General features: G+C 38.7%; 2 protein-coding genes across 2 annotated transcripts; both read right to left on the bottom strand.

The window, feature by feature from the left end:
* Window positions 1–47,441: 47,441 nt before the first annotated feature.
* Window positions 47,442–63,960, bottom strand: LOC149218940 (NDR1/HIN1-like protein 10). The gene is made up of 2 exons (XM_089384176.1): window positions 62,850–63,960; window positions 47,442–47,676 (listed from the first exon to the last, which is right to left on the bottom strand). The coding sequence occupies exon 1, from the start codon at window positions 63,593–63,595 to the stop codon at window positions 62,918–62,920; it is 678 nt and encodes a 225-aa protein (XP_089240302.1). The 5' UTR covers window positions 63,596–63,960; the 3' UTR covers window positions 47,442–47,676; window positions 62,850–62,917.
* LOC149218941 (NDR1/HIN1-like protein 3) lies at window positions 47,597–48,322 on the bottom strand (the record flags this gene model as incomplete). Its single annotated transcript, XM_089386667.1, has 1 exon — window positions 47,597–48,322. A coding segment is annotated over one exon (579 nt), but the record flags the coding sequence as incomplete, so codon positions are not given.
* Window positions 63,961–72,089: the final 8,129 nt, after the last annotated feature.

Genomic DNA, 72,089 nt, shown 5'->3' with positions numbered 1-72,089 from the left:
TTTAACTTCCAAAGGAGCAGATGCAACATTATGGCATCATAGGCTTGGACACATGAGTGAAAAGGGGATGAAAATTCTTCACTCAAGGAATTTGTTGATGGGTTTGAAGAATGTTGATTTGGACTTCTGTGAGAATTGCATTTATGGAAAACAGAAGAGAGTCAGATTTCTCAGAGTTGGGAAAGAAAAGAAGAGCGAAAAACTAGAGCTTGTGCATACAGATGTATGGGGACCTGCTCAGGTATCATCTCTTGGTGGCTCTCGTTATTATGTTTCTTTTATTGATGATGCAACTAGAAAAACATGGATTTATTGTATTAAGAATAAATCTGATGTATTTGATACTTTCAAGAAATGGAAGCTTTGGTTGAGATTGAGACAGTAAAGAAATTAAAGTGTCTTAGATCAGACAATGGAGGTGAATATTGCAGCAAAGAGTTTGATAGGTACTGTTCAGAGCATGGAATTCGCAGAGAGAAGACAGTTCCAAGAACACCACAAGAAAATGGTGTGTCAAAAAGGATGAACAAAACAATCATGGAGCGTGCAAGGTGCATGAGATTGCATGCAGGATTGCTTTTACAGTTTTGGGCAGATGCTGTAGATACTGCTGTTTATCTAATAAATAGAGGGCCTTCAAGTTCCTTGGATGGTGGTGTTCCAGAGGAAGCATGGACAGGTAAAAAGGTAAACTACTCTATTTTAAAGCCTTTTGTTTGTGAGGCCTTTGTCCATATTGATAAAGAAAATAGAACAAAGCTTGAGGCAAAGTCAAAGAAATGTACCTTTATTGGATATGGTGTTAATGATTTTGGTTATCGCTTATATGATTATGAAAATCACAAAATCATTAGGAGCAGAGATGTAATATTCAATGAAAAGGTCTTGTATAAGAATTAGTTGCAGGAAAAGGAAAACAAAGAATACGCAATTCTTGATGAAATCACTGAAAAATTAAAAGTGCCTGAAAATAATAATAATCAACAACCACAACAACAGCAACCATCACAACAACAATAGGCACCCCAAACACCTGAAAGTGGTGTTAGAAGATCTACCAGGATAAGTAGACCCCCTGAACGATACTCTCCTTCATTATATTATTTATTGTTGACTGATTCCGATGAACCCGAATGTTATGAAGAAGCAATGCAGGTTGAAAGCAGGAAGAAGTGGGAGGTAGCCATGGAAGAAGAGATGGACTCCTTAATGCATAACCAGACTTGGGATTTAGTCAGGTTGCCTGCAGGAAAAACTACATTGAAGAATAAATGGGTTTACAGGCTGAAGGAAGAAGATGGAGGAAAACAGAGGTACAAAGCTAGACTTGTGGTAAAGGGGTTTGCACAGAAGAAAGGTATTGATTTTGATGAAATATTTTCTCCTGTTGTTAAAATGACTTCAATCAGAACTATTTTAAGTCTTGTAGCAGCTGAAGATTTGCATCTTGAGCAGTTAGATGTAAAGACAACCTTTCTCCATGGGGATTTGGAGGAAGAGATATATATGCAGCAGCCACAAGGATATGAGGTGAAAGGGAAGGAGAAACTAGTGTGCAGGTTGAAGAAGAGCCTGTATGGCTTAAAACAGGCTCCAAGGCAGTGGTATCTAAAATTTGACAAGTTTATGTCTGAACAAGGTTATACTATATGTCACTCTGATCATTGTGTTTATTTGAAAAAGCAAAATGATGGCAGCTATATTATATTGTTATTATATGTAGATGACATGCTTGTTGCAGGATCTAACATGCAGGAAATAAATGTGCTCAAAAGAAAATTGGCAAATTGTTGGGTCCCTACAATACTAGTGATTACCCCATTATTATTGTAGTTATACCCCTTATTTATATCGTTGTGCCCCTATTACCCACATATTGTTATTTCTGTGCCCCATAGAATCCCTCTATTGTTATTTTTGTGGCTTTATATTATTATTGTTAGGTCGGCTGGATTATATTGTGACTCCTTAGACTCCTATATATAGAAAGGAGGTTTTGTCATTTGTATCATCCAAGAATTGTTCATTTATGTAATGTAAAGGAGGTTTCCCCCTCGAAGAGGCTGAATTCTAAGGCGTTGATCTTTCTTTTCTATCTTTTCTTGAGCTGGTTTCATAACATTTGGTATCAGAGCTTTGGATTCTAGGGTTTCGCTGCTCCAAACAGGTCATCGTGGAATTTTCGCTATAACTTTTTTTCTGTGACGTTTCAGAAGTCGCAAAAAAACCCATTTGAGAAGAAATCGTGCTGAACCTTGGGTCCGAATTTCAGAGTTTTTTGCGCGATATTTTCGGAGATATGATCTGAGGAAGTTGGTCTTTTTGCAGACTCCTGAATTACACTCAAAACAGGTGACCTGGGGAAAATCGTCATAACTTTCTTTCTGAGCATCGGATTGAAATTTCGTAAGAAGGTACAGAAAGAGGAAGGACTTTAGTTTTCTTTTATATATTTTTCAGAGTCAAAGGTTGAAACAGTGATACGTGGCACGTCGTACAAGTTCGCTCTACTGAACTAGTCTATAATCAAGTCACTGTGGGAGATTTCACATAACTCTTCCTTGGAGAATCCAATTTGGGTCAGACTTGTGGCATTGGAAAGAGGACACATAGGGCTACTACAGGTCACAAATTCAGAACTAGATGATCAGAAAGTACAGAGATACATCAGAGGCAATATCGAGCTCCTACAAAGTGAAAAAAAAGGTGTGTAGATTTTTTTAATTTTTGCTTAAGCTTGGTTTGAAAATTTATTTTGAAGGAATTCAAAGGGCATAGTAGAGCATTATTATCGGTAACTGATGCCCCGAGGAAAGAAAATGCAAACACCTAGTAAGGAACCTGAAAGCTCTAGCATGACTCATGAAGAAGAGGAAGAAATGCTACATGATATATCAAAATTACAAGAACAAGTGCAACAAATGTCACTTGCACAAAAAGCAACAGAATCTAAAATGGATGGTTTAAGGAAAAATGTAGAAGCTAAGATGGATGGCATGGAAGCTAAGGTGAATGGCATGGACACTAAAATTGATGGCATGGATGATAAGATGGATAAGTTGCTACAAGAAATAGTCACTAATGGTGAAAGAGTAGTAAAGGAAACTCATGATGAGAACAAAAGAAATGTTAATCATGATTCCATAGACTCTAATGTTGGATCGAAGACTCACCATGTTCCAAAAATCGATATGAGGAAGTTTGATGGCAAGGATCCCGCCACATGGATATTATAGATGGAGCAATTCTTCGATCTCAATAATGTGCAAAACACACAAAAGGTACGTATGGCAACTTTATATTTGGAACCAAATCAGTTTGTATGGTATCAATGGCTTTGTTCTCGTAAACAATTTATCACTTGGGCAATTTTTACGGAAGAATTGATAGCACATTATGAGGATACAAAAAGCAACACTTTTTTTAGCCAATTGATAAGTCTCAAACAAAAGGGTTCAATAATGGAGCACATTGAGGAGTTCCAAAAATTGAACATAAGGGTAAAAGATATTCCAGAGGAGCATAGGATTGATGTGTTCATAGGGTCTTTAAAGGATAATATCCAACATGATGTGCGCCTTTGGGAACCTGATTCATTAGAGAAGGCATTCAGGTTAGCAAGAAAAATGGAAAGCAAAATTATGGCAACTAGGAAGCATACCATTCACAACTATAAAGACGGAAGTGTTGTTGCCCCTAGTCTTCCACAACCTATAAGGTTGACACCACAACAATTGGAAGAAAAAAGAGCAAAAGGGCTTTGTTACAATTGTGATAGCAAATACACAAAAGGTCATAAGTGTGCTGAGAAGAAATTATTCTACATAGATTGTGAAGAGGAAGAAGAAAAGGAGCAAGAAAGGTCAAAAGAAGAGGATATATTCCAGGAACAAAGCCTAGATGAAGAACAAATAAATCCGACCATATCTTGTAATGCATTGGCGGGAATTACCACTCCTCAAACCATCAAGATAGAAGGACAAATCAAGAAGAAAAAGGTAATAGTGTTGATTGATTCAGGAAGCACCCACAATTTTATTCATTGTAGGGTAGCAAAAGAATTGAATTGCTTCCTATATCCAGCACCAGAGTGTCAAGTGATGATTGCAAATGGAGGAACAATAAATTGTTCTGGAAAGTGCCATAATATCAAGCTATCCATGGGAGAATATGTATTGACTAGCCCAATGCTTTCCATTCCAATGGGAGGTGCTGATGTTGTACTAGGAGTCCAATGGCTACAATCCTTGGGTACAATAGCTTTTAATTTTCAAGAACTTTTCATGAAATTTTCTGTGGAAGGAAAGGAAGTTGAATTAAGGGGTATTGCAGGGAAACCAGGAAAGATAATCAGCTCTAATGGCATGACAAAGCTTCTAAAAAAGGAGCAAAGAGGTGTAATTGCACAATTATGTTCGCTAGATGTTTCCACATTGGAATCATCTATTTCTCCAGATCTCCAAAAAGTCCTGGACAATCATTCCAAGGTATTTGAGACTCCCAAAGGTCTCCCACCTATGCGTGATCATGATCATGCTATTCATCTGATTCCAGGAAGTGTTCCTCCAAACATCAGGCCGTACAGATATCCCTATGTCCAAAAAAGTGAAATTGAACGTATGGTTGCAGAAATGCTAGAGGCTGGTATAATTCAACCGAGTCAAAGTTCTTTCTCAGCTCCAGTAGTATTGGTGCACAAGAAGGATGGATCATGGCGCATGTGTCCAGATTATAGGGAGCTCAACAAGCTCACTATTAAAGATAAGTTCCCCATTCCTGTCATTGATGAATTACTGGATGAATTGCATGGATCAATTTACTTCACCAAGTTGGATCTTCGTTCGGGATATCATCAAATCAGAATGAAGATTGAAGACATTCCGAAAACGGCATTTAGAACTCATGAGGGTCATTATGAATTTTTGGTCATGCCTTTTGGCCTTACCAATGCACCTTCAACATTTCAAGGTTTGATGAATTCAATTTTCAAACCATTCCTTAGAAAATTTGTGTTAGTATTTTTTGATGATATACTAATCTACAGCAAGTCTTGGAAGGATCATGTTGAACATGTTGACAGGGTGCTACAACTATTGGAGGAGAAACAATTATATGCAAAAAGATCCAAATGTTTCTTTGGAGTCCAGGAGGTGGAATATTTGGGTCATATTGTATCTCATGAAGGAGTTAAGGTAGACCCTAGCAAAATTAAAGCCATTAAGGAATGGAAAATCCCCACATCCATAAAGCATCTGCGAGGATTTCTTGGGTTGACAGGGTATTATCGCAAGTTTGTTAAGAATTATGGGAGAATAGCAGCACCTCTAACAACATTATTGAAGAAAGATTCATTTTCATGGACTCCGGAAGCAACAAAGGCCTTTGAACATCTTAAAGAGGCAATGTGCCAAGCACCGGTCTTAGCTACACCGGACTTCACAAAAACCTTTATTGTGGAATGTGATGCTTCAGGAAATGGAATTGGTGCTGTTCTAATGCAAGATGAAAGACCCATTGCTTTTGAAAGTCGTCCAATCAAGGGAAAGTTTTTAAGCAAAGCTATTTATGAGAAGGAAATGTTGGCAATACTCCATGCACTTAAGAAATGGCGACCCTACCTAATGGGAAGACACTTCAAGGTAAAAACGGATCATGATAGCCTTAAATACTTTTTAGAACAAAGATTATCCTCTGAAGAGCAACAAAAGTGGGTCACAAAGATGTTGGGTTATGACTTTGAAATCATCTACAAAAAAGGGAAGCAAAATGTGGTGGCAGATGCACTCTCAAGAAAGGATGAGGATGTGGAAGCATTGTTGTGTGCCATTTCTATTATCCAACCAGATTGGATAAACGAAGCAAGGGAGGAATGGAAGAATGACGAAGAAGTGTGGGCACTTATTCGAAAGCTACAACAAGATTCCAGTACTTCTGATACATTTAGCTGGCAAAATGATTCGTTATGGTACAAAGATCGCTTATACCTCTGTAAGAATTCCCAGCTAAAACAAAAGATTCTTATGGAATTGCACACTTCTCCCTTAGGAGGGCACTCAGGATTTTTAAAAACTTACCACAGGGTTAAGAAGGAATTTTTTTGGGATGGCCTTAAATCAGATATTCAAAAGTTTGTGGCGGAATGTTTGGTTTGCCAACAAAATAAAGTTGAAACAATTAAGACACCAGGTCTATTACAACCTTTATCCATTCCAAGCCAACGTTGGGAGGAGGTTTCAATGGATTTTATCACAGGTTTACCCAAGTCTGAGGGAAAGAGTGTCATCATGGTGGTAGTTGACAGACTTACCAAGTATGCACACTTTTGTGCATTATCACATCCATTTAAAGCCAGTACAGTTTCTACTGCATTTATGGAAACAGTTCAAAAGCTACATGGAAACCCAAAGATTATTGTAAGTGACAGAGATCCCATTTTCACTGGAAATTTTTGGACAGAATTATTTTCTTGTCTTGGTACTCAGTTAGCTCATAGCTCATCTTATCATCCTCAATCTGATGGGCAAACTGAGATAGTAAACAAATGTTTGGAAGGATATCTTCGTTGCTTTGTATCTGATAAACAGACACAATGGGTCAAATGGTTGCCTCTGGCTGAATGGTGGTATAACACTTCCTTCCATACAGCAACAAAAATGACCCCATTATGGCCTTATTTAGTTAAGTAATCATAAATCATTCGTGAGATAGCTCTGCCTAGCTCACGCACGATTGAGGGGGCAAGGAAATGCGGTTGAAACTCGGGCAGTGTAGCACTTATATCCTATAAGGCGAGTCTTTTTCAAAGCTTTCCATTTCCCCTTCACAAGTTGGCTAGCTCTCTTGATATGGGGTAAAGCCCCGGTTGGGGGCACAGGCACCCCAGTAAGGTTGTTCCGGTGGATCCTAAAAACCTTCTGAGATGCAATTTGAGATATATAGGACCCATTTATGGCACTTTATGGGTACCAACCACCATCAATCACATCATATTTAAGAGAAAATTCTAAGGTTCAGGCAGTGGAACATCACATCGAACATCAACAACAATTCCTCCAACTCTTAAAGGATAACCTCGTGTTGGCACAAAATAGAATGAAACAACAGGCAGATCAACATCGCAGTGAAAGAAGTTTTGATGTAGGTGATTGGGTATTCCTACGGCTACAACCATATAAGCAAATGTCCCTAAAGCAAGCTAAGAAGGATTGTTGGGTAGGTAAATCCCCTCTGCGGACAGAGGCGATCCCACTAGCCTAAAACAGAACTAGCCACAATCAAACCACGCTGCTACGCAAGTTCCTAGTTATGCATCAAAGGTGAATTAAGGAGACCAACCTGGAATCCAACGCTATGATTGAAGCAGAGTTGATATTCCCGCTCCCTCGCTCCAGCAGATCATAAACGAACACCTGCACATGCAAAGGAAGAGACAGATACCAACATAAAATCTACCAAGGCACAACTATATTTCAGTCAGAAAGGAAATAAATCAACACATCACCATAATAGACAATGAGATTGGAACTATAATAGCAGTCGCTCATTAATTAATAATAAACAGGAAAAGTTACAACCATGGTTCTGACGTTGAACCTCTCGTGGCTGGGGGAGTAACTATATGTGTCTTGCAATGCATCTCCTCTCCGGCAGCATAACCTCTCTAGCATTCACTAGCATTCCTCCAAGAACTCAAGAACTCAACATCTAGCACTCCATGACTAACGACTCTCACTAGCTTGTCAAATGCATAAGGACAAGCTTATATAGATGAAGAAGGGAGGAGGATACGATGAACCGGGACACCTATTGTGGATTAACATTATCCCCAAAAGCCATTAAAGATGGAGATAGGATAGAGCTCGACATAAGACTGATTTTTTATCCTCAAAAAGCTCCATGTAATGAAGGAAACAACAGTCGGACGTGCGTTAAGGCAAAAAGCATGACCAAACTTGGTTGGCGCGACTGCTGCTCTAAGACAGAGCGCCAATGGTCGCGCCCTCTTTTGAGGATCTCCATGATTGGCGCTGGTAAGATACTGTGGACCTGCGCCAATGGAAAAATAGCACTTTTCAGGGATAATCTGCAGAAGGTGTCTTCAGGGAACATGAAGTACATACTCAGGGGAACATAATGCAAGTGGTTTTAGACTTTGTCACTTCTTATAACTCCCGGGATGAGTCCTCCAAAGTACGACAAGAGGAGTAACAGGGATGGTGACAAATTACTGTGTAACAGATGCCCCCTAAAGCATGAACTCCAAGAGGTGGAGAGGGGTGAAATGCTTTACAAGAACACACAAGAACACATAAGAACACATATAGTTGTTGCCGCCGAGGATCTGTGTTAAGAGACATGACTGATAGTTCAATTACATAATGTACTTGGTATGGTCGCAGCCATCCATAAGAGAGTACATAAATAATCTAGATCCATAGTATGGACGCAGCCATCTGGTTAGGATCAATGAATTGACTCAGGTATGGTCGCAGCCATCCAGTGAATGAGTCAAGTATCAAGAATCACGCCTGGATTACAACAGACACAATCCAGGGTCTTGCGCTCCATCTCGACCCGAACAAGAGTACAAGTTCAAGCATGTGAATATATGAGCTGAAGTTGAACATGCATGAACATCGTCTGATTACCAGTCAATAGTGGAAACTGTTAACAGACGCGAGAGGTACCACCAATAATGACAATAGCCCTCAAGGTACTATAGGTACAATCTACGGCATGTGAATTAATGATCTGAAGTCGAACACCCGTAGAATCATTCGATCGGAGGCCAATGATGAAAACCTCACGTCGAACACGAAGAACCTGCCATTGAGGCATGCAGGCTCCAAGGCACCAGAAAGGAGTCTCTAGATCAACTTCCTGGATAATGAGTTGAAGTCGACAGGAAGTGACCTTGATCGAAGGTGGGCCATAATGTTTCCCACATCATCGACACGAGACAGAGAGATAATGTTGTGAATCAAGATTGTGCGAACTATCAGAGGGAGGTTGTTTCTTTGCAGAGATCAACTTCTCTTGAACATATCGGCGGCACATTAATGGAATCGGCAGTATTTGACATCAATGTATCAAAGGTCATGATGACGAGGCAATGAGTGGATGAGAGGTCAAATAAGGTACCCAAGTCCATGGAAGCAAGTGAAAGATATGAGATGAGATATCCCTACCCTGGACACGAAAGCAGAAAAGTGCCATGTTCAAGAGTGACATACTGCCGTCACGGTAATAATTATGGTTCAAAAATTTTCTTTTCCCCCCGCCATTTCTGGCGAGTACCCCAGTTATTTTTAACAAGCTTGATGGGGATAGCATATGCTTGTGTTGTGACAAAATCCGATGTCATTAAGTTTTAACGAGTCTGACAAAGGAATAACTCGGCGTCTTTTCATGTTTAGAGAGTTTGAAAAGACAGCAGAAAAGGAAACTCCAGGGATGTCCTTTTTCGTAAAGTTGTGTCTCTCGGGCCCGAAAAAGTATAAAATAATACCCGAAAGAATCGCCCGATCATTACAATCGAGGAGTACTTTTCATAATTAGTGATTTCGACCTAAAAAAGTAAAAAAGCGGTCAAAACCACGTCGTTTCGTAACCATTAACGAGTTTGAAACGACAAAAACCCGGTAATATTTTTATGTTTTAACGGTCGACAAAAAGAACTTAAAACGACCGCCCCTTTTTAACATTTAATGAGTCAAGAGGAGTGACTCGGCCATCTTTTCCTCTTTAAATGGTCAGAAAAGAGCTGAAAGCAGACCTCCATTATATTTTCTTTAACGAGTCAAAAAAGGAAAAATACTCGGCAATCTTTTCATATTTTACGAGTCAGAAAAGAGCGTAAAGGCGACTCGTCCTGAAGGAACGAGTGGTATAAAAGGTAGCAACTGGTTCCGGTAATGGTGGAACTTACTCGAAACATGTAAAGGTTAAGAGGCTGGCTAAATAAAACCACTCATCGCTGCGGTTCCTCAGGAAAGGAGAAACAACCAAGTGAAAGCATATGATCGGCCAAAGAGATGGTGGCGATGGAATGAAACAACCAAGGCTCATCTAGCAGAATTTAGCAGATAAAAGGCAATCACGGGATGTAAATCAGGTATGGGTTCATTTTTTTTTTCACAAGCTTGAACCATGGAGAACTCTGCTTGGATTCGGTTTCATGTTTACACAAGCTTGAAACGAAAAACTATGCTTGCTATAAATTTGCATGCCCCCAGCATGATAATGCAAATCGAGGTACATGCCCCCCAAGCTTCATGGCATTCACGGAGTGGATGGAATGAAGCTTCACTCTCAAGATCTATCAAAAGACTCGATTTGGAAAGGGAGTTGTTTCATTTTTTAATGAGGTTGACACAGTAAAAGAACTATCCTCATAACCCTTGTTTCATTTTTTTAACGAGGTCGCCACAAATAAAAACTATCCTCGGACACCTAGTTTCATTTTTTAAGGAGCTTGACACAGGAAAGGAACTATGCTCCGCCACCTAATTTCATTTTTTAAGGAGCTTGACATAGGAAAACGAACTGTGCTCCGCCCGAACTTCATCATAATGAACAGGAAGTCGGGGCTTCCAAGAGTGCCACTCCCGGTGGAAGGACAACATCTCAGAAGTCAAGACCCAATGCCCCCAGGACATTATGCATGACGGTGGCATCGCTGGATACAGGCACGGGATAGGTGGCCACGTAGTTGACCTGCGGTGAGGCAGATGCAACCAGTGGATGAACACCAGGAGGGGATGACGACTGCGCAGGGGGGACCCGTGGACTAACGAACGATAATTGATCGATAGTCACAATTCGTCCATTGTGTGGAAAGCAAACCACACGGAAAAGTGAAGAAATAAGGGCCCCCATGGCATAAACATAGTCACGACCAAGGAGAAGATTGAAATCTAAAGCACCTTGGGTAACCGATACGTCTATATAGACGGTCTTGCCTCCCAAAGTAATAGGGAACTTTGGAAGGATCCCTAATGGTTGGCTAGTTCCTCCGTCAAAAGCAGTCAGATTCGATGCTACGGGCACAAGCTGTGGGGAACCCAAAGCTTGCCAAGTAGTAGCAGACATAAGACTAACAGATGCACCCTCATCCAAAACAGTGCCAGGTATTGCCTTGTCATAGGCGTGTAACATGACCCAAAAAGGCACATGAGACGGGAGGTGGAAGGTAGTCAAACGTCTCCAGTCGAAGGAAGCGACTGAACTACTTGGTGGGGGAATCTTATGATTGCCCCCCTGTTCGGGGGAGAGCGCAGTAGGTCTCTCAGATGTAGGGGTATTTCCAGATGTAGGAGAATCTGAGGAGACGAGAAGAACAGGAGAATGATGCTTTTCCGAAATAGAGTGGTCGGCGGGTGGTGAACTCGAGTCGACACTCTTTCCGACCAATGGTTGGTCTGGAACAGGCTTGGCAGAACCAGATTCAGGAAGAGGAGGCTGGACAAGAGAGGAATCTTGGTTGATTTCTTTGTCAGCAGGGGAACGTTCTGCAGTTGCAGAAAGACGTTGATAACCAGTAGGAAGTTGGGTTGAGGGAGATGTAAGACTTTCCAATACAATAGTGGCTCTATCCATGAATGGACAAAGGTGAAGGGGATGATTGCCTTCACAAAGTTTACAAGGGATTTGAATCTTCTTTTTTCCCTTACCGTTTCCAGGTGATAAGGTAAGATTGCTATGATCGACAGAGGACAATGCAGGGTGGTCCGGATCATGAGACCATACTTCTAAAACCCTGGGAATACCAGGACAATCGCGGAGAAGATGGTTTTCCTTGCATAACGTACAAGGAAATTTGACCTTCCGCGGAGGAGCACAAGGTGGCTCAACTTGGGTTATAGCTTTAACCTCTGGTTTAGGGGTCTTCTTCTTCTTTGTCTTCTTCTTATTTTTCTTCTTAGCCACCTGGTTACTTGTATCCAGAGGTTCACCAGGGGAAGTAGAAGATGAGGACACAGCAATAGGCGAAGAAGGGGAAGGGTCCACCTTGCAATCAGCAAGACGTTGTTCGGGTGGAGGAGGTGGTGGACCCGAACTAAACGGAGGAGCACTAGAGGGTATCTCAGGCTCCTTCCCGGTAGATGGCGGATAATCTTTTGTGCGAGTACTGATATTAATGGGTACTGTACCAGCCATAAACACTTGAGAACGAAAGGAAGAGGGAGGCTGAGTAGGGTCAGCCACCATTTGAGTTTTTTGAGTGTGTTGGGTGGGAAAGGGCTCTTTGAGCACCGCAGGAGTCCCAGGGGTGCCTTTTAACAAACGACTAACTTCGGACCGCCTCGGGCAATCCTTGGTATAGTGATCCTCATCGCAGATAAAACAAGGATACTTGGGTTTGCGTTTAGTGCCGTCCTCAGGTTGAGGTTTTGGGGCTTCCTGTTTGGGTTGTTCTGGTTTATTTTTCACTTTCCCTTTTTTCTTCTCTTTCGAGGCCTTGTTTGCCGTATTAGATTGGACGGCATTAACCTCAGAAGTAACATTCGAACCAGGCGATGCCTGGGAAGGTTGTCCATTCGAAGCAGATGTTTTCACACTCGAGACCACCGAGTTTGAAAACAACCACACAGGTAAACCAATGGTCAATCCAGGCAAAGACAATGTTGCGATATACTGAACACCGACATTTCCAACAGAAGGAAATGGACGAGGGTTCCCATCAGGAGGAATACCTTGGCCGGTGGGCGCCGGGAAGGCTGCCATGGAAGGAGAAATAATCCTACTCAAGCTAACGCAAACAAAATCTAATTGGGTAGATGTTATCGTGGCCAATAAATTTTAAGACACTGAACTTAACCTTTTCATTTTTTAAGAGTCGAGAAAAGGATAAAAGATGACTCTAGTCTCCTTCGAATATTTAATGAGCACGAAGTGACAAGACGCTCACAGGCACCTTTTCGTTTAAGGAGTCCGAAAAGGATCAAAAGTGACTGCTCTGGAATTCTAGGTAGAGGGTGTGCCAAACTTTTCGCAAAACCACAGAATACTTTTTAGGGTACGGGTGGTCAATCTTCGTGAATGCTGTGTTCACTGCATTGCGAATCGTAGGGCGGCTGACGCGGCTTCCTATGGATAAAGGCTTTATTCCTATAGGGGTCTCCCAATATATACGCGACGGTACGTGGGAGCACAGTCCGTATTGGCACCTATCGTTTCACCGTGGAGGAATCACCCAACCACTCGACGATAAACTACCAGGTTTAAAGACGCCGGAACATGTCTCTAACCTAGACCTCTAGAGTATTTGCGTTATGTTCCAATGCGTTGTTATGTTCATTGAGTTTATTTTAAAGTTTATCTTCGATTATGTTTCAGTTTTTGGTCCTACCATATGTGATATCTCAAAAACTTCTTAAATGCAAACTATATGCCAAAATTATATCATTTGATTCGATGAATTCTATCTACAGGAGGGTTGAGATTTTTACAAACGAAATGATCACTCAACCAACAACAAAGATCCTAATGCAGCTAATAACAAGAAATGAAATTTTTTCTTTTTCTTTTTAATAGCAACAAACAACAACAAATGCTAACTAATATGATGCAAAAGATTTTTTTGTTTTTCTTTCCTTTAAGATGGCATGATGCATTTAAACAAATTTTAAGAGATATGCACAATCCAAGTTCACTCAATGAAATAGAACCAATTCTGAAACACCAAAATGAACTATGCAAGCAAGGAAAAACACAAAGACTTTCACTGAACCATGTAATCTAAGTTCGAATGAAGTCAAGTGAAATCCAAAGAGGTTAGAAGTGAATCACTCAGAGTATAGAAGATCAAGCTTTAGCAAATCACTGGATAGGTGCAGAACACGACCAACAATTTGACTGGATAATCAAGAGATCAAAACTTCCCACAGAAGGCTAGACATGCAAAGTCACTAGATGTTCTAGGGCTGAGACAAAAATCAATAGAAATAAGCAAACAACTGAAGGATAAAGGCTAAGACCAGTCAAGCAGAGGTTCAACACACTTCCAGAGGCTGTAAGAGATATAAAAAGAGACTGAAAGAGCTTTCCACCCACACACAGGCAAAATTTACAGGGCTGGCGCGACTGTCAGCCTGCAACTTGCGCTACCACAGGATTGGCGCGAGTTGCTTTTGAGCAACATGCGCCAACTGGCGCGACTGTCAGAGTAATAACCGCGCCAATTAAGCTTGCCGGCTAGAAAAATAAATAATACGACCTCAGGTCGGGTTGACAGTGCTCAGATGGGTCAAACAGTAAAGAATAAACTCAAAACTGACTCAGGAAGCTCATTCACTCAAGCAAGCAGAAGAAAATTAACATGCAAGACAAATTCCAAATAGCTTCTCCCCAGCGGAGTCGCCAAATTGTTGGTGAGGTAAATCCCCTCTGCGGACAGAGGCGATCCCACTAGCCTAAAACAGAACTAGCCACAATCAAACCACGCTGCTACGCAAGTTCCTAGTTATGCATCAAAGGTGAATTAAGGAGACCAACCTGGAATCCAACGCTATGATTGAAGCAGAGTTGATATTCCCGCTCCCTCGCTCCAGCAGATCATAAACGAACACCTGCACATGCAAAGGAAGAGACAGATACCAACATAAAATCTACCAAGGCACAACTATATTTCAGTCAGAAAGGAAATAAATCAACACATCACCGTAATAGACAATGAGATTGGAACTATAATAGCAGTCGCTCATTAATTAATAATAAACAGGAAAAGTTACAACCATGGTTCTGACGTTGAACCTCTCCTGGCTGGGCGAGTAACTATATGTGTCTTGCAATGCATCTCCTCTCCGGCAGCATAACCTCTCTAGCATTCACTAGCATTCCTCCAAGAACTCAAGAACTCAACATCTAGCACTCCATGACTAACGACTCTCACTAGCTTGTCAAATGCATAAGGACAAGCTTATATAGATGAAGAAGGGAGGAGGATACGATGAACCGGGACACCTATTGTGGATTAACATTATCCCCAAAAGCCATTAAAGATGGAGATAGGATAGAGCTCGACATAAGACTGATTTTTTATCCTCAAAAAGCTCCATGTAATGAAGGAAACAACAGTCAGACGTGCGTTAAGGCAAAAAGCATGACCAAACTTGGTTGGCGCGACTGCTGCTCTAAGACAGAGCGCCAATGGTCGCGCCCTCTTTTGAGGATCTCCATGATTGGCGCTGGTAAGATACTGTGGACCTGTGCCAATGGAAAAAGAGCACTTTTCAGGGATAATCTGCAGAAGGTGTCTTCAGGGAACATGAAGTACATACTCATGGGAACATAATGCAAGTGTTTTTAGACTTTGTCACTTCTTATAACTCCCGGGATGAGTCCTCCAAAGTACGACAAGAGGAGTAACAGGGATGGTGACAAATTACTGTGTAACAAGGATAATAAATTATCACCAAAGTATTATGGTCCGTACAAGGTGTTGGAAAAGATTGGTACTATGGCATACAAATTGGAGCTTCCTGCAGCTTCTCGATTGCACCCAGTTTTCCATGTTTCATGTTTAAAGAAGGTTATAGGCGACAAGCTCCCAGTTCAAACAATATTGCCAGAACTTGACGAGGAAGGAAAAATTATATTGGAACCAGAAGCAGTCACAGAAACAAGAAATCGACAACTACGAAATCGATCAATTTCAGAGTATCTTATCAAGTGGAAGAACTTATCCGATGAAGATTCCACATGGGAGGATGAGAATTTTATGCAGAAGTATCCAGAACTGCTCAAGCGTTGAGGACAACACTTTTTTGAAGGAGAGGGGCATGTTGGGTCCCTATAATACTAGTGATTACCCCATTACTATTGTAGTTATACCCCTTATTTATATTGTTGTGCCCCTATTACCCACATATTGTTATTTCTGTGCCCCATAGAATCCCTCTATTATTATTTTTGTGGCTTTATATTATTATTGTTAGGTCGGTTGGATTATATTGTGACTCCTTAGACTCCTATATATAGAAAGGAGGTTTTGTCATTTGTATCATCCAAGAATTGTTCATTTATGTAATGTAAAGGAGGTTGCCCCCTCGAAGAGGTTGAATTCTAAGGCGTTGATCTTTCTTTTCTATCTTTTCTTGAGCTGGTTTCATAACACAAATTCATTTGCAATGAAGGATTTGGGAGCTGCAAAACAAATCCTTGATATAAGAATAACTAGAGACAGGAAAAATCATAAATTAACATTGTCTCAGAATGAGTACATACAAAAGGTGTTGAAAAGATTTAACATGCACAATGAAAAACCAGTTAGTACACCTTTTTCTAGCCATTTCAAACTTAGCAAGGAAATGTGCCCAAAGACCCAAGAAGACATGGATTATATGTCTAAAGTTCCATATGCATTAGCAGTTGGAAGCTTAATGTATGCAATGGTCTGCACAAGGCCTGATATTGCACATGCAGTGGGAGTTGTAAGCAGGTACATGAACAATCATGGAAAGGAACATTGGATGGCAATGAAATGGATTCTCAGATATTTGAAAGGTACCACAAATCAAGCATTATGCTTTGGTGGTTCAAACATTTCCCTACAAGGATATGTTGATGCAGATATGGCAGGTGACAGAGATAATAGGAGGAGCACTACAGGATATGTATTTACTGTTGGAGGAACAACTGTCAGTTGGGTTTCAAAAATCCAAAGTGTTGTTGCACTTTCAACAACAGAAGCAGAGTATGTTGCTGCTACAGAGGCTAGTAAAGAAAGGATTTGGTTACAAAGGTTTGTGGGTGAATTGGGTAAGGAGCATGATAAGGGCACGTTATACAGTGATAGCCAAAGTGCCATTCATCTTGCAAAGAACTCAGCATTTCATTCCAGGACTAAACACATACAACTCAAGTACCATTTCATACGATCAGTGTTGGAAGATGGAGAGTTGAAGCTGGAAAAGATACACACTAGCCAGAATCTTGCAGATATGCTAACAAAAGTTGTAACCAGGGAGAAACTGAGAATATGCTCAGTTTCAATTGGTCTTCAAGGATGACGATGAAGATGAGAAACAACCAAGTCCAAAGAGGAGTCATTGTCCAGCATATGGAGCAGCGGTGGAGTTGCTACAATCAGTCTCCAAGTGGGAGATTGTTGGGTGTGGAGCCTGATTATCTTCTATATTCAAAGGTATCGCCACATTGGACCCCAGTTCGAAATGGGGGCGGCAACGCCGCCCGTAAAATATTCGCTGCAGGGGGGGTCTTAGGGGGGCCGGCTGCAACCTTTGGGAGCCCCCCCCCTGGCGGGGAGTTTCAGGGGTAGCGCCCACGAAGCTAAAAACAACTATAAAATTGCCTTGTAAAAGTATAGTAATTTCTAGTCAATCTGGGTCATTCATTAGGCAGATGATCTGACGGTAGAACTTGTGTTTAGTTTATGGTTTTTTGCCCTAGAAGGCAACCCCTCTCTTTGTATGAGGGCATTGTATTTGAGGCTGTGTAATAGATGTGTATCATGTGAGCGGGAAATAGAGAGGTGAGACTGTGAGAGAAAACAAAGGATATTACAGCGCATCTGCTGTAGGTTGTGTCTCTTCATTTTGCTGGATAATAGAAAGGAAGGACTGGCTGTTCGGGGTGGACGTAGCCCAAACTGGGTGAACCACGTATATCTGTGTCTCTCTTGTTTTATGCATTTTCTGTGTTTATATTTCTGCAATATTTTATGTGTTCCATTGCTCCATAATATATAATTTCTAACAATTAATCTCTTCTTTGGTTACAGACTCGACTACACCCTGCGCACTCAGCTACAGACTACTAGGCCTCTGCGCACTCAGCTGCAGAGCCTTCTCCTAATCTATGACCCAAGACACACCTAGACACTTGGACTCTTGCTCTTCACTTCTATTTCCTCATCTTTTACTTCTCTCTTTTTTACACTTAGAGCCTCACTCTATTTATACAATCCCATGGTCCACAGACCATGGGTAGGTCGACATTAGATTACAGGACTAGGGCGGACAACCCTGTGACTCTATCATACATTTCATGCTCCGTGCCTGCAATTCGCGAAGTCTTTACAACAAGATTAGGTCAAAACTTGGGCTTTGAGCCCTAAAACATTTCATGGGGGGATTCCATGCCCAACAAACCCCGAAATTCAAACTTCAAATTCTCTTCTCAGTATATTGTTCACAGCTTTGATACCATGTAGAGATTTCTACAAATCTAGCTCTGATACCATATAGAAAATCTGTGATACGTTAACCCAATAATGCAATATAAATCAAAGAAGAATACTATAACCTACTTCTACTATCAATTTGTGGAAGGTTAAATATTGAGCTGAACAATATAACCAGAAGAAGAAGAATCAATGGCACAATACACATGAAAATACTTTGGGGAAATCCTCAGCTAAAAACCCCACACTATTGTATTATCATACATGGTGGAAATACATAGGAATTATACAAATCCTTAGCTCTCACAACTAGCCAACTCTTAGTACAATCCTCATAGATGCTCACAGGCAATCTTGGCTTCTTCAACTAGTGGCAACAAGAATATTCCAATTTAATTTGTCCTTGAATTAAATTGTGAATTAAAATTGAATTTAGTCTTAATAGCTACTTGGAAATAATTAATTAATTCATTTTGAAATCATTAGTTGGAGAAATTCAAGTTAGAAGTCTTTTTGAAGTCATGCAAGAGTTATCCCTTAAATTAAGGAGATAAGATTGAGTTATGTTTGAGTTGTAATTAGTTAACTCAGTTTTACTGAGTTAAGTCTAGTTAAATTAGTTCCAAACTGTTTGAGGAACTAATAGAGAGTTAACAGTCAGTTGATGCATGCATGCATCCAACTAGTGGTACTCCAGTTAACTGAAGATTCCCTCATCAGAAACTCATGCATGTCTATTCTGAGAAAGACCCAATTGAGATTAAAATCAAGGACAGTGTACTATCAGTTGCATGTTTTTTTCCTATAAATAAAACTCATGCATGCAGTCAAGGGATCATCCTTGAAGATTGTGCATTTTTGGAAGAGAGATCATCCACTGGGTAGGAGGTTTTCCACTTGGTGAGGTGAAGATCATCCACAAGGAACAACACAAGGAAATAGGAGCTTGGAGGGCAAAGAGTGTTACAGGGAAAAGTGTCTATATAGAACTGCTCTATCCCACTAAGGTGTGACAGCTGCCTTAGAAACAAACAGAGTAAAGCTACTTTCGTTTTTCCTTTATGAATTATAGATAGAGAGGAACAGAAAGACCAACCTCTGTCTTGCGCTAATCTCCTGATTTGATTCCTCTCTTCCTTGATAGTCTTTCACTACTTGTTCCCTTGCACGCCCAGCTTCACAAAGTATCCGTAAGATCACAGTAGCATAGCACTATACAAAGACATGGATCTATAATCATAAACAATCTAGGATCAGATGTAAATTGACCATACAAATGTAGCAAATATCAATGACACAAGAACATGGAGGAAAACTTGAATAGCTTTTATTGATAAATAAGAAAGAGCCCAGAGGAGTTACAACCAGTTATTCTGACCCAGCATCAACCTCTCAGCAAGGAATCCCCTCTTCACCTCATACAAAGCTTAGATCACCCAACAATCTGATGTCTCAAGAAACCAACAGCAATTCCTTACAATATGCAAAATTCCAGCCTCTGGATCTCTGGGATGAGGGATCCATATATAGATATCTGTAATGGAGATGAGTCAGCTTATGATTTGATTAGTGTCTTCCCTCTGATAGTTCTTGCTTCCACTTGGAGATTGATGATCTCTTACTCATCCTTGGTCGAATTCAGAGAGGCAAGTGTCACGGGAGAAGTTTTTGGAAGCTTCCATTGCCTCTCCACCTCGCGGAATGACACTGCCATTTGTCATTTCTCGCCCATCGCACCCCATAGAAGGGATTTTTGAAATGCAACGCACCCACACAGTGTATTTAGGTGAGATGCAATGCACTTAGCCAGTGGAGCAGCTGAAATGATCCTGTTTTGACCAATTCTGAGCAGTTTTTCATGGAGAACTTATGGGAGAAGCTGTAATTTGTTGACCTTGTTCCTTTAGGGGTTAGAACAACACTTTTAGGGACTTAGGAGCCCTTGGTTTATGGACATTTCATGCTTGGGGTTGTAGGGCCCAAAAATGTCTATAACAGTTGCCCCCTAAAGCATGAGGTCGTTAATCTTTTGATGTCGGGTGAAATGCTTTATTATGAGGATCCGAAGTTCTTTCAAGTTGAGAGGAGACCTGTAATAAGATACAATACAATACATTATCTTCATAATATTTTCATGATCTAGCTGAGGCGGGCATTCCCATGCTCAGTTTTATAAATTCATTTTCATGTACATAGGACAGACAATCGTCTGAGTGTAGACTTATGATTCTGGTAGAGCCATCATCCCTTTGATTGGATGATTATCTATGCAGCAATGACGTACATTTGATGTCTTTATTTCCCTGAATATATATCGCAGCCCGGATGGATGAAACTAGATCCGAGGTCTTCAATCTCCTTCAATCTTCACTCGAAGTACAAGTCGATCCATGTGAAAGATGTTCTGGAGTCGAACATGGAAAGACATCGCCTGATTACCAGCCAATGATGTAAGCTATTAACAGGCGCGAGAGGAATCACCGATAATGATAATGACCCTCAAGGTACTGTAGTACAATTCACGTTGTGTGAATAAAGGACTTGGCGTCGAACACCACGCAAAATCTTTCGATCGAAGGCCATTGATGTAAACCTGTCGCCGGAAGTGAGAAACTTGCCATTGAGGCATGCAAGTGCCAAAGTACTGAATGGGGTGTTCCTAGATCGACTTCTTGGATAATGAGCTGATGTCGACAAGAATCGATCCGTCACAGGAGGGCCTTAATGAATCCCACATCAATGACACAGAACGGAGCAAATGATTTTAATGGAGGTGAAAACGAACTGGTGATATAAGGTTCAGGGTGGCGGTCATGAAAGAATGGAGTATAAATGTATGGTAGTGGGTGAGACACAGGTGAATTCTCTAAATGACTTCTCTTGAACATATCGGCGACACTGACATGATGGATTGGTAGCATTAACCCCAAATGTGGATGGTATGATGGGACCATGGTGATGTGACCGGTGAATGAAACAACCCAACCCGACTTGGATGCGGAGTGAAAGTGTCATGTTCAAGAGCGACTTGCTACCAACAAAGTTTCTTCAAGTTTTCTTCCCAATTTTCCCCAGTCATTGCTGACCAATACCTCTTTATTTTTGTCAAGCTTGAGGAGGATAACATATGCTTGTTCTATAATTTGCCCTTCGGGCAAACCCATCGCTATGTTTTAATGAGCCTAGCGATAGTGAGACTCGTTCTCGTCTATAGACAAGTTTGTCGCTATTAAAATTTTAACGAGTTTAACGACAAAGATAACTCGGTCCTTTTCAATTTTAGAGAGTCTGAAAAGGAATGTAAAGGAAACTCCAAAATTCCTTTTTCGTCATCTAATCCCTTAAGTCCGAAAAAGTATAAAACAAAACAGAAGGGATGAATTTTCGATACTTTTAACGAGCCGAACAAAACAAGCGCTCGATCTTTTTGTGTAATAATCTCTCAGGTCCAAAAAGATTAAAATTTAGAGGAGAGATGGCACTTCCGGTCCCTTTAACGAGTTGGAGAGGCCAATGGCTCGGAAATCTTTTCATATTTTACGAGTCAGTTGAAAAGAGCTTAAAGGAGACTCTTTTTTTGAGGAACGAGCGATAAAACGGGTAGCAACTGATTCCAGGTAAGGTTTGGAATTTTCCAATCACGACAGTGTTACAAGGATGGCTAGTGAGATCACTCTTCGCAGCTGTTCCTCAAAATGGGTAAACAATCAAATGGAGGTGAATGATCGGCCAATGCAAAAGTGGAGGTGATGGTGCAAACACGACCAAGGCTTTAATGGCTGAAGTACTACATTCACGATGGTTATTTACCGGGGAATAGTTCATTTTTTAATGAGCTTAAACGCGGGGGGAAACATTTGCTCATGTCTTATGTTTATTTTTTAACGAGCTTGAACTATGCGCTAAAACTGCTCGATTAATCCAGTCGTGTGATAAGAATGTCTCATATATAAAAACGGCAACTTTTAGAGTTTTGCCCCACATCCTTTCTTTATGCAAGTTAGGAAACGGCCAATCCTACGAGTTTAAAGGGTTAGAGGACCTACAAATTTAAAAAATAAATAGTCGCTCTTCGCTTGCATGCCAAAAGGTTTGCATGCCCCCAGGTATAAAACAGAGTTTCAAGGTTACCTCTTCTTCTTTCTGTTAAAACATTTGTTTTACCGGGAGAGGTCTACCTCTTACAGGTTACCAAAGATTGCTCTATTTATGGCGTAAACAAAACACTTCTTCGGCGATGTTTATCGAAATAAACAAAGGTGAGTGGCAATGCCTGCCAACCCACATAACTTTGACAAGAGAATCTTATTCCAGAATAACCCCCTCTTCCAATCACGGACGGGAGTACAGACTAGTCATATTTTCTCGCGGAAACCTACCCTATACCCGAAGTTTTCCTGCCGAAGCAGACCAGGGTGCATGCCCCCTGGGTTTCAGTCATGTCCCCCGGATTACTCGCGCTCATCGGGCGGACGGACTGGGGATTGAGACATTTCTTGCGTGAAAAGACCATTCAGGGATGGTATATGACTATTTGCTCTGTGTGATCCGAGAAATGAAAGCTGGTCTACGAGCTTGACCACTCTTCCTTCGTGCGGAAAACACATTACTCTAAAGAGTGAGGAGACAATCGCTCCCATGCAATAAATATAGTCTCGTCCAAGGAGTAGATTATAATCCAGGGGTCCATGAACTACCATTACGCTCATTTGAACAGTTTTCCCCCTCAATGTTATGGGCACATTGGGAAGGATCCCTAACGGTCGACTGGTTCCTTTATCAAAGCCTGTTAGATTTCTCATCTCAGGCAAAAGCGATGGCGAACCAAGCGCTTTCCAAGCAGTTGAGGAAAGGATACTCATAGAAGCCCCTTCATCTATGATGGTACTGGCCATAACCATTCTATATATTTGAACAATGATTCGGAATGGTATACTAGCTGGTAAACGGGGTCTGCCTAGTTAATTCCAATCGAAGGAGACAATTAGGTTGCTTGGAGGTGGGACCGAATAGACGGCCGGGTATGACTCTGACGAACTTCCTTCCTGCGGTAAAGGAACGGGTAAATTGCCCCCATGTTCATTGGAGTCTGTGCTTACGAAAAGAATTTGGACGGTGTCATCCTTGTTCTCTTCGGTGACTGTATCATTTGAAGGTAGAACCTCTGAAGGCAAGATCGGGTCAACTGTCGCCTCGACCTTTTGACTTTCATCTGGTATGGGTTCAGATGGTTTATCTTCAATGATAGATGCTTCAGCCGACCACCTGAGCGGGCCAGCCGGATTTTCAACTAGTGATGGACTCGGCAAGAGTTTTTTATATCCAGGAGGAAGTCATAACGGTGAAACCGGACGATCGTCCAAAACTCTTTTAGCTTCATCTAAGAAGGGACAACGGTGGACGACATGATCGCCTTCGCACAGTTTACAAGGAAATCTATATTTTCCTTTTTGTCCTGGGGCTTCACTTTCACTAGTCGACGGTGTGTTTTCAACATGATCACCAGAGGTTGACGACACCGGGTTGTGCAAACGAGGAGACCAGTCCCTTAAGATCCGAGGGATGCAAGGACAATCTCTGTGATAGTGGTCTCCTTTGCAAATGACACATGGCGATTTAGGCCTGGTCGGTGCAGTGTGTGGATTTTCGCTAGACGACACTCGTTTGCCCCCATTCGCTTTTGGCTCCTTCTTCTTCTTCTCTTTCTTCTTCTTTTCCTTCTTCTTCTCAGGTTCTTGACTTTTGGCTTTACCAGCCCCGTCAAGCGAAGAGGAAGGAGGAGAGGAAGAATTAGAGGAAGTAGAAGGTTGGTGGGTAACTCTGGACTCGTCTAGTTGCTGATTCGATTGTTCAGGAATTGCGGTGTTCTGAACGACAAAGGTTGAGAAGAGCCATATAGGCAAGCCGATTGTCAGTCCTGGAAGCGACAATGTGGCCATATGGGGTGCACCAACATCTCCCCAAGAGGAGAAGGGACTAGGATTTCCTCCAAGGGGAATTCCTTGGTTGGTGGATTCCATTTTCTTAACCCAAGATCAACGTAGGAAAGGGTAATGAATATTCCGTTTAAAATAAATTTTAGACACTTTGACACAACTTGTTTTTTCAATTTTTAAGAGTCGAGAAAAAACAAAAGATGACTCTAGTCTCCTTCAATTTTTAATGAGCCTGAAGTGACAAGTGCTCAGATGGACCTTTTCTGTTAAAGAGTCTCAAAAGGAACGAAAGGGACTGCTCTAGAAATCTAGGTAGAGGGATTACCAAACCAATCGCAAAATTGCAAAATACTTTTTACGGTACGGCAGTCAATCTTCCCGAATGTTGTGTTCAGTGCATTGCGATCGATAGGGCGGCAGACACAGCTTCCTATGGATAAAGGATTAAGCCTATTGGGGTCTCCCAAAATATACTCGACGGTACGTGGGAGCACAAGTCCGTACTGGCACTTATCGTCTCAAAGTGGAGGAATCACCCAACCATCAGTGAGAACAACAGTTACCAGGCTTTACGACGCCGGAATACGTCTCTAGACTTCTAAATGTTGTGCGTTAAGTTCCAAAGCGTTGTTAGATTCATTGAATTTATTTTATAGTTGATCTTGTTTATGAAGTTTTCCTTTCAGGTTCACCGCAAGATGTAGATGTAATTCCTAAAATGCAATCTAAGATGATAAACAATCTTTATCTTCTTTGTGCAATGAAAATCCTAGCTACTAAGGAAAGAAAGACAGAATCTTTTCACAAAGAGCAAAGAGCACACTCTAAATGCACTTTCCTAAATCAAGCCAATCAGACTGTCTATATGCAAATGCACATGCATGTATTTGTTTTCGACTTTCTTAGTATATGAATGATAAAAATAAATTTGATGCACAAATCTGAATTTCTTTTCAAGCGACAAATATCAACAAGTATCTTTTCGAAATAAAAAAAGGGAGACGATCACAACACCTTACGATTTTGAAATGAATACTTGTTCTTGACACTAGAAAATTACAAATTCAGACAAAAAACAATAGTAACAGGATAATCGACCATCAACAACAATCAAACTCTTTCCTACGATTGAAATCGACACTTGCGACAGTTTCAAATCAAAGGACGACAGTACGATTACGCTACTTTTGCAAAGGAGAATTGAAAATGACTCAACAAACACACAAAAACATTTACAGTTCTTTTGTACAAAGGAGGCGGAATAACAGCAAGGAAAAGGGGTTTCAAACAGACATATACTGATCACAGGCAGCAAAATTCAGGAATAGAACTGGAAAGAATGAATCACAGAAACCAAAACTGCACAAAGCCTAGTCTGATCAGCGCACCTGTAACACAGAGAATTTGAAATGCAGCGCACCTTCTCCACTCGGGAAGTGCGCTGAAGTTCAGATTCTCTGAACAGTACCTGCGCTGGGCCAGAAACGAGACTCTGTTTGGGTTCCGGGTCACAGTTTGCAGTTCAGTTCATGGGTTTTGGCCGAGCAAAAGGTAATCAGTAATGCAACAATCAAGGGTAGATCTAAGGAGGATCTAAGAGCTATCACAAGGGCAATCAGAGAGTTTGTGAATCAGTTGTTTAAATCATAAACAGGTCCCGTAGATGGACTGAAGTAGCATTTATCTACTTTGCATTTGCTATGGCAAATGCAGTTCGAATGCTACTTGTAAGTTTATGAAATAGACAACAAGAAAGATAAACAAACAAACTAATTCTTCCCCAGCGGAGTCGCCATTTTGTTACAGGGAAAAGTGTCTATATAGAACTGCTCTATCCCACTAAGGTGTGACAGCTGCCTTAGAAACAAACAGAGTAAAGCTACTTTCGTTTTTCCTTTATGAATTATAGATAGAGAGGAACAGAAAGACCAACCTCTGTCTTGCGCTAATCTCTTGATTTGATTCCTCTCTTCCTTGATAGTCTTTCACTACTTGTTCCCTTGCACGCCCAGCTTCACAAAGTACCTGTAAGATCACAGTAGCATAGCACTATACAAATACATGGATCTATAATCATAAACAATCTAGGATCAGATGTAAATTGACCATACAAATGCAGTAAATATCAATGACACAAGAGCATGGAGGAAAACTTGAATAGCTTTTATTGATAAACAAGAAAGAGCCCAGAGGAGTTACAACCAGTTGTTCTTACTCAGCATCAACCTCTCAGCAAGGAAGCCCCTCTTCACCTCATACAAATCTTAGATCACCCAACAATCTGATATTTGTCTCAAGAAACCAACAGCAATTCCTTACAATATGCAAAATTCCAGCCTCTGGATCTCTGGGATGAGGGATCCATATATAGATATCTGTAATGGAGATGAGTCAGCTTATGATTTGATTAGTGTCTTCCTTCTGATATTTCTTGCTTCCACTTGGAGATTGATGATCTCTTACTCATCCTTGGTCAAATTCAGAGAGGCAAGTGTCACAAGAGAAGTTTCTGGAAGCTTCCATTGCCTCTCCACCTCGCGGAATGACACTGCCATTTGTCATTTCTCGCTGATCGCACCCCATAGAAGGGCTTTTTGAAATGCAACGCACCCACACAGTGTATTTAGGTGAGATGCAACGCACTTGGCCAGTGGAGCAACTGAAATGATCCTGTTTTGACCAATTTTGAGCAGTTTTTCATGGAGAACTTCTGGGAGAAGCTGTAATTTGTTGACCTTGTTCCTTTAGGGGTTAGAACAACACTTTTAGGGACTTAGGAGCCCTTGGTTTATGGACATTTCATGCTTGGGGTTGTAGGGCCCAAAAATGTCTATAACAAAGAGAAAGGCTTGAGAGAAGCCAAGATTGCCTGTGAGCATCTGTGAGGATTGTATTGAGAGCTGGCTAGCTATGAGAGCTAAGGCTTTGTATAATTCTTATGTATTTCCACCTTGTATGATAATACAAATAGTGTGGGGTTTCTAGTTGAGGCTTTCCCCAAAGTATTTTCATGTGTATTGTGCATTGATTCTTCTTCTTCTGGTTATATTGTTCAGCTCGATCTTTAAGCTTCTGCAAATTGATAGCAGTAGGTTATAGTATTCTGCTTTGATTTATATTGCATTATCGGGTTAACCTACCATCAGATTTTCTACACTTCTCTTTAGCCTTCCTCTCTGCCCTCCGAGCTCCCATTTCCTTGCGTTGTTCCTTGTGGATGATTGTCCTATTACCAAGTGGAAAACCTCCTTCAAAACTGCACAATCCTCAAGGATAAATCCTTGACTGCATGCATGAGTTTTTGTTATGAAACCAGCTCAAGAAAATATAGAGAAGATAGATCAACGCCTTAGAATTCAGCCTCTTCGAGGGGGCGACCTCCTTTACATTACATAAATGAACAATTCTTGGATGATACAAATGACAAAACCTCCTTTTTATATATAGGAGTCTAAGGAGTCACAATATAATCCAGCCGACCTAACAATAATAATATAAAGCCACAAAAATAACAATAGAGGGATTCTATGGGGCACAGAAATAACAATATGGGGGTAATAAGGGCACAACAATATAAATAAGGGGTATAACTACAATCGTAATGGGGTAATCACTAGTATTATAGGGACCCAACATGCCCCTCTCCTTCAAAAAAGTGTTGTCCTCAACGCTTGAGTAGTTATGGATACTTTTACATAAAATTCTCATCCTCCCATGTGGAATCTTCAGCAGATAAGTTCTTCCACTTGATAAGATACTCTGGAATTGATCAATTTCGTAGCTGTCGAGTTCTTGTTTCTGTGACTGCTTCCGGTTCCAATATAATTTTTCCTTCCTCGTCAAGTTCTGGCAATATTGTTTGAATTGGGAGCTTGTCACCTATAACCTTCTTTAAACATGAAACATGGAAAACTGGGTGCAATCGAGAAGCTGCAGGAAGCTCCAATTTGTATGCCATAGTACCAATCTTTTGCAACACCTTGTATGGACCATAATACTTTGGTGATAATTTATTATCCTTCTTAGCTTGCTTTAGGGACATTTGCTTATATGGTTGTAGCCGTAGGAATACCCAATCACCTACATCAAAACTTCTTTCACTGCGATGTTGACCTGCCTGTTGTTTCATTCTATTTTGTGCCAACACGAGGTTATCCTTTAAGAGTTGGAGGACTTGTTGTTGATGTTCGATGTGATGTTCCACTGCCTGAACCTTAGAATTTTCTCTTAAATATGATATGATGGATGGTGGTTGATACCCATAAAGTGCCTTAAATGGGGTCATTTTTGTTGCTGTATGGAAGGAAGTGTTATACCACCATTCAGCCAGAGGCAACCATTTGACCCATTGTGTTTGTTTATCAGATACAAAGCAACGGAGATATCCTTCCAAACATTTGTTTACTATCTCATTTTGCCCATCAGATTGAGGATGATAAGATGAGCTATGAGCTAACTGAGTACCAAGACAAGAAAATAATTCTGTCCAAAAATTTCCAGTGAAAATGGGATCTCTGTCACTTACAATAATCTTTGGGTTTCCATGTAGCTTTTGAACTGTTTCCATAAATGCAGTAGAAACTGTACTGGCTTTAAATGGATGTGATAATGCACAAAAGTGTGCATACTTGGTAAGTCTGTCAACTACCACCATGATTACACTCTTTCCCTCAGACTTGGGTAAACCTGTGATAAAATCCATTGAAACCTCCTCCCAACGTTGGCTTGGAATGGATAAAGGTTCTAATAGACCCGGTGTCTTAATTGTTTCAACTTTATTTTGCTGGCAAACCAAACATTCCGCCACAAACTTTTGAATATCTGATTTAAGGCCATCCCAAAAAAATTCCTTCTTAACCCTGTGGTAAGTTTTTAAAAATCCTGAGTGCCCTCCTAAGGGAGAAGTGTGCAATTCCATAAGAATCTTTTGTTTTAGCTGGGAATTCTTACAGAGGTATAAGCGATCTTTGTACCATAACGAATCATTTTTCCAGCTAAATGTATCAAAAGTACTGGAATCTTGTTGTAGCTTTTGAATAAGTGCCCACACTTCTTTGTCATTCTTCCATTCCTCCCTTGCTTCGTTTATCCAATCTGGTTGGATAATAGAAATGGCACACAACAATGCTTCCACATCCTCATCCTTTCTTGAGAGTGCATCTGCCACCACATTTTGCTTCCCTTTTTTGTAGATGATTTCAAAGTCATAACCCAACAGCTTTGTGACCCACTTTTGTTGCTCTTCAGAGGATAATCTTTGTTCTAAAAAGTATTTAAGGCTATCATGATCCATTCTTACCTTGAAGTGTCTTCCCATTAGGTAGGGTCGCCATTTCTTAAGTGCATGGAGTATTGCCAACATTTCCTTCTCATAAATAGCTTTGCTTAAAAACTTTCCCTTGATTGGACGACTTTCAAAAGCAATGGGTCTTTCATCTTGCATTAGAATAGCACCAATTCCATTTCCTGAAGCATCACATTCCACAATAAAGGTTTTTGTGAAGTCCGGTGTAGCTAAGACCGGTGCTTGGCACATTGCCTCTTTAAGATGTTCAAAGGCCTTTGTTGCTTCCGGAGTCCATGAAAATGAATCTTTCTTCAATAATGTTGTTAGAGGTGCTGCTATTCTCCCATAATTCTTAACAAACTTGCGATAATACCCTGTCAACCCAAGAAATCCTCGCAGATGCTTTATGGATGTGGGGATTTTCCATTCCCTAATGGCTTTAATTTTGCTAGGGTCTACCTTAACTCCTTCATGAGATACAATATGACCCAAATATTCCACCTCCTGGACTCCAAAGAAACATTTGGATCTTTTTGCATATAATTGTTTCTCCTCCAATAGTGGTATCACCCTGTCAACATGATCAACATGATCCTTCCAAGACTTGTTGTAGATTAGTATATCATCAAAAAATACTAACACAAATTTTCTAAGGAATGGTTTGAAAATTGAATTCATCAAACCTTGAAATGTTGAAGGTGCATTTGTAAGACCAAAAGGCATGACCAAAAATTCATAATGACCCTCATGAGTTCTAAATGCCGTTTTCAGAATGTCTTCAATCTTCATTCTGATTTGATGATATCCCGAACGAAGATCCAACTTGGTGAAGTAAATTGATCCATGCAATTCATCCAGTAATTCATCAATAACAGGAATGGCGAACTTATCTTTAATAGTGAGCTTGTTGAGCTCCCTATAATCCGGACACATGCACCATGATCCATCTTTCTTGTGCACCAATACTACTGGAGCTGAGAAGGAACTTTGACTCGGTTGAATTATACCAGCCTCTAGCATTTCTGCAACCATACGTTCAATTTCACTTTTCTGGACATAGGGATATCTGTACGGCCTGATGTTTGGAGGAACACTTCCTGGAATTAGATGAATAGCATGATCATGATCACACATAGGTGGGAGACCTTTTGGAGCCTCAAATACCTTGGAATGATTGTCCAGGACTTTTTGGAGATTTGGAGAAATAGATGATTCCAATGTGGAAACATCTAGCGAACATAATTGTGCAATTACACCTCTTTGCTCCTTTTTTAGAAGCTTTGTCATGCCATTAGAGCTGATTATCTTTCCTGGTTTCCCTGCAATACCCCTTAATTCAACTTCCTTTCCTTCCGTAGAAAATTTCATGAAAAGTTCTTGAAAATTAAAAGCTATTGTACCCAAGGATTGTAGCCATTGGACTCCTAGTACAACATCAACACCTCCCATTGGAATGGAAAGCATTGGGCTAGTCAATACATATTCTCCCATGGATAGCTTGACATTATGGCACTTTCCAGAGCAATTTATTGTTCCTCCATTTGCAATCATCACTTGACACTCTGGTGCTGGATATAGGAAGAAATTCAATTCTTTTGCTACCCTACAATGAATAAAATTGTGGGTGCTTCCTGAATCAATCAACACTATTACCTTTTTCTTCTTGATTTGTCCTTCTATCTTGATGGTTTGAGGAGTGGTAATTCCCACCAATGCATTACAAGATATGGTCGGATTTATTTTTTCTTCATCTAGGCTTTGTTCCTGGAGTATATCTTCTTCTTTTGACCTTTCTTGCTCCTTTTCTTCTTCCTCTTCACAATCTATGTAGAATAATTTCTTCTCAGCACACTTATGACCTTTAGTGTATTTGCTATCACAACTGTAACAAAGCCCTTTTGCTCTTTTTTCTTCCAATTGTTGTGGTGTCAACCTTATAGGTTGTGGAAGACTAGGGGCAACAACACTTCCGTCTTTATAGTTGTGAGTGGTATGCTTCTTGGTTGCCATAATTTTGCTTTCCATTTTTCTTGCTAACCTGAATGCCTTCTCTAATGAATCAGGTTCCCAAAGGCGAACATCATGTTGGATATTATCCTTTAAAGACCCTATGAACACATCAATCCTATGCTCCTCTGGAATATCTTTTACCCTTATGTTCAATTTTTGGAACTCCTCAATGTGCTCCATTACTGAACCCTTTTGTTTGAGACTTATCAATTGGCTAAAAAAAATGTTGCTTTTTGTATCTTCATAATGTGCTATCAATTCTTCCGTAAAAATTGCCCAAGTGATAAATTGTTTACGAGAGCAAAGCCATTGATACCATACAAACTGATTTGGTTCCAAATATACAGTTTCCATACGTACCTTTTGTGCGTTTTGCACATTATTGAGATCGAAGAATTGCTCCATCTGTAATATCCATGTGGCGGGATCCTTGCCATCAAACTTCCTCATATCGATTTTTGGAATATGGTGATTCTTCGATCCAACATTAGCGTCTATGGAATCATGATTAACATTTCTTTTGTTCTCATCATGAGTTTCCTTTACTACCTTTTCACCATTAGTGACCCTTTCTTGTAGCAACTTTTTCAGTTCTTCCATGTCTGTCTTCAAATCTATCTTCAAATCTGCCATGTCTCTCTTCAAATTTATCTTCGAATCATCCATCTTAGCTTCCATGCCCTTTATCTTAGATTCCACACCATTTATCTTAGATTCCACGCCACTTATCTTAGCTTCTGTTAGCTTTTGTGAGCGTGACATTTGTTGCACTTGTTCTTGTAATTTTGATATATCATGTAGCATTTCTTCCTCTTCTTCATGAGTCATGCTAGAGCTTTCAGGTTCCTTACTAGGTGTTTGCATTTTCTTTCCTCGGGGCATCAGTTACCGATAATAATGCTTTACTATTCCCTTTGAGTTCCGTTAAACCAAGCTTTCACAAAAATTTAAAAAAAAACTACACACCTTTTTCACTTTACAGAAGCCTGATATTGAATCTGATGTATCTCTGTGATTTCGGATCAGCCAGTTCTAAAATTGCTACCTGTAGTAGCCTTTCGCGTCCTCTTTCCAATGCCACAAGTCTGAGCCAAATTGGATTCTCCAAGGAAGAGTTATGTGAAATATCCCACAGTGACTTGCTTTTAGACTGGTTCAGTAGAGCAAACTTGTACGACGTGCCACGAGTCACTGTTTCAACCTTTGAATCTAAAGCACACACACAAGAAACTACCCAGGTCACCTGTTTTGAATGTAATTCAGGAGTTTGCAAAAAGACCAACTTCCTCAGATCATATCTCCGCAAATGTCACGCGAAAAGCTCTAAAATTCGGACCCAAGGTTCAGCACAATTTCTTCTCAAATGGGTTTTTTTTGCGACTTCTGAAACGTCACAGGAAAAAGTTATAGCGAAAATGCCACGATGACCTATTTGGAGCAGTGAAACCCTAGAATCCAAAGCTCTGATACCAAATGTTATGAAACCAGCTCAAGAAAAGATAGAGAAGATAGATCAACGCCTTAGAATTCAGCCTCTTTGACGGGGAAACCTCCTTTACATTAGATAAATGAACAATTCTTGGATGATACAAATGACAAAACCTCCTTTCTATATATAGGAGTCTAAGGAGTCACAATATAATCCAGCCGACCTAACAATAATAATATAAAGCCACAAAAATAACAATAGAGGGATTCTATGGGGCACAGAAATAACAATATGGGGGTAATAGGGGCACAACAATATAAATAAGGGGTATAACTACAATCGTAATGGGGTAATCACTAGTATTATAGGGACCCAACAGTTTTCTCCATGAGAAAACACATTGCAACTGATAGTACACTGTCCTTGAACATTTATCTCAACTAGGTCTTTCTCAGAATAGACATGCATGAGTTTCTGATGAGGGAATCTTCAATTAACTGGAGTAGCACTAGTTGAGTGCATTAATGCATCAACTGACTGTTAACTCACTATTAGTTCCTCGAACAGTTTGGAACTAATTTAATTAGACTTAACTCAGTAAACTGAGTTAACTAATTACAACTCAAATAAAACTCAATCTTATCTCCTTAATTTAAGGGATAACTCTTGCATGACTTCAGAAATACTTCTAACTTGAATTTCTCCAACTAATTAATTTAAAATAAATAAATTAATTATTTCCAAGTAGTCGTTAAGACTAAATTCGATTTTAATTCAAGGACAAATTAAATTGGAATATACTTGTTGCCATATTTCAACATTAAAAGCATAGTTGATTATAGTTAATGCATATGCCAAGGGTTAATGTATATGGGCATTACAAAAGCCACAACCTTAGGCGTATATAATTAAATAAAAGAATCTGTAGTAGACATAGTTGATGTTGAATGTTAAGTCACTAATGAAAATAATTAATATACAAATAAATTGTATCAATATCATGGGTAATGTTGTCGCAAGAACTCAAATAATCAAGTCATAATGTGTTAATGTATCCACTCTAGACCAGTTGGGTGCTAGTTCTTAAGTCAAACAACCAAACGTTTGAGGGCCAAGCGAACGATATGTGGAGATTGGAAAGCATATAGTAATATAGTTAAAGTTGTTTGTTTGTATTTTTTTTTTGTTTTTTTTTTCTAAATTATCGGGGTATGTTACATACAAAGACTTGGATTTTGCTCTAAATGAAGGGCCATGGTTCTAGGGTAGAGTTAGACTCTTTATTACTCCTTGGTTTCCATATTTTGATGCAACAAATATGGTAGTCGAAATATTGCCAGTTTGGGTGAGACTCCCAAACCTCCCTCTTCCATCCTCGCATGATCAAGTCCTAGAGGGTATTTGTTATGAAACCAGCTCAAGAAAAGATAGAAAAGATAGATCAACGCCTTAGAATTCAGCCTCTTCGAGGGGTCAACCTCCTTTACATTACATAAATGAACAATTATTCGATGATACAAATGACAAAACCTCCTTTCTATATATAGGAGTCTAAGGAGTCACAATATAATTCAGCCGACCTAACAATAATAATATAAAGCCACAAAAATAACAATAGAGGGATTCTATGGGGCACAGAAATAACAATATGGGGGTAATAGGGGCACAACAATATAAATAAGGGGTATAACTACAATAGTAATGGGGTAATCACTAGTATTATAGGGACCCAACATGCCCCTCTCCTTCAAAAAAGTGTTGTCCTCAATGCTTGAGCAGTTCTGGATACTTCTGCATAAAATTATCATCCTCCCATGTGGAATCTTCAGCGGATAAGTTCTTCCACTTGATAAGATACTCTGAAATTGATCGATTTCGTAGCTGTCGAGTTCTTGTTTCTGTGACTGCTTCCGGTTCCAATATAATTTTTCCTTCCTCGTCAAGTTCTGGCAATATTGTTTGAACTGGGAGCTTGTCGCCTATAACCTTCTTTAAACATGAAACATGGAAAACTGGGTGCAATCGAGAAGCTGCAGGAAGCTCCAATTTGTATGCCATAGTACCAATTTTTTCCAACACCTTGTACGGACCATAATACTTTGGTGATAATTTATTATCCTTCTTAGCTTGCTTTAGGGACATTTGCTTATATGGTTGTAGCCGTAGGATACCCAATCACCTACATCAAAACTTCTTTCACTGCGATGTTGATCTGCCTGTTGTTTCATTCTATTTTGTGCCAACACGAGGTTATCCTTTAAGAGTTGGAGGACTTGTTGTTGATGTTCGATGTGATGTTCCACTGCCTGAACCTTAGAATTTTCTCTTAAATATGATGTGATGGATGGTGGTTGGTACCCATAAAGTGCCATAAATGGGGTCATTTTTGTTGCTGTATGGAAGGAAGTGTTATACCACCATTCAGCCAGAGGCAACCATTTGACCCATTGTGTCTGTTTATCAGATACAAAGCAACGAAGATATCCTTCCAAACATTTGTTTACTATCTCAGTTTGCCCATCAGATTGAGGATGATAAGATGAGCTATGAGCTAACTGAGTACCAAGACAAGAAAATAATTCTGTCCAAAAATTTCCAGTGAAAATGGGATCTCTGTCACTTACAATAATCTTTGGGTTTCCATGTAGCTTTTGAACTGTTTCCATAAATGCAGTAGAAACTGTACTGGCTTTAAATGGATGTGATAATGCACAAAAGTGTGCATACTTGGTAAGTCTGTCAACTACCACCATGATGACACTCTTTCCCTCAGACTTGGGTAAACCTGTGATAAAATCCATTGAAACCTCCTCCCAATGTTGGCTTGGAATGGATAAAGGTTGTAATAGACCCAGTGTCTTAATTGTTTCAACTTTATTTTGTTGGCAAACCAAACATTCCGCCACAAACTTTTGAATATCTGATTTAAGGCCATCCCAAAAAAATTCCTTCTTAACCCTGTGGTAAGTTTTTAAAAATCCTGAGTGCCCTCCTAAGGGAGAAGTGTGCAATTCCATAAGAATCTTTTGTTTTAGCTGGGAATTCTTACAGAGGTATAAGCGATCTTTGTACCATAACGAATCATTTTGTCAGCTAAATGTATCAAAAGTACTGGAATCTTGTTGTAGCTTTTGAATAAGTGCCCACACTTCTTCGTCATTCTTCCATTCCTCCTTTGCTTCGTTTATCCAATCTGGTTGGATAATAGAAATGGCACACAACAATGCTTCCATATCCTCATCCTTTCTTGAGAGTGCATCTGCCACCACATTTTGCTTCCCTTTTTGTAGATGATTTCAAAGTCATAACCCAACATCTTTGTGACCCACTTTTGTTGCTCTTCAGAGGATAATCTTTGTTCTAAAAAGTATTTAAGGCTATCATGATCCGTTTTTACCTTGAAGTGTCTTCCCATTAGGTAGGGTCTCCATTTCTTAAGTGCATGGAGTATTGCCAACATTTCCTTCTCATAAATAGCTTTGCTTAAAAACTTTCCCTTGATTGGACGACTTTCAAAAGCAATGGGTCTTTCATCTTGCATTAGAACAGCACCAATTCCATTTCCTGAAGCATCACATTCCACAATAAAGGTTTTTGTGAAGTCCGGTGTAGCTAAGACCGGTGCTTGGCACATTGCCTCTTTAAGATGTTTAAAGGCCTTTGTTGCTTCCGGAGTCCATGAAAATGAAACTTTCTTCAATAATGTTGTTAGAGGTGCTGCTATTCTCCCATAATTCTTAACAAACTTGCGATAATACCCTGTCAACCCAAGAAATCCTCGCAGATGCTTTATGGATGTGGGGATTTTCCATTCCTTAATGGCTTTAATTTTTCTAGGGTCTACCTTAACTCCTTCATGAGATACAATATGACCCAAATATTCCACCTCCTGGACTCCAAAGAAATTTGGATCTTTTTGCATATAATTGTTTCTCCTCCAATAGTTGTAGCACCTTGTCAACATGTTCAACATGATCCTTCCAAGACTTGCTGTAGATTAGTATATCATCAAAAAATACTAACACAAATTTTCTAAGGAATGGTTTGAAAATTGAATTCATCAAACCTTGAAATGTTGAAGGTGCATTGGTAAGGCCAAAAGGCATGACCAAAAATTCATAATGACCCTCATGAGTTCTAAATGCCGTTTTCAGAATGTCTTCAATCTTCATTCTAATTTGATGATATCCCGAACGAAGATCCAACTTGGTGAAGTAAATTGATCCATGCAATTCATCCAGTAATTCATCAATGACAGGAATGGGGAACTTATCTTTAATAGTGAGCTTGTTGAGCTCCCTATTGTAAAAATTTCTGTTTTCCCACCCCGGTTTTCAGTTTCTCCTTATTTCTCCCATGTAGTTAAATGCCCATTCCCATAACCATACATTTAACAGACTGAAAAAAAAAAAATATTGCTGAAATCACAAATTCTGGAAATTTTTCAGAATGCTGGAAATTGCAGAATTAAAAATCAGCAATTAAAAACAGCCATTAAAACACATTAAAACACTGATATTTTTGGTCAACTTAACCCTGGAAAAACCCCCTACAACTCTTGGGGAAAACCAGTTTGAGAGCTCTTCTTTATTTCTGAAAATTGTCTTTTTACAGTGAGAATTATTCAGCAAAAAATCAGCAAGCAAATTTACAACTTATCTCCTTTCCCGTGCCTCACAGCAATCTGGAAATTACAGCAAACAGGACAGCAATAAATGTTGTACGACCTCCGTTTTGTGTGCAGAAAAATCAGCAAACTGCTCCTCGATTTTTGTGCAAAAATCTGCCTTTCACTATGTGTTGAATCAGCTGTACAAATCTGTTCAACTGCTGCCTTGGAATGTGTGCCAAACTGCTGTCTCCTTCTCCTCCCTGCTCAGAAATCTCTCTTGCTCTCCTTCTCCCAATCTACTCATGAAAGAATGAATGACCTTTTCCTCCTTTTCCTCCTTTAATATAACTCCAAGTGACTTTTGGGTGATCCAAGTGACTTTTGGGTGATCTCTAAATCCAATGGCTGAAATAGATTTAGATCAATGGTTGAGATTAAATGCTCATTTAAATCTCACTTTCTATTTTTTAATTCACCCCACTTTAATAAAGACCCACTTAGTCATTTATTTCCAAAGTCACTTTTCCTTTCTAATTTTTCATTGACTTTATAAAAGTCACTTTAAAATTAGACTTAATAACTTTATCACTTAAAGTCACTTTTAAATTAGATTTAACTTTATAAAGTTATAAAGTCACTTTAGGAGAAAAATTAAATTCTTTTGGACACTTTTCCCTAGGCCAAAGATCAAAGCCTAAGGGAACCACCTGTCCTCCGGTACCAAATTTCAACACTCCCTCTTACCGAGGAAAGTGTTCCTCACCACACCCATCTTGTCTCTGAAGTAGACATGCTTGCCCCTTGGTAAGGCTTTGGTAAGGATATCTGCAGCCTGCTCATCAGTGGAAATATACTCAAGCTTCACAGCTCCCTTCTGAACATAGTCTCTGATGAAATGATATCTGATCTCGATATGCTTTGACCTGTCATGAAATACTGGATTCTCCGTGAGTTTAATGCAACTCTGATTATCACAGTAAATCACTGAAGGTCTCAACGGCTGATCAAATAAGCCAAACAACATCTTGCGAAGCCAGATGGCCTCACAACTAGCTACACTGGCTGCCATATACTCTGCTTCCGCTGAACTCAGTGCTACTGACTGCTGCTTCCGGCTGAACCATGACACTACTGCTGAACCCAACCCAAAACAACACTCTGAAGTGCTCTTCCTATCAGAAGCACAACCTGCCCAATCAGAATCAGTGTATCCTGCCAATCTCACTCCATCTCCCTGCCTGTAGTCCAGACCATAATCCACTGTCCCCTGCAAGTACCGCAAAATGTGTTTTGCAGCCACCCAGTGAACCTTCCTAGGCTCACACATAAACTGACTCATCGTATTGACTGCAAAACAGATATCTGGTCTAGTGTTGACCAAATACATCAAGGAACCAATCAACTGCCTGTACAATGTGGGATCCACCAACTCGGAATCCGAAGCATGAAGCTTCTTCCAGTTGGTGATCATCGGTGTCGACATGGGTCTACAATCCTCCATGTGGAATCTGCTAAGGATGTCCACAATATACTTCCCCTGCCCCAGGAAGAAATGCCCCTCCTCCTGCCACACCTCCAAACCCAAAAAGTAATGCATCAAGCCGATGTCCTTCATCTCAAACTCCGCCGCAAGATCTCTCTTGCAGTGCTCTATGAGTCTCTCTGCGCCTGTAATGATCAAGTCATCCACATACAGCACCAGAATGAGAGGCTCCTCACCAATCACAATAAAGTAAAGGTTCGGATCCGCCTCACTCTTTGTGAAACCCATCCCCTGCAAGTATGCATCTATCCTGGAGTACCAAGCTCTGGGAGCTTGCTTCAGGCCATAAAGGGCTTTCTTCAATCTGCACACATGGGACTCCTTCCCATGCACCTCAAAGCCCTGTGGCTGCTCAATGTACACCTCCTCCTGTATGAAGCCATTAAGAAATGCGGTCTTCACATCCATCTGGTGGATCTTCCAACCCATCTCTGCTGCTATCGATATAATGGAGCGGATCGAAGTATATCGAGCCACGGGAGCGAAGGTCTCCTCATAATCAACTCCCTCTACCTGGGAGAACCCTCTAGCCACAAACCTCGCTTTGAATTTCTCAATGCTGCCATCTGCAGCATGCTTTACCTTGTAAAGCCATCTGGAAGTAACCACGGATTTGCCCTCAGGCCTCGGCACCACCTCCCAAACATCATTCTTCATGATAGAAGAATACTCCTCCTGCATGGCCTCTCTCCAGACCTGCTGGCTAGCTGCCTCCTCATAGCTAGAAGGCTCAGAGTCAAGGATGCTGGTAACCATCGCCATATAACTACAAAACCTCTCAGGTGGTCTACTCTCTCTGACCGGCCTCTTCGGCTCAGCAACAGATGTGGCATCTCTCAAGGTGTCCTGAAGCCACTTGGGCTTCCTCTTCCCTGAGCGCACTTCTTCCACCGGAGAATGAAACTCCTCCTCCTCATCATCATCAGTAGCCTGAACTCCTGACTGTCTGTCTGCTGTCCTCCTGCCTGCACCTGAACCTGTAGAAGATGAGGTACCGTGTGAACTGTCCATCAGTGGACTCCCTAGTGAACTGCTCTGCATGCTGCCCGGAGCACCACCCCTCTGGCTCGATGAGCCACTGCTCACTGACGGACCTGACATCCTCATAGATGTACCTCCTGATCCTCCTGATCCCTGCCCACTGGATCCCTGCGACTGACTCAACTGCTGCTGAGGGTCTGGCTGATCCAGATACTCTAACTCCCGTGACCTCCTAAAGGCCCTGTCCTCCTCGAACTTCACATCCCGTCTGACAACAACTCTCCTCTGTGCAGGAATGTAAATCCGAAAGGCCTTTGAGGTCTCACTGTAGCCCACAAAGATACCCTTCTCTGCGGTGGGCTCTAGTTTGGTCCTCTTCTCCTTGGGTATATAGGAGTATGTAATGCATCCAAAGATATGAAGATGACCAAGATCAGGCTTCTTCCCAGAGAAAGCCTCCTCCGGAGTCATGTGCCCCAAAGCACGATGCAGACTCATGTTCTGCAAGTAAACAGCTGTGTTGCAGGCCTCTGCCCACAAGAACAATGGCAACCCCTGATCATGTATCATGGCTTTGGCAGCCTCTATGATGGATCTGTTCTTCCTCTCCGCAACCCCGTTCTGCTGGGGGTTGTAAGGAACAGTGAACTCCCTCCTAATGCCTGCCTCCGCACAATAGTCAACAAACTCTCCAAGGGTGTACTCTCCTCCATTGTCCGACCTTAAGGACTTGATCTTTCGACCTGTCTGAGTCTCCACAAGAGCTCTGAACTCCTGAAACCGCTTGAAGACCTCACTCTTGGTCTTCAAAAAATAAATCCAGGTCCTCCTGGAGTGATCATCAATGAATAAAACATAGTACTCATATCCACTCAAGGAAACATGAGACATCCGACCGCTCACATCGGAATGAATCAAATCAAGTATCCCCGTCGCTCTGTTGTCACTGCTGGGAAAAGGGGATTTGGCAAATTTGCCCATCGCACAACCTCTGCAAGTATCAAAGTGATCAGTACTGAAATCTGGCACACCTGTAGTGATCTCCCGCAATGTCCTCAAGGCTCCATGATACATATGTCCCATCCTGCGGTGCCAAATCTCACACAGCTCAGAACTGCTAGCTCTGCTGTCGGTACTACTGCTCAATGCCAAAAGGGGTTGGAATGCAAACTTGTACACCTTTGCATGGCGTACACCTATCACTCTAGCTGAATCAGCTGGAGTGCCCCTGGGATACATCAACACCTGTCCTCCCCTGAACAGTACCTCATATCCTCTGTCCTCCAAAGCTGAGACGGATATGAGGTTCTTCCTCATCCCTGGCACATAAAGAACCTCTGACACTTTCAAGGGAGGTTTGGACTCCCTCTGAAATGTCACTGTCCCCACCCCGACTGCTCTAACAACTCTGTCATCACCAAGTACTACCTCAATATCAGTGCCACTCTCTGAAAGCTTTGAGAAGTACTCACGGACTCCTGTCATATGACGTGAAGCCCCACTGTCCACATACCAGATACCTGTAGATGCTCCGCTAATCAAGGGAAAAGCATGCTCCCTCTGAACCTGTGTGGCAGGTGATCCTGCACTAGAGGACTCACACGTAGTGAACGCAAACTCTCGGTCAAAACGACCAGCAAAGTCCTCAATCTCTGCTGAAGCTGCCACGTCCTGGTTCTTCCCCTTCTTCTTCTTCTCCAGACACACAACTGCATAGTGTCCCATCTTTTGACAATTCCAACACTTCACCTTGGAATAGTCCTTCTGTGTGTTCCCCTGTTTACCTTTACCTTTGCCTTTGCCCCCACCACCGCTTGTGGAAGCCTGCTTCTTCCCTTTGCCTTTCTTGCCTCCTGCCACCAGTGCTACATCCTCATCCTGCTCAACTGGCTTGGCTGCCCCAAGCTGTCCTTTCCTGATCTCTGTCTGAATGCAATCATCCCAAAACCTCTCCCATGTGGGAAGGGTCTCACGTGCACAAACCCCATCAGCAAAGTTCAACCATGAACGGGGGAGGCCATTCACTGTAATACGCACCAACTCAGTGGATGGAATGGCCTCTCCAATCGCTGCCAACTCATCTCTCACATTGGTAATCTTTGTGAGATATCTAGCTGCACTATCATTACCCATCTTAATGTTCTTCAGCTTCTCCTTCAGGACCATCTTCCGGTTCTCATTGGTACTCTGGTAGAGATTGGACAACGCTGTCCACATCTCATGGGCATTGCTCTTTCCTCTCACATGAGGAATGCAATGGTCTTTGATTCCATCTAGAATCAGCCTCTTACCCTTATTGTTCTTCTTTTTATACTCAGCCAACTGAGTAACATCAGTGGGCACAACAACAGGGTTCTGTGCGGTATGCACCATGATATCCCAGACTTCTGCCTCCTCAAAGATACTCTGCATTCTCTCCTTTCAAACGCTGTAATTTATATGCCCATCCAGCCTATCCTCCACCCTCAATCCCAATGACATCCTGCTGTCCTAAAACTGAAAAATAGCACTGCTGTAGTAAAGATAAAACTGCTGTTTATAAAAAAATCAGCTTGCTGGAATTTTCTGAGTGAAAAATCAGCAACTGTAATTTTTTTTTTTGCTGTCCCAAACTGCCCTTCAGCACTCAAGCTTTGATACCATGTAAAAATTTCTGTTTTCCCACCCCGGTTTTCAGTTTCTCCTTATTTCTCCCATGTAGTTAAATGCCCATTCCCATAACCATACATTTAACAGACTGAAAAAAAAAAAAATATTGCTGAAAACACAAATTCTGGAAATTTTTCAGAATGCTGGAAATTGCAGAATTAAAAATCAGCAATTAAAAACAGCCATTAAAACACATTAAAACACTGATATTTTTTGTCAACTTGACCCTGGAAAAACCCCCTACAACTCTTGGGGAAAACCAGTTTGAGAGCTCTTCTTTATTTCTGAAAATTGTCTTTTTACAGTGAGAATTATTCAGCAAAAAATCAGCAAGCAAATTTACAACTTATCTCCTTTCCCGTGCCTCACAACAATCTGGAAATTACAGCAAACAGGACAGCAATAAATGTTGTACGACCTCCGTTTTGTGTGCAGAAAAATCAGCAAACTGCTCCTCGATTTTTGTGCAAAAATCTGCCTTTCACTATGTGCTGAATCAGCTGTACAAATTTGCTCAACTGCTGCCTTGGAATGTGTGCCAAACTGTTGTCTCCTTCTCCTCCCTGCTCAGAAATCTCTCTTGCTCTCCTTCTCCCAATCTGCTCATGAAAGAATGAATGACATTTTCCTCCTTTTCCTCCTTTAATATAACTCCAAGTGACTTTCGGGTGATCCAAGTGACTTTTGGGTGATCTCTAAATCCAATGGCTGAAATAGATTTAGATCAATGGTTGAGATTAAATGCTCATTTAAATCTCAATTTCTATTTTTTAATTCACCCCACTTTAATAAAGACCCACTTAGTCATTTATTTCCAAAGTCACTTTTCCTTTCTAATTTTTCATTGACTTTATAAAAATCACTTTAAAATTAGACTTAATAACTTTATCACTTAAAGTCACTTTTAAATTAGATTTAACTTTATAAAGTTATAAAGTCACTTTAGGAGAAAAATTAAATTCTTTTGGACACTTTTCCCTAGGCCAAAGATCAAAGCCTAAGGGAACCACCTGTCCTCCGGTACCAAATTTCAACACCTATAATCTGGACACATGCGCCATGATCCATCCTTCTTGTGCACCAATACTACTGGAGTTGAGAAAGAACTTTGACTCGGTTGAATTATACCAGCCTCTAACATTTCTGCAACCATACGTTCAATTTCACTTTTTTGGACATATGGATATCTGTACGGCCTGATGTTTGGAGGAACACTTCCTGGAATCAGATGAATAGCATGATCATGATCACGCATAGGTGGGAGACCCTTGGGAGTCTCAAATACCTTGGAATGATTATCCAGGACTTTTTGGAGATCTAGAGAAATAGATGATTCCAATGTGGAAACATCTAGCGAACATAATTGTGCAATTACACCTCTTTGCTCCTTTTTTAGAAGCTTTGTCATGCCATTAGAGCTGATTATCTTTCCTGGTTTCCCTGCAATACCCCTTAATTCAACTTCCTTTCCTTCCGTAGAAAATTTCATGAAAAGTTCTTGAAAATTAAAAGCTATTGTACCCAAGGATTGTAGTCATTGGACTCCTAGTACAACATTAGCACCTCCCATTGGAATGGAAAGCATTGGGCTAGTCAATACATATTCTCCCATGGATAGCTTGATATTATGGCACTTTCCAGAACAATTTATTGTTCCTCCATTTGCAATCATCACTTGACACTCTGGTGCTGGATATAGGAAGCAATTCAATTCTTTTGCTACCCTACAATGAATAAAATTGTGGGTGCTTCCTGAATCAATCAACACTATTACCTTTTTCTTCTTGATTTGTCCTTCTATCTTGATGGTTTGAGGAGTGGTAATTCCCGCCAATGCATTACAAGATATGGTCGGATTTATTTGTTCTTCATCTAGGCTTTGTTCCTGGAATATATCCTCTTCTTTTGACCTTTCTTGCTCCTTTTCTTCTTCCTCTTCACAATCTATGTAGAATAATTTCTTCTCAGCATACTTATGACCTTTTGTGAATTTGCTATTACAATTGTAACAAAACCCTTTTGCTCTTGTTTCTTCCAATTGTTGTGGTGTCAACCTTGTAGGTTGTGGAAGACTATGGGCAACAACACTTCCATCTTTATAGTTGTGAATGGTATGCTTCCTAGTTTCCATAATTTTACTTTCCATTTTTCTTGCTAACCTGAATGCCTTCTCTAATGAATCAGGTTCCCAAAGGTGCACATCATGTTGGATATTATCCTTTAAAGACCCTATGAACACATCAATCCTATGCTCCTCTGGAATATCTTTTACCCTTATGTTCAATTTTTGGAACTCCTCAATGTGCTCCATTATTGAACCCTTTTGTTTGAGACTTATCAATTGGCTAAAAAAAGTGTTGCTTTTTGTATCCTCATAATGTGCTATCAATTCTTCCGTAAAAATTGCCCAAGTGATAAATTGTTTACGAGAACAAAGCCATTGATACCATACAAACTGATTTGGTTCCAAATATAAAGTTGCCATACGTACCTTTTGTGTGTTTTGCACATTATTGAGATCGAAGAATTGCTCCATCTGTAATATCCATGTGGCAGGATCCTTGCCATCAAACTTCCTCATATCGATTTTTGGAACATGGTGAGTCTTCGATCCAACATTAGAGTCTATGGAATCATGATTAACATTTCTTTTGTTCTCATCATGAGTTTCCTTTAGTACTCTTTCACCCTTAGGGACTATTTCTTGTAGCAACTTATTCATATTTATCTTCAATTCGTCCATGTCTGTCTTCAAATATATCTTCAAATCATCCATCTTAGCTTCCACGTCAATCATCTTAGCTTCTACGCCTTTCTTTAAACAGTCCATCTTAGCTTCTACACCTTTCTTTAAACCACCCATCTTAGCTTCTACATCTTTCTTTAAACCATCCATCTTAGATTCTGTTCCTTTTTGTGCAAGGGACAGTTGTTGCACTTGGTCTTGTAATTTTGATATATCATGTTGCATTTCTTCCTCTTCTTCATGAGTTATGCTAGAGCTTTCAGGTTCCTTACTAGGTGTTTGCATTTTCTTTCCTCGGGGCATCAGTTACCGATAATAATGCTCTACTATGCCTTTTGAATTCCTTCAAAATAAATTTTCAAACCAAGCTTAAGCAAAAATTTAAGAAAATCTACACACCTTTTTTCACTTTGTAGGAGCTCGATATTGCCTCTGATGTATCTTTGTACTTTCCAATCATCTACTTCTGAATTTGTGAGCTGTAGTATCCCTCTGTGTCGTCTTTCCAATGCCACAAGTCTGACCCAAATTGGATTCTCCAAGGAAGAGTTATGTGAAATCTCCCACAGTGACTTGCTTATAGACTAATTCAGTAGAGCGAACTTGTACGACATGCCACGAGTCACTGTTTCGACCTTTGGATCTGAAACATGCATACAAGAAACTACAGTCCGTTCTCTTTCTGTACCTTTTTACGAAATTTCAATCCGATCCTCAGAGAGAAAGTTATGACGATTTTCCCCAGGTCACCTATTTTGAATGTAATTCAGGAGTCTGCAAAAAGACCAACTTCCTCAGATCATATCTCCGAAAATATCGCGCTAAAAACACTGAAATTCGGATCCAAGCTTCAGCCCCAATTCTTCTCAAATGGGTTTTTTTTGCGACTTCTGAAACGTCACAAAAAAAAAACTTATAGCGAAAATGCCACGATGACCTGTTTGGAGCAGCGAAACCCTAGAATCCAAAGCTCCGATACCAAATGTTATGAAACCAGCTCAAGAAAAGATAGAAAAGATAGATCAACGCCTTAGAATTCAGCCTTTTCGAGGGGGCAACCTCATTTACATTACATAAATGAACAATTATTCGATGATACAAATGACAAAACCTCCTTTCTATATATAGGAGTCTAAGGAGTCACAATATAATCCAGCCGACCTAACAATAATAATATAAAGCCATAAAAATAACAATAGAGGGATTCTATGGGGCACAGAAATAACAATGTGGGGGTAATAGGGGCACAACAATATAAATAAGGGGTATAACTACAATAGTAATGGGGTAATCACTAGTATTATAGGGACCCAACAGTATTGGAAATACATTGAGAAAGTTCAATGTATTATTATTAATAAAGTTATAATTTTATTTTAAATTATTATTACTAACTATAAAAATAATTAATATATAAATTAAACATCTATATACATTTTAAAAAACACTTAACAAAATTTTAAAAATTTTTAATATATAAAATTTTTTATTAATATTATGACTTATCATTTCATATTTAAAATATTTTATATTTATTTATTTTATTTTGTAACATTTTTTTCATACTTAAAATATTAGACATATGTATAAATTTAAATCAATTTTATAATATTAAAAAAAAAAACTATGAACAAAATCCAAGATAAAATAAACATAGAAGACATAATAAAGACCAAAATAGAATGAAGTATTACAAACACATGTATTCACACTTCCATATCCCAAATGTATTGACACATCCATATCCCAAGATATTGTAAAGAAATAATGAATATAATATCTCATTATTGTTATAAAATTTGTAACAATGGGGTGATGCTATGCTGAAAATTAGCATTCTAATTTTTTATCAGCAACAAATTCATGTTGTGTTTCTTAAATATATATTTAAAAACATGTATTGTATTTCTTAAATGCATATTTAAAAAAATTTAACCAAAAAATTTATTCTTCTTAAGAGTTGTAACACTCTTCATGGCAGGCATAAGTACCTTATACCTGAGTCAATACCAGGTGTGATGTCAGGTGGCAAAATTCAGTTAGGGTCGTATTAAGAATTAGAGAGTGCTGTTACATGTTGAAAGTTTGCTTAGACAAACAATCTCGCTTCAATAATAATCCAATTCTAAATACTGTGCTCATGCAAAGCAGGACCTTTTACAATTAGGGGCCAAATTTCCCACTGCAAAAGCCGCTAAACAGCGCGAACAAAGGTTTTCTAATTTAGAATATAGAACAAATGAATCTGAAACACGTAATACAAAGAATATAGAACATCCTTTATTGTAACTGAAACACATAATACAAAGAATAGAGAACAAATGAATCTGCACACAACCTGCTGCAAAAAATCAAATCTAGATAACTGTGACCCATATCACCTAATATATAGAGGAGTCAAAAATTTATCTGTGATAGTCAACTTTGCATCTTGTGCCCTGGAAGGCACCACCCGTGTTATTAAGAGGTAGCGAAAGGTGGCACTTGACTTTCATGGTGAAGTGCCTGGATTTGATTTTGCCCACTTTCATCCGAATCCGCGACCGCATCCTCACTTCCACATCCACTACGCCCATGGATTTGTCAGAAGACAAGCTATTCGATACTGTGGAGGGCAGAACCAGAGAAGGATCAGATGTTAAAACGGCACCCACAGTACTGGTATTCTTGTGGCCCTGATAAAATCCCTCCACCTGCGTATACCCAATCATTTGTGATCCTCCATAATACGCAGAAAATTGCAGAACATCATAGTAGATGCCGATCTTTTTATTTCCATTCCGAATACTCATCATCAACGCGATGCTGCTGTTCAGCGCGTTGCCGGTCACATTGAATTTTGGGACAGAGACGGTCTCCACATAAACCTTGGGCGTGCTCGGCCGCAACACCAACCAGATAACAAGCGCAGCAATGCCGATGACAATTATGAAGGTTATTACAAATCTGAGGAGGCGGCAGCAGCAGGAGCAGCCTGTTGGGTATTTTTAATGAGAAAATCCCAAAAACAGAAATTCAAATACACAGAGGCAATGCTCTGTTTCTATTTTTCCAGGATCTTTTGTGCACAGGGAAGCTTCTACTTTTCCAGGATCTTTTGTGCACAGGGAAGCTTTAAAAAATTTTACTGACGAACAGAGTAAAACAACACCATAAAAACATTTCTATTCATTAAAATATATGACTGATACATATTCATCCTCTTTGCTGAGAGGGATTCACCACAAAAATACATTCAACCAAAAACATTTACTCTGTCTCCACATGAGAATTTACTGAGCTGGGTTTACTGCTGTAAATTCCTTTTTACATTACTGCTGTAAAACTAATTTTTTTCACATACCGCTGTAAAAAAAACTTACACAGGCTTACAAAACAAATGTGCTCATCTCTGTTCTTTTTCTTCATGCACTGTTGTGCAAATTCTCTCTGTTCTCTTTCGCTGCCCCGAGCTCTCACATATTACAACTTACTTACGATACATCAACAGTTTCATATTCACTACTATGTAAACCTCGAGTCATTTCACAAAAAAAGTCAACCAAACAAAATTACATAATGTACGAGCTTCTATATTTTTGGATATTGCGTGAATATAATAACAAAATGACCATGCCTCTTTTAAATTCACCATACTTTCGTGCGTATAAAAAAAATTAAAATTTAAAGCCCCTACCAATACTTCTACAGGAACATTTAATTCATTAATTATTTTACCGCGGTCAACCAATCTTCAAATCCACGTAAATATTAAATGCTCGCTTGTATGCATCTTCAGGGAATCGACAGCGGAGAGCTCGGGAGCAGATCTGACGGTGGAGGAGAATATCGGAAGCCAATTTTGGGTTGAACTTTACGTCCCGATATGTCAGAGATGATGACGTATGGGGAGAGCCACGTGTCTGCACCAAATCGTATCGGAGTCAAAAATACGGAAACCTCTTTCATGCAAAAGCGGTCCGATATGCATAAAATGGTTTATGGTTTTGCTGAGCGGTTTTTGGGCGTTGTACGTCAGCGCAGTTTAAATTACATATTCAACACCGCCATGGCTATGACGAGGGCGAGGGAGCTTGTGAGAGGCACTGTGTGGGGTCTTTCCAACAGGACCTCCATAGTAGGCTCCGCTGAATCTCGGCTCTGCATCTCCCGCCATTCAAATTAATCGAAACTACTTGCTTAATTTTGAAATTCCTCCACCAATTCTATGCTCGAAACTGCGAATTGGGATTTCACAATAAGAGAAAAGACAATCACAAACTTGATATACAGGAGAATTGCAATGCAATGGAGCGCACCGTTTGAAGAATAAATGTGAGTGAAGTTACAGTCCAGGAAATGGATATTTAAGGCGAACGAGCAGAGACTAGGGACACGGTTTGAATTATTCAATACGCGGTTGGTTCGTTTCCTGTGTATGGCCTTAGGTAGGTTAGGGTCAGTTTCGTTGAAAGTCTGAAGAACCCAAACGCGTCATATGTTGCCTAGCGGTCTGAAACTCTGCTGAGCCTTCGAGCCCATCTTTTTCGAAAATACTACTTACAGTCATCTCCATCCCTTGCAGTCTAAATTGTTAATAATATTTATAACCATCCAATTCTTACTGTGGATCACACGAAGCCCCGTGTACTGTGTCGACTGAGACTTTGGTGACACGGATAGCATTCGGCATACCATGTCTGGAAAAAAGGGGTGTGACGTGTTTCTTGGGTGGACATCTTCCTTGGTGCTTATCTATCCCTTTCAACATGGGCGTGACACGTTTCTTGGGCAGACATCTTTCGTGCTTATCTGTCCCTTTCATTCGAAAGCGATGTTTATGAGAGGCTTCCACCTTTGCCAGCCTGAAAATGGTAACATACTTCTGAAGGAATACAGTGATATGGGGTTTAACTGTGAGTTTCGCTGGGTGAAACTCATGAGATGAGGGTTTATATCTCATTCAGTATATATTTGTCCTGTTGTGTCTTGGCTAGAAGAGTAGGTGACCCTATAGAGTACGTCTCGGCTCTTGTTGAGGCATAAGTTTCCTGCTATTGTGCGGCTTGCAGGTTGTTGCAGGTAGCCTAGGTTTATAGTGGCAGCCAGGTAGATTTGATCCTAGGTCTGTTCAAGATAACTCTCACCAATTACAGATTATCCAGATTTAAAAAAAACATACTTGTAAAAGAATGTGAATGTGAGAAATTTCACCAATATAACACATTACACAAAATAATGGCCGAGACACATAAGTTTCACATGAGACAAATGTTTTATCTCAGATGGGGTGACATTGAGCTCTGCGATTTTCTACTTGTACCCATCCTCCAATCTAGATATAGGCTCACATTTCACACCGCCCACCCCCAAGCTTGGGTCTCTAGTGCGATAAGAAAATGTCTTTCTTTCCCATTGTGAACAACGGCTCAACACAACATGCAAATATCAATTGTGAAATTGATAACACCAAACAACATATTTGGAAATGTTATATAAGCCATTAACTTTGGCGGTAAGTTCGCTAAAAATATGGAGCGATAATAATGATTTAATTTACAAATTTGGAATCATTCTTACCCTCATTGTTTGTTAAATCAACAAAAATCGTTTTTTTAAATGTACCTACAATTTTTTCGAAGATAGTATCCACTATCACAAAGAAGTTTACGTTCTTGTTATAACCCACCATCCCTTATAGATGGCGAAACCAACCACCACAATCATAAATAGCTTTTTGTGTTAGTGTAGTTACACTTCAATAAGGATTGTGTCCATTACTATAAAGAAGTTCTTTGTTGTAATCCAACATTCCCTATGGAGGGTCAAAACGAACCATTATAAAGACGGTTGATATTCAAAAATTTATCTCTAATATGATAACTCTAAACACACTTCCCAAAATACATAATCCCTTATCGATGGTTAAAACTTAAAATCAATAACCACAATCATAGTTGAAATCCAAAAATTATCTCAGTAGGTGAGCTCCCATTTGAAAATGAAAATTATCTCAGTAGGAGAGAGAGCTCCCATATGAGAGCTCCCATTTCAAAATAAAAAATATTTATGGAAAAATGATTTACGAATATCTTTTCATTTTCTAATGATATATTATCATAACACTCACTTTTTAATGGCCTTTTCACTCATATCCCACATGATTTAGGTGAGCATTTGAAAGTCCTCGAAGTGATTATCCCATATCAACTATCATGTCAAAATTAACCATGAATATTATCAATTGTAAGTCCTATAATTTTTAAGCTTGATTCAAGGACTAAATGAACTTTTTAGAGGCAAAGAAGGGTTGAAATGGGAATTGCATGCATTTACAAGTATATAGATCATTAAGGTATCTCTAAGGAGGTATCATGGTCTATCTTAATACTCCACAAAAAATAGGTCTAACATTAAGAAATAATAAATTAAAATAAGAAAAAATAAAGTGAACAAAGAAAAAGAGATGGCTATCTAAGTTGGAATGCACTTATAATTTCAATAGATGTAAAAGACATCTCTATGTAATTCACACTTAAATGATTAACAAGATTTGATTATATTGATAATAGATTAGATCAACTATGGGGTGGGGGAGGAGGGGGTATTTTTAAAATATCTTTAATGATAACATCTCTCTATTAATATTGTGGCATAAGGAATTCATTAGTAAACCAATATCATATTACATGGGTTCATGTTGTATGTTTAAAAATATTTAAAAAGTAACTCAATATATTAGATGGTATGAAGAGAGAAGAGTATTTTTTTAACTAAACAAGGGATATTCATATTTGTTGACTGTTGGATGGGAGGTTTCAATCAACCTTTTTTAATGGAGTCAGGAGGTGGTGGGGTGGTCTAATTATTTATTTATCTATTTATATTTGAGCTGGGGTGATTCGAATTGGATAATTTTATTATTTTCATCTGTCATGATGCATTTAATGTTGAAAAAGTAGATGAATTAGCTCATAAGAACATTTTTACACACACGGCCTAGTTTAGTAAATTGGGGTTTGAAACCTTCCAGAAGCAGTCTGAGGCAACAAATGGAATTTTTTAGGGGTAACACTTTGTTGCTTAGGCAAGGACCCTCTAACATTATTCTACACACATACCTTTCCAACAACGCAAGAATAACCTCAATCAGAGTCCATATGCAAAAGTTATGCCACCCAAAAGTTGACCTTCTTGTTTTGACCACCATGATTCGAGAGGATGTCACATCAACCCCTAGTATTTATGGAAAAGAGGCTAGCCACTTGATCATGATGAAGAAGACTCTAGAAGAGTCAATATTGTAGCTCTAGTTAAGATTTGAATGAGTCAAACTTAACCACTAGTAGGCTATCGGGTTGAGTTATAATTGAGGCACTAGGAGGAAAAGGGTTCCATTCTATTAATGTGCATTTTGTTCCATAGAAGAGTAGAGTATCCGAGAGTGAATAGGGAGAGAGGAAACAGAGAGGGTTGGTGCACTATAACAATGCATAGGCCACAAGTTTCAATTCTTTATAATTGCATTGATTTCTATTCAAAGAAAGAGAGAGTGGAGTACCCTCACCTTCTAGCTGGGTTTTCTACCGAAAGGGTTTCCCAAGTCATATCTTGTGTTCTTGTGGTTTGTGAGTGATAGTTATATTTGTTCTCTATTTTGGTTATAATTATAATTTGCATGTATATGAAATAAATAATAATTGGCAAATCCAAAAATATAAGGAGAAATAAACCCTCATAGTGTAGATTTTGGATTTTCTAATATATTTTAGTAGATTTGTTGTGAAAAATTGTCTAGTAGAATATCCATGACAATTTATGAATCATATTGATATCAGAGCACATTTCTTTGGGTTTATTGTGGGGGTTACAAGGGATCCAGATTGGTTAAGATAAAAGTCACAAAACCTCAGTCATGGCCAATGAATCTATAAATATCCCTTAAGCACAAGTCACAGATATAAATCATAATGTGACCCTCCTCATGGTGGCCTGACCAATAAGCTTAGGCTATTTGGATAAGATGGAGTTTTTAATGTGGATATCTAATTAGAGGGGAAATCGACAGATCAAGAAGACCCAAAGTGGGAGTCTAAGAAAGAATCTTAAAAAGATTAACCCAATTCAAGTGTCATGAATCATCTTAAAAAGATTAACCCAATTCAAGTGTCATGAATCATCTTAAAAAGATTAACCCAATTCAAGTGTCATCAATCATTCATAGTCCTTATTTAAAATGGAAATGAAGGTTGACATCAAGCCTTATCAAGGTGTATTTTATACTTTGAAGTTAAATGACAGGTTGTAGCAATCAAACAAGTTCTAATACTGGAATTTGGCAATTCAATACTTATATCAATTTCAGTACTAAGTAAAGGTTAACACATTGGCACTTCTAGAGATGACATGGTTTGAAACTACATGTTTATGGATGGATTTATGTACACACCTAGCTCACATATCAAGCTCAAGACATTATTCAAAGCAGGGAAAATTTTAAGAACCCCCCCTAAATTTATAAATATAATAAATGGGTGAATCTCCATGGTATATAGGAAAAATGGAAGGCGATTTTATCAATAATATAATATGTATATATAATTTTTTGGCGAATCTCTCACCAGGCATGGCGAATATTTTACTCAATTATAAAATCTTGTAAGATCTTGACGAGTCTTTCACTAAATAATAAAACTTTGTAAAGTCCTAGTGAATCTTAGCATAGGCTACATGCTGTTTGTAAAGTCCTAGTGAATCTTAGAATAGGCTACATGCTGGTTTAATTCCCCCATTTAAATAGGCTACATTCCAGGTGAATACCATGGGTCAATACCATGTGCCATTTTGGTAAATACCATGTGCCATTTTTATTTTTATTAATTCTAATATTAGGGTTAATAATGGTTTTTTGCATGGTATTAATAACAATCTAGTCCATGGTATTTGTCCCATAGTATTTTGGCCATAGGTTTCACCTAAATATAACCCATTTTTTGAGTGTTCGTAAATATAAGGTGACTTATGGAGTAAATATAAAAAAAAATGTTTTATTTGTTTACCATAGTTTATTTATATTTTTATTAATTTACCATACCTCTTTTACAAATATGGTATTTGGCCCATAGGATTCACTTAAATAAAACCTCTTTCTTGAGCCTTCATAAATAGAACGAGGGTTATGGACTAAATATAAAAAGAGGTTTTATTTATTTACGATATCTCTAGTTTATTTATATTTTTATTTATTTACCATACCTTTTAAGTAAGTATAAAAAGACGTTTTATTTATTTACCATACCTCCACTTTACTTATATTTTTATTTGTTTACACCCTTACATGTATATAAGGTGACTTATGGAGTAAATATAAAAAATGTTTTATTTATTTATCATACCTCTCATTGATTTATATTTTTATTAATTTACCATACCTCTTTTATAAATATGGTATTTGGCCCATAGGATTCACTTAAATAAAACCTATTCTTGAAAATGGGCGATTGGATTCACTTAAATAAAACCTATTCTTGAAAATGGGCGAATGGAAGGTTGTAAGTCCTAATTTCAAGGGCTAAATTTACCTTTTTTACTCTCTCCCTTAAAATAAGGTGGGCTATTTGAGGTGATTTGTAAAAATGTACTATGATACAAAATATTCGTCCACTAAAAATTTAAAACCCCTTAATTTCGCCACAGGGCGAACATTCGCCCCTAAAATTATCCTTGATTCAAAGTTACAGTCAAACCTAAATTCCACCTACAGAAATTCGGTACTAGTTTGGCATTTTCCAGAAATTCGGTAATTAGTTCGGTACCAGTTTGGCATTTTCCAGAAATTTGGTACTTAGTTTGATACCAGTTTAATAGTTCGGCAACAACTATTGGAAGTTATGTCTAGATTTGCAGGAAAGTCAAACTGATGCAAAGTGGCATCGTTTCCATCTCCAACAATAATCTAATACATTCCCAAATCATAACAAGACCATTTTTAAATATTATTTGTTATCTTAATTATAGTACGGGAGTTAGATTTTTATGGAAGTTGATATGATCCTTTGGACCATCGCTTCCTCTCCATTGTAATATAAAATAAATAGATATGCACGACAACCAGAGAGAGAAGGACGCAAAGAGGAATTCTGGGATCATCTTTTAGTTGGTTTTTTGCAATCAAATTTGAAGTTTCACTTGTAAATAGAAGTTAAGTTTTTGGCAATGAAGATTTAATTATTTAATTTTGAGCATCGTACTGGTTTGAATTAGTTGTTGGGAACATTGCGAAGTCAAGAAGGGCCCCTCGAATCAGGTAACACCATGGTTTTTATTTGTAGAGTAGGTTAATATTCAGTTTTTGTTTTTGTTTTTTTTGTTTTTTTTTTATTTTTTTTTTATGATTACATATTTTATTTGATGGTATTTTCAGTTTTTTTAGTAGATTTGTATTTCACACATTCATAGATCTATTGTTTTACCTTCAGATCTGTTAAGTAAAAGGCATTATGATTAGATTAGAGTTAATATTCTCAGGCTTAAGAGTTAAGAACACTTGAATTGGATTCTTAATATGTTTTCATACCTGAATTTTAATTTATAGAATTTCTATACTTAATTCAGTACTAATATTCAAAATTTCAATTTCTAGAATTTTTGTACTTAATTCGGTACTATTATTTAGAATTTCAATTTCGAAAATTTTTGTACTTAATTTGGTACTAATATTTAGAATTTCAATTTCCACACTCTTTGTACGTAACTCGGTACCAGGTTCTGCACTACATCAAGGTATTAAAAAATATGTAATTTGTAGTCTAGGATTCTTTAATTGATTAGAGCCTTGCAACAACTTGGTAAAAGATTCCTACAACGAATAAGGACCTAAAATATATCATTATGACTCTAAGTCTGCTTAGCATTTATATTTGATATTTTATTCTTCTTTACTTGCTTCGCACACTTTATTTTCCTGCAATTTACTTTTCTACAGCATGTTTAATGAGTTTTTGTATGTATCACTATAGGATTAAAACGACTGAATTCTCAAGACCTAATAGGCTACATATATAAAACCACATAAACATTTTTTGTTGGTAATGAAATATTGTGGTACAAAACCTGATAAGCATTAGATTGCAACAATCCAGTGACAAGTTATAATCCTTAGTGATTGATTCTTTCTAGAACTAGTTGTTAGCATAGGTTAGAATAGGCTCTAATCCTACATTTCTTGTGCTTGCATCTCTAATTCTTACGATCCCGGATTCGATAATTAAATGTTGGGATTAGAATACATATAATTCCACCAACATTTTTGGCGTAATTGTCGGGGAGGTGCTAAAGCGATTAGAGCATAGTTTCTTTTACAAGATTTCTGCATGATTTTAGTTACAGGTATAACTTGGCGGCGGAGATAAAACGGTAAGACGAGAGGCAAGAACCTGCACATCCATTTTGGTGGGGTTGCTCCAATGATTTTCGAATTATTATCATTATGAAGCAGGTGGTGCAAATGGAATTGGTACTTCCATGGCTTGTAGTTACAACAGAACCACGTGATGGGATCTCTATCAATTGGCATAGTTATTGGGTAAATATAAAAAAATGGATTTATTGTTATTATTGATGAGCTTATAGTGATGATGCTAACCCTTATTGAGTGTAGGTTGCTAACCCTTATTGGGTTGTGATGAAAGTTGATGACCCTTGTTGAGCACATAAAAAACAACTGATGGTGCTTGTATCAAAGTGTAAATTGATTATATATATGTTTCTTAAACAATGAGTGATAAATAACTAATAATAGTTTTGATGATTATAAGTGTAGGTTGAACTCGACAGAGAGTTCCTGGTTGGATATATGTGTATTCTCATATGGAGAGAAATAATGTTACGTAAGCAAGTTATCACCCATGTTCAAGTGTTGTGGAAGCACTTTGTTCGGAAAGAGGTTACCTGGAAGGATAGAAATTTATAAGCAAAGCATATCCGAGTCTGTGCTAGAGGCTAGAAAAACAACGATGACGGTGTTTCATTCTAGGGGGGAAGATGTAATATCCCTTGGTAAAACCAATGAATATTTGTTTACTACAGGTAAGAAATAGACTAAACTATTTTGCTTTATGGGCGAGATTATTAAAAGGAAATATATGTTTAATATATTAAATGCATAGATGATTATAGTTAATGCATATGCCAAGGGTTAATATATATGGCGATTACAAAAGCCACAACCTTAGGCATATATAATTAAATAAAAGAATCTGCAGTAGACATAGTTGATGTTGAATGCTAAGTCACTAATGAAAATAATTAATATACAAATCAAGTGTATCCATATCATGGGTAATGTTGTCGCAAGAACTCAAATAATCAAGTCATAATGTGTTAATGTATCCACTCCAGACCGGTTGGGTGCTAGTTATTAAGTCAAACAACCAAACGTTTGAGGGCCAAGTGAACCATATGTGGAGGTTGGAAAGCATAGAGTAATATAATTAAAGTTGTTTGTTTGTTTGTTTGTATGGTTTTTTTTTGTTTTGTTTTCTAAATTATAGGGGTATGTTACATACATAAAGACTTGGATTTTTCTCTAAATGAAGGGCCATGGTTCTAGGGTAGAGCTAGACTCTTTATTACTCCTTGATTTCCATATTTTGATGCAACAAATATGGTAGTCTAAATATTTCTAGTTTGGGTGAGACTGTCAAACCTCCCTCTTCCTTCTTGGCACGATCAAGTCCTAGAGGGTATAGGAAATACATTGAGAAAGTTCAAAAAGAGGGGCTTGGAAAGAACAAAGAAATGTGTTTTTACTTTTTTCTAGAATATTAATTGAGATAGATCTCACCAAAGGTTTATCAGATCACATTATATTGAAACATACAAACTTTGAGTGGTCACAAATTTTAGACTATGAGAATACAACATTCAGATGTCGCGTATGCTTTCAAACAGAACAATTACAAAATGTGTGCCCACAAGCTAAAAAGAACCCAAGAAAGAATAAGGCACATAAGCCAAAGGGATGGTAGTTTACAGATCCACATCTCTTTGAAGAAGAAGAAGAAGAAGAAGAAGAAACCATGAAGAATCTAGCAAAAGGAGATGGGCACCCAAGATAAGAATGTTAAGGCTATTGTTTACCAGAGCAAGACACATTCAACAACAATTCAAGAGTCAGATCATCATATAAATATGGTACACAAAGAGGATGGCATGGTGGGCACAAAGTGTGTCCACATATCAAAAAGCTTTGATTCAAACAAAGAACATCCTCGAGAGACATATATGAGTGATATGGCTCTGGTTCTAGTGGACCCCAGAGAAAAGCTGGAGAACAACAACAAGTCCAAAAAAAGAAAAAAAAGAAGGGGAAGATAAGTGATTTCTATATTACTTGAATTTTCCCCTTTGAATTATATTCCTATTTTCTTTGCTTTTATATTTTATTCCTCTTCAAGGCCATTTTGGTCAAACTTTTTATGAATGCTTATAAGCATATGTAAATGTAATTTAGTTTCCGTTATCTTTTCTCTTTTTTTTTTCCACTAAAGGATTTGAGCTAATCCTAGCAAATGCACACCTCTAATGTGTATATGCAAAACATATTTTTTTTCAAATATAAATGGAAGTACAATTTTTTCTTAGGAAAAAAATAATATGTATAATGCTATTTTTTATTTTCAATTCAATATATCTCTAAATTAGACAATTAAATCAACCTCTTACACATAAAAAAATAACATATAACTAAAATCATTAATTTTTTTAAAAATATTTAAAAATATTTTTTAATTGAAGAAAAACTATAACCACATGCCTCATGAATATGGAATACAACCCCACTTATACAAATTGAGAATAAATACCAAAAAAGCATTGATATGTAGCCATGACTATCTAATGCAACACTAGGTGGACACCATCATCCAAAATCACCCCAGATCAAAAAAGCAAAATTTCTAGGCATAAAGATTACTATTAAAAATCTCCAAAACAGTCATTTGCAACCCCGGATACCCAAATGGTCAGACACCTAACTCTTTTAGACAAAAATTGGTCCTATGGATCAAATATTTTTTTAAAGTTTAGTGTTTTGATTTAAAGGTAACTGAATGTGATGCTCAGCCACAGAGTGAAATCGCACAAAGGAAACCACTCAAGGAAATGCTTTATATATTTCCTAGAGTAAAAAGATAGTTTCCTATTGAAATTAGTGACTCAGTGTTTGTCCATGAATGTGCCTCCAAGCTCATATGTCCTTTACACGACTGGAATTCCTATCTTAATAAGCTTTATGAATCTCCAAATGTCATGGATAACTTTGAAACCCTGCTCATAACGAAACAAGTTTTCTCATTAGACAACATTATTTTGGGGTTAATCGCTTGGTTAATGGGAAAGCTAAGGACATTGAAGGTTACCAGGTGGAAATCTTAAAAATTGGAGGTCCTGTCCTCATCCCCCACATTCACAAGCTTTTCAATCAAGTGGTTAAGCAAGGGTTCCCTAAACAATGGACTCAAAGCCTCATTATCCCTATTTTTAAAAGTGGGGATACAAATAACCCCTCTAATTATCGAACAATTATGATCAGTGCTCTCTTAGCCAAGTTATATGGTATTATTTTGGAAAGGAAGTTTAGCATATGGCTTGAAAGTGAAGGTAAGCGGGCTAAAGGCCAAGCAGGTTTTAGAAAGCAACACTCAACAACAAACCACCTCATTACGCTTAGGATCATTGTGGAGGAATGTCACAATGATAAATCCAATCTCTTTTAATGCTTTGTGGACTTTAGAAAGGCTTTCGATATGGTTCCTAGAAACAACCTTTGGAACAGATTAGAAGAGCTAAAGGTTCCTTTTGAATTGAGAGTTATCGCTATAAAGTTATACGAGAATGTAATTGCCAAGTTAAAGAGCAATGAGGGGTGGTCGAAAGATATTAAGTGTAATATCGGACTTAAACAAGGTTGCCCCCTCTCCCCTACCCTATTTGGCATTTACATCGACAAGCTAGAAGGTTGTTTAGAGGAAGCAGGATGTGCTGGCACGATCTTAGCTGGCATAGTCATCATCCTTCTTTTCTACGTTGATGATATTGTTCTTCTTGCAAGGTGCCCATCTGATCTTGATAAGCAACTTATACTTCTTAAGGATTTCTTCTCTACCATAGGTATGATTATTAACACTGACAAAACAAAAGTTATGATTATCAAATCCAAGGACACTTACACTAATTTTATGTATGACAATAGTAACTTGGAGGAAGTGTCTTCCTACAAGTACCTAGGAATTGATATTAATCACAAGCTCAACTAGAACTATAGCATTGAGAAAAGGATTAATGGGGGATGGAAAGCTTATTTTGGTCTTCAAAATAATTGTAAAACGACAAACCTCGTAATGTGGGATAGAAATAAGTTCCTCTTTGAAACTTTAGTCACTCTGGTTATCTTATATGGATGTGAGGTTTGGGGTTGTAACATCTCTAGAGAATCCTCGAGAAAGATTGAGCAAATCCAGAAGCGTTTTATAACGTATAACCTCAAAATTAAAAGCAACACACCCTATCATATTCTTCTTACAGAAGTGGGCCTTTCCCCTATCGAGAGCCTAGCTATGACTAGACTTCTGTTGTACAAGCACAAACTCAATAACATAGGAGACCATAGACTTCCTAAGATAGCTTTAAATTCCAGCCAAAACCACCTAAGGCTCAAACGAGGTTGGTATAAAGACACCAGGCCTTGGTTAAACCATTGGGAGATCAACGAGAATGTTGCATTGCAAAACATTAATAACATTAAAAATATTGTTACTTCTAAGTCCAAAGAAAAAATGTGGTGTGAGAAAGATTTAGCAGCTAAAAGAAAATTAAGATATAAGGAGGTCATCAACCCCACCCTAGAAGATCAAAAGTATCTCTCTGTTTTAACTAGCTCAAAGAAGAAAATTAATATAGCCAAGATTAGAACGAACTCTCATGAGCTCCATAGTGAAACGGGTCGTTGGGCAGTTCCTAAAACACCATGGATGGAAAGGTTCTGCCATCTCTGTGAGAATATGAACATCAAGGATGAAAATCACTTCCTCTTAGAGTGCCCTGCATACAACCACATTAGATCTCAGTTTCAAAATCTTTGTTGCAATACTGACCTTCCTAGCCTTTTACATTGTCAAAATTACAGTGAGCTCGGGAGGCTTCTCTCCAAACTTTTTGAGCATAGGAATAAAATATTAAATCAAACTAAATAATTCGTTTCTTTAGGTCCGATAGACCAAAGTTTGGTCTCAGTGGACATTAACCATCATCATCATCATCAATAAAAAAATAGATTTGAAAATAACAAAAAATATAAAAAAACTCTAATTAATCAACAATTACAAAATAGATTAAAAATAATAATTATAAATACAAAAATTAATACAAATTAACTAGATACAAATTAATGTAATATACAAGAACAAATTAATACAAATATAACTATTACAACCATATATTTAAATGGTCAATAAATATCTATAAACATCAATTTATAATTGGTTTAAAAAACTCATTTCATGGTACTTTTAACATTATTAAAATTAAAAAAAATCATAAAATTAACTTAATTATAATTTTATTTTCAATTATTATTACTAATTATAAAAATAATTAATATATAAATTAAACATCTATATGCATTTTAAAAAACACTTAACAAAATAAAAATAAAAAATAATGTATAAATTTTTTTACTATATAAGACATACCATAATTTATCATTTTATACTTAAAATATTTTATATTTATTTATTTAATTTTATAACATTTTTCCATCCTTAATATATTTTTAATTTCATTTAATTTTATAACATTAAAAACAGCCTATGAACAAAATCCAGGATAAAATATACATAAAGGACATAATAAAGAACAAAATAAGATGAAGTATCACAAACATGTATTCATACTTTCATATCCCAAATGTATTGACACTTTCCATATCCCAAGATATTGTAAAGAAATAATAAATATACTATTTCATTATAGTTATAAAATTTGTAACGAGGGGATGATGCTATGCTGAAAATTTGTATTCCAATTTTTTTACTTCAGCAATAAATTCATATCGTGTTTCTTAAATACATATTTAAAAACATTTATTGTAAAAAATTAATACGAGTTCTAACACTCTTCATGGCAGGTATAAGTAATTTATACCTGAATCAGTACCAGGTGTGATGTCGGTTAGGGTCGTATTAAGAATTGGAGACTGCTGTTACAGGTTGAAAGTTTGCTTAGACAAACAATCTCGCTTCAATGATAATCCAAATCTAAATATTGTGCTGATGTAAAGCAGGGAATTTTAGAATTAGGAGCCAAAAATCCCACTGTAAAAACCGTTAAGCATGACGAACACAGGCTCTCAAATTTATAACATAGAACAATTGAATCTGAAACACATAGCACAAGGAATATAGAACACAGCCTTTATTGTAACTGAATAACTCATAATACAAAGAATAGAGAACAAATGAATCTGCACACAACCTGCTGCAAAAAAATCAAATCTAGATAACTGTGAACCATATCACCTAATATACAGAGGAACCAAAAATTTATCTGTGATAGTCAACTTTGCATTTTGTGCTCTGGAAGGCACCACTCGTGTTATTAAGAGGTAGCGAAAGGTGGCACTTGACTTTCATGGTGAAGCGCCTGGACTTGATTTTGCCCACTTTCATCCGAATCCGCGACCGCATCCTCACTTCCACATCCACCACGCCCACGGATTTGTCAGAAGACAAGCTGTTCGATACTGTGGAGGGCAGAACCAGAGATGGATCAGATGTTAGAATGGCATCCACACTACTGGTATTCTTGTGGCCCTGATAAAATCCCTCCACCTGTGTATACCCAATCATTTCAGATCCTCCATAATACGCAGAAAATTGCAGAACATCATAGTAGATGCCGATCTTTTTATTTCCATTGCGAATACTCATCATCAACGCGATGCTGCTGTTCAGACCGTTGCCCGTCACATTGAATTTTGGAACAGAGACGGTCTCCACATACACCTTGGGCGTGCTCGGCCGCAACACCAACCAGATAACAAGCGCAGCAATGCCGATGACAATTATGAAGGTTATTACAAATCTGAGGAGGCAGCAGCAGCAGGAGCCGCCATGGCTGCGGCGAGGGCGAGGGAGCTTGTGAGAGGCACTATGTGGGTTCTCTCCTACAGGACCTCCATAGTAGGCTCCGTTGAATGTCGGCTCTGCATCTCCCGCCATTCAAATTAATCGAACTACTTGCTTAATTTTGCAATTCCACCACCAATTCTATGCTCGAAACAGCGAATTGGGATTTCACAAGAAGAGAAAAGGCAATCACAAATTCGATATACAGGAGAATTGCAATGCAATCGAGCGCACCGTTTGAAGAATAAATGTGAGTGAAGTTACAGTCCAGGATATGGATATTTAAGGCGAACGAGCAGAGTCTACGCACACGGTTTGAATTATTCAATACGCGGTTGGTTCGTTTCCTGCGTATGGCCTTAGGTAGGTTAGGGTCAGTTTCATGGAAATTCTGAAGAACCCAAACGCGTCATGTGTTGCCTAACGGTCTGAAACTCTGCTGAGCCTTCGCCCATATTTTTCGAAAATACTACACCCAGTCATCTCCATACCTTGAAGTCTAAATTGTTAATAATATTTATAACCATCCAATTCTTACTATGGATCACACGAAGCCCCGTGTACTGTTTCGACTGAGACTTTGGTTACAAGGATAGCATTCGGCATACCATGTTGGAAAAAAGGGGGCGTGACGTGTTTCTTGGGTGGACATCTTCCTTGGTGCTTATCTATCCCTTAAATGAATATGTAAAATAATGGCTTAGACACATAAGTTTCACATGAGACAAATGTTTTATTACAAATGGGGTGACAGTGAGCTCTAAGATTTTCCACGTGAACCCATCCACCAATCTAGATATAGGCTCACATTTCACACCGCCCACCCTCAAGCTTGGGTCTCTAGTGCGATAAGAAAATGTCTTTATTTCCCAATGTGAACAAGGGCTCAACACAACATGCAAATATCAATTGTGAAATTGCTAACACCAAACAACATATTTGGAAAAGTTATATAATCCATTAACTTTGGTAAGTTCGCTAAAAATATGGAGCGATAATAATGATTTAATTTACAAATTTTGATTCTTTCCTACCCTCTTAATCATTGTTTGTTAAGTCAACAAAATCGTTGTTTAAATGTACCTACAATTTTTTCGAAGATAATATCCACTATCACAAAGAAGTTTACGTTCTTGTTATAACCCACCATCCCTTATGGATGGCGAAACCAACCACCACAACCATAAATAGCTTTTTGTGTTAGTGTAGTTACACTTTATTAAGGATTGTGTCCATTACTATAAAGTTGTTCTTTGTTGTAATCCAACATTCCCTATGGATGGTCAAAACGAACCATTATAAAGATGGTTGATATTCAAAAATTTATCTCTAATATGATAACTCTAAACACACTTCCCAAAACACATAGTCCCTTATCGATAGTTAAAATTAATAACCACAACCATAGTTGAAATCCAAAAATTATCTCTAGTAGGAAAGCTCCTATTTCAAAATGAAAAAAATATTTATGGAAAAATGATTTACGGAAAAATGAGAGCTCCCGATAACCACTAGTAGGCTATCGGGTTCTGTTATAACTAACATACTAGGAGGAAAAGGGTTCCATTCTATTAAAGTGCATTTTGTTCTATAGATGAGTAGAGTAGCTGAGAGTGAATAGGGAGAGAGAAAACATAGAGGGTTGGCGAACTATAGAAATGCACAAGCCACAAGTTTCACTTCTTTATAATTGCGTTGATTTCCATCCAAAGAAAGAGGGAGTGGAGAACCCTCACCTTCTAGCAGGGTTTTCTACCAAAAGGGTTTCCCAAGTCATATCTTGTGTTCTTATGGTTTGTAAGTGATAGTTATATTTGTTCTCTATTTTGGTTATATAATTATAATTTGCATGTATATGCAATAAATAATAATTGACAAATCCAAAAATATAAGGATAAATAAACCCTCATAGTGTAGATTTTGGCTTTTCTAATATATTTTAGTAGATTTGCTGTGAAAATTTGTCTAGTAGAATATCCATGACAATTTACGAATCATATTGATATTAGAGCACATTTATTTGGGTTTATTGTGGGGGTTACAAGGGATCCACATTGGTTAAGCTAAAAGTCACAAAAGCTCAGTCATGGCCAATGAATCTATAAAAATCCCTCAAGATCCCGTAGAGGAGAGGCTTGCATGGTTGTAAGCACAAGTCACAGATATAAATCATAATGTGAGCCTCCTCATGGTGGCCCTGACCAATAAGCTTAGGCTATTTGGAGAAGATGGAGTTTTTAATGTGGATGTCTAATTAGAGGAGAAATCAATGGATCATGAAGACCCAAAGTGGGAGTCTAAGAAAGAATCTTAAAAATATTAACCCAATTCAAGTGTCATGAATCATTCATAGTCCTTATTCAAAATGGAAATGAAGGTTGACATCAAGCCATATCAAGGTGAATTTGATACTCTGAAGTGAATTTGACAATTTGGTACTTATATCAATTCCGATACTAAGTAAAGGTTAACACATTGGCACTTCTCAAGAAGACATGGGTTTGATGCGGGAGCAGTCAGCAGCAAACGTGGACCAGAGGATCAGAACAGAGGAAAGTCTGCCTTAAAGCAGAAAATTAGATTTAAAGCAGAAAAAAAAGAGCTAAAGCGGATTTAAAGCGGATAAATTTAAAGTAGCTTTAAAGTGGATATGTCTTGAGGAGACTTGCTATTGATAACAGCCATGCACGCTTTTTGAAGAGCTTTCATTGTAGAAAAACTAGGAGAAGATCTAATCGATCCTACCTAATCCATCTTATATATGTGTAGTGTGATAGGGTGTGATATATCTGTTCTGTGAGGTAATTTGTGAGTGGCAAGATGTAGCCGAGCGTGAGCTCGTTCTTAAGGCTGGAATGCCTTAATTTTGTAACCGTTTTGTTAATGTATAAACCTGGGTTTTGTATTGTTGCGTTTATATGTGTCTTATAAATAAGTCAAATCCTGTGTTGTAAATTTGTTGATCGGTCGTTGATTGCTTCATGGGTCGGTGGCAATCTAAAACTGTTGTTTAATTCTTATATATGGAAATCGATTATAGTTGTGTGTGTATAATGCGGTTTAAGTTAATGTTGAATCGCTACAGCCGAAGGTTTTTGAACAGAGAGACGCCGGATCGACTGAGAGATGTTCACCTTGTAATAGATCTCGGCATGAATGTGATAAGTTCTTGTTCGAAGTTAAATCGGACCCAAGAAATATCACAATACTGCAAGCGTGATCACCGATTGGTATTATATCGATGGATGCAAATGTTAAATAAAGTTTGATTAATGTGGAATCCGAATTAGAGAGTTCGGCAATAATCAATCGCATTGAAATGTCCGACTGGCGATTTTTGTGAATGCCGATTTCTGATTGCGATTGAATCGGATCAGGAGGTAGGAGATATAGATTGGAGCGGATTTTACATGGTTCCCACATAATTGCGTTATGTGTGGCTGTGGGGTATTAAAACTTCACACATATATTGTTTTTATATTGTTTATCTCCAATGCATGGATGTTCCATTTTAAAAGAGATCCACGGTTGAATATTTAAATGAAGACCTATGGTTTAACAGTTAAAAGGTTTGAAGTTCTTTAGAACGCTTCCGTGGGCCATAACCCACGGCCCAGGATCGAATTTTATTTGGGAATTGGGAATTGGGATTTTGGGCAACCCCCAAATTCTCGTCCCATCAGTTTGGTATCAGAGCGAGAAAAAGATTCTGCGGAAGGAGGTACAATTCTTGATAAAATATGTATGGTCTTTATATTTTGTGTAGGTAGCAGCAAAGGAAGGTGAGAAGATTGCAGAGGAAGGTGAGAAGATTGCAATAGCCTAAAGCGTTTACCAAAAGACCAGATCCGGAGGAAAGGATTGGTGAGGTAAGATGCAGCAAGGAGGACTTGCTGTTGCAGAGGTAGATTGCAGCTCACAAGTTGAAGATATTACGAAGACCAGGAGAAGCATATGACCAGGAGGTCATAAATTTTTGTGCCTCGGGAGTCTGATGCGGGAGCAGTCAGCAGCAAACGTGGACCAGAGGATCAGAACAGAGGAAAGTCTGCCTTAAAGCAGAAAAATAGATTTAAAGCAGAAAAAAAAAGAGCTAAAGCGGATAAATTTAAAGTAGCTTTAAAGTGGATATGTCTTGAGGAGACTTGCTATTGATAATAGCCATGCATGCTTTTTGAAGAGCTTTCATTGTAGAAAAACTAGGAGAAGACCTAATCGATCCTACCTAATCCATCTTATATATGTGTAGTGTGATAGGGTGTGATATATCTGTTCTGTGAGGTAATTTGTGAGTGGCAAGATGTAGCCGAGCGTGAGCTCGTCCTTAAGGCTGGAATGCCTTAATTTTGTAACCGTTTTGTTTAATGTATAAACCTGGGTTTTGTATTGTTGCGTTTATATGTGTCTTATAAATAAGTCAAATCCTGTGTTGTAAATTTGTTGATCGGCCGTCGATTGCTTCATGGGTCGGTGGCAATCTAAAACTGTTGTTTAATTCTTATATATGGAAATCGATTATAGTTGTGTGTGTATAATGCGGTTTAAGTTAATGTTGAATCGCTACAGCCGAAGGTTTTTGAACAGAGAGATGCCGGATCGACTGAGAGATGTTCACCTTGTAATAGATCTCGGCATGAATGTGATAAGTTCTTGATTCGAAGTTAAATCGGACCCAAAAAATATCACAATACTGCAAGTGTGATCACCGATTGGTATTATATCGATGGATGCAAATGTTAAATAAAGTTTGATTAATGTGGAATCCGAATTAGAGAGTTCGGCAATAATCAATCGCATTGAAATGTCCGACTGGCGATTTTTGTGAATGTCGATTTCTGATTGCGATTGAATCGGATCAGGAGGTAGGAGATATATATTGGAGCAGATTTTACCTGGTTCCCACATAATTGCGTTATGTGTGGCTGTCGGGTATTAAAACTACACACATATATTGTTTTTATATTGTTTATCTCCAATGCATGGATGTTCCATTTTAAAAGAGATCCACGGTTGAATATTTAAATGAAGACATATGGTTTAACAGTTAAAAGGTTTGAAGTTCTTTAGAACGCTTCTGTGGGCCATAACCCATAGGCCCAAGATCGAATTTTATTTGGGAATTGGGATTTTGGGCAACCCCCAAATTCTCGTCCCATCAGGGTTGAAACTACATGTTTATGGATGGATTTATGTTCACATGTTCACACTTGGCTCACATGTGAAGCTCAAGACGTTATTCAAAGTTACAGTCAAACCTAAATTCCACCTACAGAAATTTGATGCTTAATTCGGTACTAGTTTGGCATTTTCGGTACTAGTTCAGTACTAGTTTGGCATTTTTGATACTAGTTCGGTACCAGTTTGGCATTTTCCATAAATTTTGTACTTAGTTCGGTACCAGTTTAACAATTTGGCAGCAACTATTGGTAGTTATGGCTAGATTTGGAGGAAAGTCAAATTGATGCAAAGTGGCATCATTTCCATCTCCAACAATAATCTAATACATTCCCAAATCATAACAAGACCATTTTTAAATATTATTTGTTATCTTAATTATAGTATGGGAGTTAGATTTTTATGGAAGTTGATATGATCCTTTGGACCATCGCTTCCTCTCCATTGTAATATAAAATAAATAGATCTGCATGACAACAAGAGAGAAGGACGCAGACAGGAATTCTGGGATCATTTTTTGAGTTGGTTTTTTGCAATCAAATTTGAAGTTTCACTTGTAAATAGAAGCTAAGTTTTTGGCAATGAAGATTTAATTATTTAAATTTGAGGGTTTGAATTAGTTGTCAGGAATGTTGCGAAGTCAGGAAGGGCCCCTTGACTCAGGTAACACCATGGTTTTTATTTGTAGAGTAGGTTAATATTCATTTTTTTTTTTTTTTCTGAAAATGGCAACAACAAATGCTAAAAATAGCATTACTATAAATAGTAGTTCGGGTACCAGTGTTGGACATAGCAACAAGGAATGAAAAATGGAAGTGCCAAAAATAACATTGCTATAAATAGCATTTCGAGATGGATTCCAATTTTAGTTAGTCCCTAAACTAAAATAGAGAAGTAAAAATTCGAATTTGATCTTAGCAGTTGTCTGTAAAATAATTAATTAATTCATCTTGAGTTAATTAGTTGTAGAAAATCAAACATGAAATCTATGTGGGGACATGCAACAGTTTCTCCATTGATTGAGGAATTTATCCATCAGTTAAAGAGATAAGGATGAGTTGTAATTAGTTGGCTCAGTTAACTGAGTCAAGTCCAGTTAGATTAGTTCAAATAGTTTGTTGAATTAATTGTGAGTTCAGTTAGTTAATGCATGCATGCATGTAACTGTTGCACTTCAGATAACTGAATATTCTCTCATAAATAACTCATGCATGTCAGTTCAGACAGAGACCCAGTTGAGATCAGATGGAGGGACAGTGTACTATCAGTTGCAGGAATATTCCATTGTGAATATCTCTTGCATGTAGAAGGAATTCATTCCTTGGAGATTGCGCAGTTACTTCTTCAGTTTAGTGAGTGTGTGATGAGGCCAATCACACAGGTGGCATCATTGGACCCCAAGAAAAACTGCGCAAGGAAATAGGAGGCTTGGAGGGCTGAGGGAAGGCATATCTAGTGTCTATTCAGTTTGTGAGTTGTATTGTTTTGATTGCAGAGAGAGCATGATAGCTTGTGAGCTGATTCTTTTCGTAATCTGAACATATTTCCACTTGTATGATAATACAGAGATTGGGGTTTTAGGTTGAGGCTTTCGCCGGGTTATTCTTCTGTGTTTCATGTGTGATTGAATCTTCTTTTCTGTTATATGTGTTCTATTTGATCTTGCTCAAAATTGATTAAGCTTCCGCAAGTTTGATTGTAGAAGTAGATTAAGTATTTTGCTTTAGTACATTGCATTATCAGGTGATCTACAGTGGGAATTTCTACATGGTATCAAAGCGAGGTTTTGTAGGAAAAGTTCTACATGGTATCAGAGCAAAGGTGATCAAAGGAGAGAACAATATACAAGAAGGGAGAAGTTCAAAGTTGAGGTTCCTGAATATAGAAATCGAGTTCTTATCACATCTCAATTTCACCAATGGCATTCAACGGTTTAAGACTCGAGTATGCCCTTGATGGCAGCTCGAATTATATAGCCTGGAAGGATCGCATGGAAGCAGTATTAGAGGATAACGGTCTAAAGGACTTCATTGATCAAGAAGTCCCCAAGCCCACAACGGCTAATGCTACAAAATTGGCGGAATGGAAGAAATGTGTGGCTAGAGCAAGGAGAATCCTTCTGGAGGGAGTTCGAGACCACATAGTCTCGAGTCTCCATGGGAAGGAGACACCATTTTTGATGTGGAAAACATTGAAAGATCTATATCAGAACAACAACGATCAGAGGAAGCTGGCGCTGAAAGACAAGCTTCGGAAAATCAAGTGTGAAAAGGGCGACATGATCTCTACATATCTGAACAAGCTCACCACCTACAGGGATGAGCTTGGAAGTGTATGGATCACGACAGTTGATGACGACATGGTGAGTCTAGCTCTCATCAGTCTTCCTAAGAGCTGGCATAGCTACCAAGACTCGGTAAATGGAAGAGAAAAACTGCCAAATTGGGAACGACTTTGGTCAGATTTGATGCAGGAGGAGATAAGAAGAAGCACTAGAGATGGTTCTTCATCCAAGGAGGATGAAGAAAATTGCACCTTAGTGAGTAAGGCGAAGAAAGGGAAGGAGAAGGATTCATATCCAAAATCGAGTTCTTCCCATGGGGGGAAGAAGTTTGACAAATCGAAAGTGTGATGCTTTCATTGTCATGAGGTGGGCCATTTTGCCACAAATTGTCCACTGAAGAAATCCAAGGAAGGATCTGAAGGTGAGGCATTGGTCTCACAGTTCGAGTTGGATTTCACCCTCTTCGCATGCATGGTTTCATCCATGGTGGGATGTGGTTGGTTTCTTGACAGTGGAGCTTCTTTCCACATGACCGGTGACAAGAGTTTGTTCAGTACCTTGGAGGAGAAAGATCTCCAGATACTCATAGCGATGGGTAATGATGAAAAGTATAGTGTCTCAGGTGTAGGCACAGTTGTTTTTCAGAGGGAGCATGGAGCTCACATTACCTTGACCGATGTCAAGTATGTACTAGGACTGAGGAAAAATTTGGTGTCGATCGCAATGCTGGAAGACAAAGGCTATGATGTAGTCTTCAGTAAGGGAAAGATTTTCCTTCAACACATCACCACTAGACAGGTGAAGCAGATCAGTTCACGAGTTAAGAACCTTTATGCTCTTGAGGTTCAAGATGCATGCAAAGTCTTGAGGAGTAAGGCAACTGTTGGAGACTTGGTGGTTGAGAGGGAGAGTACATTACCTCTCAACATGCAGCGCCAGAAGAAGTCTTAGACAATTGTGGAGGAGCCACAATTGATGAAGTAGCTTCAGGAGGTTGTGGAGCAGCCACAACTGGAGAAGCCGAGAGGAGATCGAGTGGAGGCATCCACTCATGCAGAGACCTCCAGTAGGGGGAAATTTTGAGCCAAGTGGGTAAAGGGAGCACATGCATCCATACCTCCAGGTAGG

This window comes from Pinus tabuliformis, chromosome Q (assembly GCF_031772625.1).
Source record: "Pinus tabuliformis cultivar Carrire ecotype Pingquan chromosome Q, CPIR1, whole genome shotgun sequence".
NCBI classification, from domain to species: Eukaryota; Viridiplantae; Streptophyta; class Pinopsida; order Pinales; family Pinaceae; genus Pinus; species Pinus tabuliformis.
This window is presented reverse-complemented; position numbering and strand designations above follow the sequence as displayed.

What these genes read in the sequence shown, in the direction of transcription:
- LOC149218940 (XM_089384176.1), bottom strand. Translation starts at nt 63,595, where the DNA reads ATGGCGGGAGATGCAGAGCCGACATTCAACGGAGCCTACTATGGAGGT.